The sequence below is a fragment of the Gymnodraco acuticeps genome, unplaced genomic scaffold, assembly GCF_902827175.1.
Source record: "Gymnodraco acuticeps unplaced genomic scaffold, fGymAcu1.1, whole genome shotgun sequence".
NCBI lineage: Eukaryota > Metazoa > Chordata > Actinopteri > Perciformes > Bathydraconidae > Gymnodraco > Gymnodraco acuticeps.
Genome location: NW_022990287.1, coordinates 172,653 through 237,189, shown reverse-complemented (window position 1 = coordinate 237,189; position 64,537 = coordinate 172,653). Strand labels below are relative to the sequence as shown.

The 64,537-nt window shown below is 42.8% G+C and overlaps 4 protein-coding genes across 6 annotated transcripts in view; 1 reads left to right on the top strand and 3 right to left on the bottom strand.

The window, feature by feature from the left end:
* Positions 1-3,918: 3,918 nt before the first annotated feature.
* On the top strand, positions 3,919-28,720 carry LOC117549760 (conserved oligomeric Golgi complex subunit 5-like; the record flags this gene model as incomplete). Of its 2 annotated transcripts, none has more annotated exon segments than XM_034221829.1 (16): positions 3,919-4,049; positions 7,764-7,923; positions 8,906-9,018; positions 9,104-9,181; positions 12,568-12,649; positions 14,112-14,316; positions 14,784-14,945; positions 15,700-15,799; positions 15,979-16,089; positions 19,379-19,441; positions 19,934-20,028; positions 25,305-25,542; positions 26,321-26,397; positions 27,190-27,316; positions 27,507-27,586; positions 28,175-28,720. In XM_034221829.1, coding segments are annotated over 16 exon segments (1,931 nt in total), but the record flags the coding sequence as incomplete, so codon positions are not given.
* On the bottom strand, positions 28,706-37,426 carry ndufa5 (NADH:ubiquinone oxidoreductase subunit A5). The gene is made up of 5 exons (XM_034221834.1): positions 37,336-37,426; positions 30,177-30,221; positions 29,650-29,766; positions 29,217-29,282; positions 28,706-28,906 (listed from the first exon to the last, which is right to left on the bottom strand). Exons 1-5 carry the CDS (start codon positions 37,354-37,356, stop codon positions 28,805-28,807), a joined length of 351 nt encoding a protein of 116 aa, XP_034077725.1. The 5' UTR covers positions 37,357-37,426; the 3' UTR covers positions 28,706-28,804.
* A 1,719-nt stretch (positions 37,427-39,145) lies between these two features.
* Positions 39,146-53,123, bottom strand: LOC117549761 (zinc finger protein aebp2-like). Of its 2 annotated transcripts, none has more exons than XM_034221830.1 (8): positions 52,486-53,123; positions 41,910-42,159; positions 41,326-41,433; positions 41,034-41,220; positions 40,801-40,925; positions 40,365-40,432; positions 39,683-39,796; positions 39,146-39,602 (listed from the first exon to the last, which is right to left on the bottom strand). In XM_034221830.1, exons 1-8 carry the CDS (start codon positions 53,004-53,006, stop codon positions 39,590-39,592), a joined length of 1,386 nt encoding a protein of 461 aa, XP_034077721.1. In that variant the 5' UTR covers positions 53,007-53,123; the 3' UTR covers positions 39,146-39,589. The 2 variants fall into 2 exon arrangements, with proteins under 2 accessions (XP_034077721.1, XP_034077722.1); XM_034221831.1 differs by having other exon boundaries at positions 41,931-42,159; positions 52,486-53,122.
* Positions 53,124-62,757: 9,634 nt separating this feature from the next.
* LOC117549758 (pleckstrin homology domain-containing family A member 5-like) overlaps positions 62,758-64,537 on the bottom strand; it is a gene marked incomplete at its 5' end in the record, with an annotated part of 91,117 nt that continues 89,337 nt past the window's right edge. Inside the window, 1 exon segment of the mRNA XM_034221826.1 lies at positions 62,758-64,303. Coding sequence (XP_034077717.1) covers positions 64,269-64,303 — 35 coding nt within the window.

The following is a 64,537-nucleotide window of genomic DNA, read 5'->3' as shown; positions in this document are numbered from 1 at the left end:
GCTGCTGGATGGTACCTACCTAATAGTCCCAATCTGGCTACCATTAGTGCAGTGGATGTGTTGCCTTTATTGCCTGGCGAGTATATCTGGAAGGTAGCTAGTGAGTAGCCAAGGCTAATAGGCATTGGCATGGCAACAGCCATGTCAGCGCACACTGATGGATCAAATGCGAATCATGGCTGTCTCCTGTATTCTGGGTTACACCTGTCCACTGATAACACAATAACTACTGATGTTGCACATCTCCCATGATTTGGTCATTGTATCTCAGTGCTTCATCTCTCCCTCTACATGTGTTTATTCAGAGAGTGTAAGCAGAGATGATGGTGTCCAGTCTTATGTTTTTACTGTCATGCACAACACATCAGGAGGCATTTCCCCCCAGACACCAGTCTTTGGTGAGAGAAAGATACATGGCAGACAGCAGGATTATGGAGAGGGAAAAAAGATATTTGCAGACATTTTCCTTCTCAGTTTATTACAGTAACCATATTGAAGTCTACACACATCAGATGCTCTTTTATTACTTTATTACTTCATATTCTGCCTTTTGATGAAGATGACGTCTTGTCACCAGGGCGCATCACAGCCTATTTCTGACTTGAAAAGTTGAACTGCTTTTTACTCACAGCTGTAAGGCCCTGGTTCTGAACAATAGGCACTTGAGCATAGACAACAGTGGAGTAGAACACGTAGAAAGAACATGTGTAGGGCCCCTTGTGAAGCACAAATAATATCTTTCCTCATAACAAAATTATTGAGTGTTCTTGTGGTACGCTCTGGCAGCACTACACGTGGATCCTTTTTCACCTATCAGTGTGCAACCTAAATGATGATGTTTTAAAGGAATACCATCCATCCATCTTCTCCCGCTTATCCGTGGTCGGGTCGCGGGGGGTAGCAGTTCCAGCAGAGAGCCCCAAACTTTCCTTTCCCTGGCGACATCAACCAGCTCTGACTGGGGGATCCCAAGCGCTCCCAGGCCAGCGAAGAGATATAATCCCTCCACCTGGTCCTAGGTCTACCCCTTGGTCTCTTCCCAGCTGGACGTGCCTGGAACACCCTCCCTAGGGAGGCGCCCAGGTGGCATCCTAACTAGGTGCCCGAACCACCTCAACTGGCTCCTTTCGACGCGAAGGAGGAGCGGCTCAACTCCGAGTCCCTCCCGGATGACCGAACTTCTCACCTTATCCCTAAGGGAGACACCAGCCACCCCTGCGGAGAAAACCCATCTCGGCCGCTTGTATCCGCGATCTCGTTCTTTCTCATGACCCATCCTTCATGACCATAGGTGAGGGTAGGAACGAAAATGGCCCGGTAGACAGAGAGCTTTGCCTTCTGGCTCAGCTCCCTTTTCGTCACAACGGTGCGGTAAAGCGACTGCAGTACCGCTCCCGCTGCTGCTTCTCCGGCCCATCTCACGCTCCATTGTTCCCTCACTCGAGAACAAGACCCCGAGATACTTGAACTCCTTCACTTGGGTAAGGACTCATTCCCTACTTGGAGTGGACAGTCCATCGGTTTCCTGCTGAGAACCATGGCCTCAGATTTGGAGGTGCTGATCCTCATCCCAGCCGCTTCACACTCGGTTTGCGAACCGATCCAGTGAGTGCTGAAGGTCGCAGACCGATGAAGCCATTAGAACCACATCATCTGCAAAAAGCAGTGGTGCAATCCTTAGTCCACCGAACTGCAGACCCCCTCCCCCACGACTACGCCTCGAAATCCGATCCATGTATATTACAAACAGGATTGGTGACAAAGCGCAGCCCTGGCGGAGGCCAACCCTCACCGGAAATGGGTCCGACTTACTGCAGAGGACCCGGACACAGCTCTCGCTTTGGGAGTACAGAGATTGGATGGCCCTGAGTAGAGACCCCCTCACCCCCATACTCCCGCAGCACCTCCCACAGTAACTCCCTGGGAACTCGGTCATACGCCTTCTCCAAGTCTACAAAACACATGTAGACCGGATAAGCGTACTCCCAGGCCCCCTCCAGGATCCTTGCGAGAGTAAAAAGCTGATCCGTCGTTTCCACGACCAGGAACAATATAATACTAGTATATATATTGTAAAGGAATCATGTTTCTAACACTCAGAGCTAACGCTATACTGGAGAGAGTATGTGTAAAGAAGCTGGATATAAAAGGTACTCACCTTCTGGTATTCCCAAGAGAGAGAAAGCATTTGAGCTCCATACTGTTTTAAAATAATGCTTGATGTGGTTTGGAACATAATATGGGTTTTAAAAACGGCTATATTTCAAACGGCTTTTTCCAGCCATCAGCAGTTTCATGTTGGTGCATTCCTCTGCTATTGCTTGTGGGAGCGAAACATATTATCTAACTTCAGCGTTCACAAACAAAGAAGTCACAACAGAGTTTACAGAAACAAATCCTATCCCCACAATTGAATGGAATGTTTAGAGTCGCCATTTCTTTTATTTGCAACAATATGAATAATAGCATTAAGAAACAGTTGACCCCACACGGCACGGAGTTGAGGAGAGCGAGATATGGATGACTTTTGGTGTTTCCTCTTCATAAATGCTCTGATAAGAACATCATAATAGCGCTGACCACTGTGTGGACTCCACAATCCCCTTCAGTATGAGCCAGTTTTATAGTGATGTTCTTGGTGTGGACGGTCTCTCTACGCTCTGCCATGTGACTGATTTAGCACAGAAATAAGGGCACATCTTTTTACATCCTCTGGGAAGCAAGCTGCGTATCTTCAAGCATGGCACATCAGACTGAGCACATTAAGCGTCCTCTTCCCGCCCTCCTCTCTCACAGAGAAACTCAGAGCTCCACTGGTTGCTTCGTATCTCTGGCAAGCTTTGTAGTTTGGTCAAAGGTGGCTCCTGTCCAATGCCCTGGTTTCCCTTATATCTCTCTCTGTCTTTGTCTCTAGAAAAAGAGCAAAACATCTCGAGCTATAGATACATAATTCCATGATTGAATATCAGTCCTGGGAGGGAGCCGGCCCCTGCACTCCCCTCCTCTCATTATGGGCTGTAGATTACTCTGTACATTTTGTTTTGATTTATGAAGAGCGTTTGGCTGATGTCATTCCATTTTAGGCGTTGCACTTGTTTGATCATATCAGAAGCAGCTGAGTGTGTACCCTGCTGTTAAAATCAAGTATATGATTAGAATCCTGACATGCCCTTACTCCTTGGAGCAGGATTGTTTTTTGGGAGATGATCATTTTGATGCAACAAACCAAAGAAATAGCGAATCAGGTTACAGATTAAAAAACTAAATTGGAATGCATGTACCTAAATGTTTAGTGTCACGCACACATAGATAATTATATACATTTAGGATTAACAAATGTCATGCATACATCCAGCATGCGGGGAAGAAAAAAACCCCAATGGCTTATTGGAGTGACCACTCCAATGACCTGGTCACGCACACACGGTCACTTGCTACATGGGCGAGGTCTGTGCTAAAGCACGACTACTGTGCACAGCTGCTCATCATGACCAGGTCATCTCCTGTAGCGTCGGGTAGCTTCTGTACAGTGTGGCCAGGAGGAGGAGTGACCAATCTGTTTAGTGAGTTCAGCGGAGACTATTAGAACGCTATCGAACGTAGACGGTCAGCTATCGCCCCTCTTCCTGTCCCCTTAGGAGAGACTGTGCACCCCGCTGAGGATATTATTCAACAACGCTGCGTTTCAAATGTGTATATGAGAGATTTTTACATATGTTTGTAAATGATTTTGGTTTCAGTTGTGTGTGTGAGAGTGTTTCACATGTATGTAAACGGTATTTCTGAATAATGTCCATAACGGCCCCTCATATTGTTAGGTCTTCAAATTGCATAATCACAGACTGGAAAATATAGAAATAACTTGAAAATGGAATACGTAATAACTTGAGATTTGTGTTTTTATGTGTGTCTTTCCAGACTACCTGTCGCAGGGTGTGGATCTGAGTGGGATTGAAGTGATTGAGAGCGACTTGCTGTTGATCAGCAGAGCTAGGCTGGAGGTGGAGAATCAGGCCAAGAGGCTGCTGGAGCAAGGCATGGAGATCCAGGTACAAACTCAACCCTCTCCACTCTGAACACGTTACCCTGGGGTTTATGATGCAACTACAACTGTGAACCCTGTGTTGAGAAGCAACACATATCATATTTCATTCAAATATCATAATGAATAAATAAGTAGAAATAATTCTTCAAGAGATGTGTTTATATTGTCCAGTATATAGTTGTTAGTGATATTATTTACTGTTGTGAAAGTGTACATGTTTATTTACAGACTGGTGAATTTCTTATGCCATCACAGATGCCCTTTGTGTTTTTGGTGTCCTCCTAGTTCTTCCACTTTTTTTGTATTCTGATTTTTGTTAAATGAAATGTGATTAGATTTTCTGTTGCTGGTTGTGATAAGAAGACGAACAAACATGGAAGAGCACTCTCTGTATGTGTTGTCCTGTGAAGTGCATGTTAGAGAGAGCATGTGTCGCTCTGTTAACCTTCATCTGGCCCTGAAAGCCTGGCTCTCCGGGGGCCAGTGTCCCATTAAAGATAGTGTGTGTCTGCTTAGTGTCCTTGATGACATATTGCCAGTGTGAAGAGGAGTGTGGTACGGTGCTCCAGCTTGGGCACTAGTGCTGCAGCCATGCTTTGCTTTGTTCATTAGGCATGTCTCTCTATGATCAGGGCAAATGTCACTGCCTTGAACTTAATGCCATGCCATAATTCTGGTGTCTCCCATACCAAAGTGATGACTTTAAAACAACACGATGTTTAGATACCTCTTTATGCTCCTATTTATTATAGTAGTGACATTCAGTTAAATACACATTGCTTTGCCAACACTTGGTTCATGGACAGTTTTTATTGTGTAAGGCTGTATTATTGTCTTGGTACCTGGGGTTTTCAGGCCCTCATCTTCAAACTGTAAAATACTGTGTTCACTCAATCATTCATTTGAATCACATCTACTTCTACACATGTGCAAACTCTTTCATAATAAGTGCCTTCCCGGAAAGGGAGGGATTATGCCTTTTTTGCTACCTAAGGCCTTTTAATATAAATCATCTGTGCAGGAAGTGTTGAGTTGATTCATAGTAGCTTAACACTGAACATGTACCAGCTTTCTGGATTTGTGTTTTTTGACTGTGCGTGTGTGTACAGGCAGGTCACCAGGTCATGTGTGAAGCTGGGTACTGGGACTCCACAGTCCTCTCTAAAGTCTTAGCTTCTGGCTTTTACTCCCATGCCTAGACATTAGGCCGTTCTTTCTAAATTAGACACATTCACTCAGCTTGTTCTTTGTCTTTTGAACAGAAACACACAAAAACGCACACTCCTCTCTCCCCTGTGTTTTCCCCCTCAGTCAGTATTTTTAGACTAACTCCTGCTCGAGTAGCCTTGTTATGAACTTCTGTCACTCGTTATGTGTGTGACCATATGGGGCCACACACACACATACACACACACACACGCACACGCACACACACATATGAGCTCAGGGATTTGATGATTGTGTGTTATTGACTTGGTTAGCAGTTGGACATGCTGGCCGGGCTGTGTGGGAGCTTGTTTCACATCAGTGCTCTGATTGTGCCAGCAGAGACCCCGGAGTCCATCTGTTGAGTGGGAGCTCCACTGACCCACGTAGAAAAACTCTCTTCTAACATTATTTGTCTGAAAAATGTAATTAACTGAATGCAATTAAATTCCAAACTTCTTTCAACAGAAGCTATATAAGAAGTGGCCATTGCAAACCTTGATTGAAGCTTGATTTAGATGATTACATTACATATTTTACATGACATGGTTTTTGTCTGACGCTTCTTAGTTGGTGAACAGTCAGGGATTTACATACACTTCAATACTATAGACATGCCTATGGGAGCAATGTGGGACACTTTCACATGCTGTCTGCTGAGGGTGGGATTAAACTGATGAGATCTATAAAAGTCTACACGTTTTCAACATGTACAGTATCAACTTGCAGATGCCCTTTCTTTGTTGTCCAAGGCCTAAAAAGCTCTTTGAAAAGCATTGATAATATATTTTTGCCTGGTCATTCAATAATGCACATGCATACTGTATGTACAGGACCCTCTAAACACCTCACATAGGGCTCTCTGAGAGCCACGTGTAATTCAAATTTGTGAATTTATAATGTAAGTATATGTTTGGTGTGTACATTTGTATCAAGTACTAAATAACAATATTTTGTACATTTAACGATATCTAAATCACCTAAACTGTATGTGTTCCTTTACAGAGTCATACATTTAAAAGATGGCAGATAAAATAAAATACTCTCTGCCACAGGCAGGCAGTGAAAAAAGGTAACTTCAGACAGTACAACATCAATCTTATGCAGGCTAATTCCTACCAGTGAAAGAAAAGAAAAAAGAAAAGATCAAAAAGAACAAAACAAAATGTGCGATAATCGGAATATAAGGATATTTTAGAAACAATCTTAATTACTGCGTTGCTTCAAATGACTGAGAAGATGAAAACCAATCCGATGCCGATGTATTGTGTATGTTAGCCTAAAGACTGAAGCCGGATGGAAACAGCTAGCTGGACTCAGTTTCAAAACAAACCCATAGTAACGTAAAGCTCAGTGATCTACACACTGCGTATCATTTTTTGTATCTGTACACAGAGACATGTTTTATGGAGATGATAAACGTGTGTCAGTCAGGTGCTACAGCGCCCCCTCCTGTCTTCATCTGTTCCAGTGAGCTGTGAAGAGAAACCCTGCTCAATAACACGGTTCTTTCAACATTAAGTTCATCTAATGGCTATTACTAGCTCACTCTAACATTTGCCACTGTATGGGGCTTAACAGAAAGGCTTTTTAACTTCTCTTTGCAAAAACGAAAAGTACGAGTTTGTCCATAATTAGAAAATAATTTGCGCCCCTCTCTGATTTTGTCATCTACATGTTCACAGTTCTCCCTCATTAAATCAATGTATGGTGATTTTAAGCTGCTGCTGTCTCACCTCCATACTCACTGGTGTGTGTGTGTGTGTGTGTGTGTGTGTGTGTGTGTGTGTGTGTGTGTGTGTGTGTGTGTGTGTGTGTGTGTGTGTGTGTGTGTGTGTGTGTGTGTGTGTGTGTGTGTGTGTGTGTGTGTGTGTGTGTGTGTGTGTGTGTGTGTGTGTGTGTGTGTGTGTGTGTGTGTGTGTGGTGTGTGTGTGTGTGTGTGTGTGTGTGTGTGTGTGTGTGTGTGTGTGTGTGTGTGTGTGTGTGTGTGTGTGTGTGTGTGTGTGTGTGTGTGTGTGTGTGTGTGTGGCCTAGCATTACTATACTTGTGGGGACCTAAATCTGTTTACACAGTCACGTGTGGGGACTCGCCTCCATTATGGGGACAAAATGGAGGTCCCCATGAGGGGAATCATTAATGTTAGGGTGAAGACTTGGTTAGGTTTAGGGTAAGGTTAAGGGTTAGGCATGTGTTGGTTAAGGTTAGGATAAGTCTCCAGGAAATGCATGTAAGTCAATGTCATGTCCTCAGAAGTGATGTATACATGGTGTGTGTGTGTGTGTGTGTGTGTGGGTGTGTGCACATGGGTGTGTGCGCGTGGGTGGGATTGAGTATTGACTGTGTCCTGATGAGGATAACATTAGATATTTCTCCAAATAAGTCCAATCATCTTCTGTTATTCAACCAGAAAGCACCAATGAGTATGTGTTAGTATTTTTTAAATTATATCCAGGCTGTGTGGTGTGCCACAAACCACCTTGACTTATTTCTTCCTCTCCTTCCACCTGTCAGAATCCAACCCAGGTCGGCACGGCCCTCCAGGTCTTCTATAACCTCGGCAGTCTGAGGGAGACCATCAGTTCAGTGGTGGGGGGTTACAGGACAACCATAAAGGACAACATCAACAGTGCTCTGGACATCAAAGGTCTGACACAGCCCACCAACCCCAGAGGTGAGACTTAAGGAGGATTTGGCTCTGGGTACTTTGTCCTTATTTCTAAAAGAGGAGAAAGTGTGGCCCAGTTTATGAGTAGGCTCGATCCAGAATAGACATGGCCCCAGAGAATAGTCAATCCTGGCTGGAGGCGTGTGTCATTTTCATGGCTCTGATGAAGTGGCCAAATAATGTTTCTAATTATTGTGCATAATGCTTCCAGATAACAAGCTCTGAGGGGGCCTAGGATCGTTCCCCTGGTATTCTCTGCATTATATCACTAAATGAATTTGAAATGAGCAAAAGGATAAATGTGTCATGGTACTTTTTTGAAAGTCTGGTGATATTCCATTTTGTTGTTGTTCACCAAATCATTAAAAGTCCCAACCCAACAATGAATGTATTTACTAACCCATGTTTTATGTGTATCCAAAGCCTTATATTTCTATTATATCCCATATAGCTTTTTTTGTCATAAAAACACACCAATGAAACACACTGCTGAACTGGGTGACATGTGTGTTCATTACCATTAACACACACACTGTAGTTAATATAACTCGAAACAGATGCTGTCCTCCAAATACTCACTAGAGCAACACATGCAGATGAATCTATCCCTGAATAGTCCCAAACATATGGACTGTCTCTTCCTGTTGGTGTAACCTTTGAACAATACTAATGGCTTTTTCAAAGAACTTGATAAAGAAGATAAAACTAGATATGTGTGTGGTGATTTTAAATATTTACGCACCAATGTGCTCTGAGTTTAGAACCCCTGATGGATTAGGGTTAGCAGGAGTTTAGAGATGGATTAACAAATTGTTAAGTCAGGTATTTCCATAGCTTTTGAAGTTAATAAGATAAATAAGACTTTAACAAAATATGGCTATAAACTCAGAATAAAAAACAATATCAAGCTGGCCAGCAGAAAATATGTTTTCATTGGCCTTTGTCCCAAAAATCCTTAATGCTTCTCTGTGTCCCCTCTGTCCCTCAGCGGCCCCGGGCCGGGCAGTGCTGCCCACACCAGGCAACACGGCAGCATTCCGCGCCGCTCTGTGGACTCACCTTGAGAAACTGATGGACCAGATATGTGCTGCCTGCAGACAGGTACAGCCTCCCCAGCAGCTGACTGCACAGACATTAAAGTCGGCAGGACTCCTAATACAGGCCTAATGTCCTCCATATTTTCCAGGTGCAACATCTGCAGAAGGTCCTGCTGAAGAAGAGAGACCCTGTGACTCATGTGTGCTTCATCGATGAGATCATCAAGGTGGGTGGGCGCTACTGCTCTGCTCTTGGTATAATCCTAATAATTATGTTTCTCACAATCAAAATACAATTTCCACACACATTCAGGCATGCTGTTGCCCCATCATGTGCACATTACACAGCTAACTAGATGATGACAATGATGATATTAGTATTATTGCATTTGTGAAAAATGTTAAACGTAAATGGATGCATCTACAAGGCGACAAAGCTTTCAGGGTCAACTGATTTTTCGCAAATAAAAAAAAAAGTTGGAACCAGGAGGATAGCAATGGTCCGATGGTATAATGGTCCATTATATTAGAACATCCCCGTAACAGTGGGTACCTGAAAAAACGTAATGTAATACCTTTAAGGCCCGGACACACCAAGCCGATTTTGGCCGTCGGTGGGCGTCAGGCCGAAAAACTGATTGGCTGTTCAGCTAGTGAATCAGTGCATGAGAAGCGAAACGGAAGTGAGGGACCCAAACAAACTATTAAGAAGGCAAATCTGAGATTTCATTTAACTCCAGCTCTCGACACAGGTTCGGGAAAGCCCCACGAGCTTCTCGCTGTAGAGTGAAAATTAGTGATGTTACGTATTGCGCCGAGGCTTCGAAGCGTTTGTCGAGTAATCCCCAAAGCTTTTTGTGAAGCTTGTATCGAGGCTCGTATCGTTTTGGGCCAGTGATACATGCATAAATAAATGTAGGAATGAAAACAAGAATGAATAAATACAGGAATAAATATGTGTGCTTTGGCTCAGCTGGAAAGCAGTTGACTCATGACTGCAGGGTCCCTGGTTCAACGACTGAACAATAAGTCTTCTTTGTTGTTTATAAAAGCTACAGCTAAATGAGCTAATGTAGTTAATAAATAGTCTTTGATATGGTTTAGCCTTTCTCAGGCTACAACATGGTTAAGTTTATGAATATTATTAAGGAATACAAATCCCTCTTTGCAATGTTTACCAGCCTCCTTAGGCTTTTCAATCACAATCATTAAACTGGAATAAAAACAATATTGTTAAAATGAAAATATGATTTAATGTTCGTTGTTTAGAGTTATTCTAAGGCTTTACTCATTGGGAACTCGGTATGAGATGATGGAGCACACTGTTGAGATGTCCAATCTGCCTGTTTTACACACTTTGACCAGCAGGGGGGTTTGTGTTCAGATGAAGCCCATGATGAAGCCTCATGAGATGAACCCTTTAGCGATCCAATTGGCTGGAAAGCTTCAAAGCTTCATAAGGCTTCATCTCGCCATCACTAGTGAAAATGGAACGCACACGCTATTTGTTGTTTGTTTATATCACGCAGTCTGTCTTCCGGTTGTTGCCTCTTTCGAATGACGAATACACACTACCGCCGCCTGCTGGTAAGGAGAGTTATTGCCACTCACGCATGCGCAATTCGTACCTTCTTGACCGTCGGCTGAAGTCTTTGCGGTGTGTTCCAGTGCGACACATGGCCAAAACGCAGACATGCGAGGCGACACAACAGTCGGGGTCCGTCTGTGTCAGTTCTTTGGTGTCAGCTTGGTGTGTCCGGGCCTTTACATATATAATACACATTACATAGTTGACATCATGAAACATGACCTTACAAAACGACAGGGGCTAGTCTGTATTAGTGTAACCATGGTGAGTCCAAAACACACTGCACTATACAACACACACACTCCTGTCGCAGATCCAATCTCCCAACCTCTGCTGTCTCTTGCGTGTCAAACATGGATGAGCACAGATCTAAGTTGAGAAATATGACCTACAGTGGTGTTATTAAAATGATGAATGTAAAGGGGAAGAAAGACGTGCCCGGCCAGCTATAGTTCTGGAGATTTGCAGAATGCAGAATCTTCGAATGAGGAATTAGTCTTAGTGTCCAAATATGAATCAAAGTTAATATAGAACTGGAAGCATTTTAGTAAGCGTAGTGTAGAGACGTGCAGCAGAGCCACACGCTATATCTGTGCTAGGGCAGCAAACGGTGTCTTTCATCTTTACTCTCCTTAAAGAGGAACTATTTTACACATTTTTACTATCTGTCTAGGTATTCTGAGATTCCACTGAAAATATGAAGCCTTTAGTGTCTCGAGGGAGCTGAAGTATGGAGTCAGATCTGACTCCATACTGAAGTTTGATACAAGTTGGTTGGGTCTAAAAAGAAATCTGTGAGGGAAGTTAGAAAGTGAGCTTCCCAGGACTCTTGGGCATTTAGTTGGATTGGTGGTTATGATGGAAGTCATTAACATATCATCATGACTTTCATCAGTCCCACTCTCTTACCTCCACAGACGCCTAGAAGTACAAATCAGTGCAGCAGACTGTTGCTATGGAAGCAAAGCTCTCACCAATTCCACAGAGATAGAGGTGTGAGATGGAGACCTAATGACATGTCTAAATGCAAAACTCCTCAGCTGTGCAGCTTCACTATCTCCCTTCACTGTGCCACAGAAACATATCAAAACCTACACAAATCTCCTGTTACCATGTATTGTCTGCATCATGGTTTCCTGTAGCATTAAGATTCACCTTCAGTGGAGCTAGTGGGCCCAGACCAAAGCAGAAAAAGAAGCCCTGATAGCGTTGATGTTTTGTTATTTTCTGTTCATCTCACATACCGTTGGGAAAAGAGGCAGTAAGAGGAGGGAGTGGTGGTGCTGTGTGTGAGGAGGAACAGTCCCACAGCTGGGCAGCAGACCTGCAACAGGCTTCTCTAACGGAGGACTAGAACAAAATACACACATGTCCAATTCCATGAAGTCATGGAGACACTGTCCTCAGTCAGGCTGGTTGTGGTGTGTGAGTGTGTCGCTGGCTGACAGCGCTATCCGCTCTTATCTTTGATAACTGTTACACAGTCTTATACTCATGCAGAAGGTGCATGATGATGAAGAATGTGTGCAGTGAATACCTCAGTGATGGCCGTTTCCATAACATTGTGATGATCACATTATTGATTTTGCTGAATATTGTGATTGCTAATATTATCCAGGTTTATTAGTCTTGATTTGTTTCATTTTTTGTTGCAGGTTTGCACATCAACACACACATTCAGCACACAACACAACTGTTTATTAGCTATATAGAGACATTATTATTTGCCAGGTTTCTTTACTAGTTTGTTTATGCACATCTCAGAAGTGCACTGTATTGAGTCTTCAGCCAGTCTCTGGTCAGAGGCTCACTCTGTACAAAAAGGATCCATTCATTACATCTCCAGAATAACAATGATACAAGCAAAATATCATCTGAAATGGACTTAAGGGAAATCTCAATATGCACCAGACAAACCTGGAAAAAGAGTCTAAACGTGTTTCCCATCAAACGCCAACACATGTCACTCACAAAGACTACAAGGACATGTGGTGACCAGCGTGTCTCTCTTCTGTCTGAGGACAGGATGGACAGCCTGATATCCTCTACACCTTCTGGACTGATGTCACCAGCACCCTCAGTGAGGAGTTCCACAGAGCGACTGAAGGTAGGACTGCTGCTTCTCCTTCCCCGCTGTCCCCCCTCAAGCTCCTACTTCAGAGGAAAGATGAATTGACCTAAGAGTTTAAATCTTGAATGTTTTCTCTCCGACAGATGGTAGATAGCGGCTCCAAACAAACAGCTAGTGGGAGGTCTCATTTAGTGAGCGATTATCATCTGGCTGTAACGAGCTCAGCTGACAACAGAACAGAAATCAATGGGGCTGGGGGTAATGAAAGGCCTGTTGTCCACGAAGCCATCAGCACACAGCAGTCTCATTGAACCAGTGTCGGCCTGTTGTACCACCTTAGTTTGTGTTAAAGGGAAAAACACATCTTTTCTTTGGATGTGAATCCAGTCTTGATCATCGATGTCGAAGCTATAATTCCTGCGTGCTATATTGATTACATTTCAGTACAATGGAACGTTTAGGTTTAGGACGTTCTTTTTGTTCTTGCATCTACCAGTCATACACTAGAGATCCAAGCTAGAACAGATGTAGTTCTTAAGGTGTCCAATTCCATCAATGTAACGAATGAATGCAGGAACTGCAACACACTCCATAGCAGCAAACACCCCTTCCACAGTCATTATAACACACACACTGTTCAATGTATTTGTGTGTGTGTGTGTGTGTGTGTGTGGTGTGTGTGTGTGTGTGTGTGTGTGTGTGTGTGTGTGTGTGTGTGTGTGTGTGTGTGTGTGTGTGTGTGTGTGTGTGTGTGTGTGTGTGTGTGTGTGTGTGTGTGTGTGTGTGTGTGTGTGTGTGTGTGTGTGTGTGTGTGTGTGTGTGTGTGTGTGTGTGTGTGTGTGTGATTGAGTATTGACTGTGTCCTGATGAGGATAACATTCTCCGAATTTTGAACAAATTGTTCATCTTAAAAATTAGACAATGTAGATGCACACACACACACACACACACACACACACACTTCCTTTCTCATATGAAGGCGTTTCAGTGGACTGTTTGTTTGTGTGTGTCTGTGTGTGTATGTATATATATATATATATATCTATATAAGATAAATATGAAAGAAGGACATGCTTGTTAATATCGAGTAAATACAGTAGCATGATTTCTGATCGTGGTCCCTCCTACACCCTTCTAAAACCACACATTGTAATTATACTCTTTTTTCTGTGTATTTAACAAACACACAAGATGCTCCGCTTTAGCTTTTAAGGTTTATATGAATGTATATTAGGTATATTAATGCTAGCTATCTGACTGCTTCCACTCTTTATGCTAAGACATTTTATTTTTATCAAGTCATAACTTGACTTAACTTTTAATGAAATGTTGATGTTTTAATTTAGCATATTCATGTAATTGACCTATGTTTTGTTTTTTAATGGAATTAAATACAGATGTTTCTTCCTGACTTTGCTCACTCTTTGCTTTCCTCAGAATTATGATATGGTATTAGCAGCTTCCTGAGTGGCTGTGTGTATTTGTATCTACTCTTTAGCCTCGTCCTTCCTGAAGCAGGCGTTTGAAGGAGAGTATCCGAAGCTGCTGCGCCTGTACAACGAGCTGTGGCGGCGCCTGCAGCAGTACAGCGCCAGCCTGCAGGGGGCGCTAACCAGCGGTGCAGGAATAGAAGCTTCTTTGGACATCAGCGCCACAGAGTCAGACACCCAGGACCTCTTCACACATGGAAAACAGGACTACAAGTGAGCACACACAGACCACGTTCACCTGTTCACAGAGAACACAAACGCATTTGAAGTGTTCCATTAATCAGCACAGGTGTTTGGGGCCACTTAGAGGATATTTGACATCAACATGAGACACAAAACACACAGTGCATATCATCAGACCACGTAGATTTGAAATGATGGTTTTCTCAAACATCTTAATCCCTTAATCACACATCACTCTTGTGTGTGTGTGTGTGTGTGTGTGTGTGTGTGTGTGTGTGTGTGTGTGTGTGTGTGTGTGTGTGTGTGTGTGTGTGTGTGTGTGTGTGTGTGTGTGTGTGTGTGTGTGTGTGTGTGTGTGTGTGTGTGTGTGTGTGTGTGTGTGTGTGTGTGTGTGTGTGTGTGTGTGTGTGTGTGTGTGTGTGTGTGTGTGTGTGTGTGTGTGTGTGTGTGTGTGTGTGTGTGTGTGTGTGTGTGTGTGTGTGTGTGTGTGTACGCAGCCCAGAGAAGGCTCTGAAGGACTCTCTGCAGCCGTACGAGTCCGCCTACCTCTCCAAGTCCCTCTCTCGCCTGTTTGATCCCATCAACCTCGTGTTCCCCATGGGGGGCCGCAACCCCCCCTCCAACGACGAGCTGGACAGCATCATCAAGACCATCAGCAGGCAAGCAGCATATCTGCCCGATGTGTTCCATTAGATGTGATGCTGCACAACCAGGACAGCAAGAAGCACAGTTACTGCACACACACACATCAGAATTATACACATACATATTCATTCATAATATATGATGAATTAATAAAATAGATAATCAATGTAAAAACTATAAAAGAACAATTGAACGAAAGTTAAAATGCAAGCCGTATAAAGAAGCTTGAGCCTGAACCATCCCAGTGTAGCAGCACAGTGTATATACCGTCATACAGCTGTCACCATATCACAGTTACACCACACAAATATCATAACCAACTTTTTTTTTCAAAAACAATATTATGGCAATATGTATAGAACATTTGAGGACAGAAAATAGTCAAATGAATCTTGAACTGTCTGATTTAAGAGGTGCCAGATTATACAACACACAATATATATTAATTGTCATTTTTATGCTCAGTAAATGCTGAACGTTGAAATACGCAACTATTTGATATCAAATTTGTTCACCAATTTTAACTAACCAATCAAATCAAATATGAACCTCTGCATTGATGGCAGTAAAAAAGGCTTGAATGTCTTCAGGGTCTGACCAACCAATACATCATCAGTCTCTCCCCAGGGCTCACACATGTGGTATTATTTAGGAAAAAAATACACATGCGTTAATCGCGTTAAAATAATTAGTGGCGTTAACTTGACAGCCCTACATTATTTGAATGTTTTGGAAATGTGTCTTATTTATGTGTTTGTTTGTTTGCAGTGAGCTGAATGTGGCATCAGTAGATCCAAACCTGGCTCTGGCTGTGTCCAAGAACGTTGCCAAGACAGTCCAACTGTTCTGTGTGAAGAGTGAGCAGCTGGTAGGACAGTCAGCGTCTGACACTGCGTCTCTGGGTCTTCATGGGTTCATAACACCATGACGTGTTTTCATGGATAGAGACATCCGCAGTGCGAAATACAAAGTGTGATTTATTGCAATTGGTTCTATATTGTCTCATGTCTGCCCACAATGCACTGCTCCCTGTGTGTCTCTCTGCAGCTGTGCACTCAGGGGGAATGCAGCCAGGTGATTGGTCCGTTAACGGAGGGCCAGAGGAGGAATGTGGCTGTGGTCAACTCCCTGTACCGTCTGCAGCAGGCTGTCAACAAGGTCAGAATCCTGCCGTCTACTCAAGAATATACAGAGGCTAGCAAAAGTATCCAACCCCCCCAACATGTGTTGGATTTGTCTGAATCACAAATGGTCAGGTCAGGTCATTAAGGACGAGAGTTTTTGGTGAGTTATTAAGCAATTGAGTCATTAAGAAAATGTAGTTCACTTTTATTTCGAAGTGTGTCAGTTGACCTGGATCCTAACTGGTACATTGTTGCTTCTTTAAGATGGTAACGGTGCCACACACAACAGCACACACTGCTCTCTGACTGCATGTGATTGGTTTCATACCTAAAGACATGTTGCATAACCACAGAAACACAGATACCCGACATAGGGCGAAGGACAGTGGGTGGGATCAGCCTCCAGCATTCAACATGTTTGGTGACCAGACACTGCAGCCCGCCGGATTACTACAAACACATTACTCCAGCATTAAATGTTTATCCTCGAGCCTTTAAAATGTTACTGTGCGAAAAATAGAACAAATGTATTGAGGATTTAGGAGGGATACATATATTGCAGGACATTTCTGTACTATTGAGCATTAACCACACCTTTCTCTGTTGAATAACTGCACCCCTATCACTGATTCCATAAAGCGCTTCCTTAGTTCCTTCTGTTCTTCTGCAAAGGTCCTCAAACAGATTGAGCATGGTTTGTGTGTGAGCAGCATATCTCCTATTCGAAACATGTGAATGCTGCAGTGTAAGGTTTGGAGCAGCCGTCCTCTCTGGGTTCTCACGTGTCATCAGAAGCCCTTTGGAGTCAGCATATGATGCTCCAGTGTGCCCGCTCCTTTCCTCACTTAACATCTTCTGTGCTCTTAAAATATACAACAACGTGTAGAATTACAAAGAAGACACACAACTCAATCAATCAATCAATGTTTATTTATATAGCCCAATATCACAAATGTTACATTTGTCTCAGTGGACTTCACAGTTTGTACAGAATATCAGTATGACAATACGACACCCTCTGTCCTTAGACCCTCACATCGTACAAGGAAACACTTCCGGAGAAAACCCACAGTTTAAAGGGAAAAATGGGAGAAACCTCAGGGAGAGCAACAGAGGAGGGATCCCTCTCCCAGGACGGACAGACGTGCAATAGATGCCGTGTGTAAATTGAAAAGATAATACATTTGCAACATAGGTAGTCCAAATGTTTGGAAATGCATGTGTGTATAATAGGAAGATGAATCCACGAGGATATCCATCCAGGACCTATGATCCAGGACCACAGCCACGACTCAAGATCCAGGGCTCGCGATCCAGGACACAGGACCGCAGGATCATCCATGACTCCGGATCCCGGCGTATATAGACACCAAAAAGAAAGACATTTGGGGAAGCTGGGTTAATCGGAACATGAGAGTACACAGGTATAGACAGAGAGAAGGAAGAAGTAAGATGTCCCCCGACAAACTAAGCCTATATCAGCAAAACTAGGGGCTGAATCTAATCAGCCCTAACTATAAGCTTTATCAAAAAGGAAGGTCTTAAGCGCACTCTTAAAAACGGATAGGGTGTCTGCCGCCCGAACACAAACTGGAAGCTGATTCCACAAATGTGGAGCTTGATAAGAAAAGGCTCTGGCTCCCATTGTACTTTTAGAGACTCTAGGAACAACCAACAACCCTGCATTCTTGGAACGCAATGCCCTAGTAGGACAGTAGGGTATAATGAGTTCTTTAAGGTAAGATGGCGCCTGCCCATTAAGGGCTTTGTAGGCGAGAAGAAGAATTTTAAATTCTATCCTGTGTTCTATATCCAGTGTAAAGCAGCCAGAACAGGAGTAATGTGGTCCCTTTTCCTAACTCTGGTTAGTACACGAGCTGCAGCATTTTGAATCAGCTGAAGAGACTTGACTGACTTCTTGGTACACCCTGATAATAAAGAGTTACAATAATCCAGCCTTGAAGTAACAAATGCATGGACTAGTTTCTCTGCATCGTTTTGAGGCAAGATATGCCTGATTTTTGCAATGTTACGTAGATGGAAGTAGGCGGTCCTTGAAATTAATTTTATGTGGGCGTTAAAGGATAAATCCTGATCAAATATAACACCAAGATTCCTTACAGTCTCACTGGAGGCCAAATTAATGCCATCCATAGTTAGTATATCTTTAGATAATTTGTTTCGTAGATTCTTCGGGCCAAGTACAATAACTTCAGTTTTGGTCGTGTTTAACATCAAAAAGTTTAAGGTCTTCCACGTTTTTAAGTCCTTAAGGCAGTCTTGAATTTTATTTAGATGATTAATTTCATCAGGCTTGATTAATAAATATAGTTGAGTATCATCCGCATAACAATGAAAGTTTACAGAATGATTCCCTATAATATTGCCTAACGGAAGCATATATAATGTGAACAAAGAGCTGTGGCTCTCTGTCAGCCTGGCTACAGCGCTGAAAAGAAATCTTGCATTATTCTTATTCTCATCTATTAATGAAGAGTAGTAAGCTGCTCTCGCTTTACGCAGTGCTTTCTTATATTCATTGAGAGTAATATGCCAAATTAAACGAGATTCTTCAAGTTTAGTAGAACGCCATATCCTTTCAAGTTGTCTCGACTTTTGCTTTATTTTGCGGGTGTTGGCATTATGCCATGGAGCTAATCTATGTTGTTTTATTTTCTTCTTTTTCAAAGGAGCAACAGAGTCTAATTTTATTCGCAGCGCATCTGTAGCACTATCAACAACATGATCAATTTGGGGTGGTGTACATTTTGTATAAGTTTCCTCCCTTACATGCAGACATGCTATCGAGTTAAGTATTGGTGGAATCTCTTCCTTAAATTTGGCTATAGCACTAACAGGAACTTTTGGCAACTGCACATCTCTATCGCCAATGTCGCCAACAGTTGAAATTGTTTCAACAGATTGCTGCTTAAAGATATTGCAATTTGAATGTATGACAACTTGTTTTAAATTAAAGAGGTGCTCAAGCGACGTATATTGGGGGACCTGTAGATCAAAGCAGCAGGCGTCGGTCCGATCCCGCTATTGTTGCGGGTCAGGATGTAAAAAAGTGCTGCAGGAATGATAGTGGTCTGTGATGCTTGAAAAGAATATCCAGCAGACGGGGACAATGCAGCTCTCCAGCGTCAACATACCAGCACAAGTACTTTGTGGAACAGTCTGCCTATGATGGACATTCTAAATCTAAAACTCTGTAATGTTTTTTTGTGGGTCACCTTTCAATGATATTTTAGACGTTACTTTACAAAAGAGGTTAATCATTTAGTTCTGCTTTATTTGACTCCCTGTATTGTGTATTTCAGATTGTATCAGGATCGGGTGTGTGTGTCCCCCCCGCTGCAGAGGCCCTCTCTTCTTGTTTGGAGGTATCACTGAAAACCGCTTCTTTCTTTATTCTTTATTCATTTTTACTTTTCATTTTTAATTCATTAACTGATTCATTTGCTAGTCTGCAGTTGAGTTGAATGAATTGAGTTGAATCATGAATGCCTCTGCAGTAACGTAGCCACACTCTTCTGGAGTACAATATTCATGTCTTTGTGTCCATTTATAAAAATACTGCAGCTCACATCCTTTTGTCATAACGGTGGGTTAGAAAACTACAACCTGCATAATACATGGCCTTGGTCTTTTTGTGAACATGTGTGTTGATTTAGAATAAATGTGCACAGCAGTAAGCCAGCACACATGACTGTTCTCCAGCAGCTGATCTCAGGGTCATTCAAAGATGTGTGGATGTTTAGTAACTGCTCCAGGTTTAGATTCAGAGTTTGTTTTGCTTTCTCACATTGCCACTGTACTGACTGCTACATGAGAGGCTGAGGGTCTGCTCTGTCTCTGGGGGGCAGGCGGTGCAGGTCCTGATGAGCAGTGCAGTGCAGCCTCTGCTGCAGTCAGTGAGTGACTCCATCGAGGCCATCATCATCACGCTGCACCAAGAAGACTTCTCAGGGTGAGTACCTCTGCAGGGACCCCTGAAGAATTCCCTCCAGAAACCCCCCAGCTATCGGAGAAAATACCACAGAGCATGATCTCTGCTCTACTGGACTCCTTTGTTTACTTCAGTAACAAAGTGACATCACTATGGAACACTTGCGCTCCTATTGGCTAGCACTCCAACACTTTGTACGTGATAGGCTAAGGAGCGGGACATCTCTAAGCTCAGAGCAGACTGGGCTCTGGTTTCAGACAGAGGGTGAAAAGAGGTGCTGCAGCACAGGCAGTATGAGAACAATAAAGAGCTTTTTGAACATTAAAGCAAGGAGACATGTCAAGGTAGAAACACTACATACTGATATACACCTGAACATCAGCAGGAGAGGACTCTTTAAAGTAGAGACACTACATACTGATATACACCTGAACATCAGCAGGAGAGGACTCTTTAAAGTAGAGACACTACATACTGATATGCACCTGAACATCAGCAGGAGAGGACTCTTTAAAGTAGAGACACTACATACTGATATGCACCTGAACATCAGCAGGAGAGGACTCTTTAAAGTAGAGACACTACATACTGATATACACCTGAACATCCCGAGAGGACTTCTTGAAAGTAGAGACACTACATGCTGATTGCACCTGACATCAGCAGGAGAGGACTCTTTAAAGTAGAGACACTACATACTGATATGCACCTGAACATCAGCAGGAGAGGACTCTTTAAAGTAGAGACACTACATACTGATATACACCTGAACATCAGCAGGAGAGGACTCTTTAAAGTAGAGACACTACATACTGATATACACCTGAACATCAGCAGGAGAGGACTCTTTAAAGTAGAGACACTACATACTGATATGCACCTGAACATCAGCAGGAAGAGGACTCTTAAAGTAGAGACACTACATACTGATATGCACCTGAACCATCAGCAGGAGAGGACTCTTTAAAGTAGAGACACTACATACTGATATACACCTGACATCAGCCGGAGAGGACTCTTTAAAGTAGAGACACTACATCTGATATGCACCTGAACATCAGCAGGAGAGGACTCTTTAAAGTGAGAGACACTACATACTGATATACACCTGAACATCAGCAGGAGAGGACTCTTTAAAGTAGAGACACTTACATACTGATAACACCATGAACATCAGCAGGAGAGGACTCTTTAAAGTAGAGACACTACATACTGATATACACCTGAACATCAGCAGGAGAGGACTCTTTAAAGTAGAGACACTACATACTGATATGCACCTGAACATCAGCAGGAGAGGGACTCTTTAAAGTAGAGACACTACATACTGATATACAACCTGAACATCAGCAGGAGAGGACTCTTTAAAGTAGAGACACTACATACTGATATACACACTGGACATCAGCAGGAGAGGACTCTTTAAAGTAAGAGACACTACATACTGATATACACCTGAACATCAGCAGGAGAGGACTCTTTAAAGTAGAGACACTACATACTGATATACACCTGAACATCAGCAGGAGAGGACTCTTTAAAGTAGAGACACTACATACTGATATACACCTGAACATCAGCAGGAGAGGACTCTTTAAAGTAGAGACACTACATACTGATATACACCTGAACATCAGCAGGAGAGGACTCTTTAAAGTAGAGACACTACATCGATATACACCTGAACATCAGCAGGAGAGGACTCTTTAAAGTAGAGACACTACATACTGATATACACCTGAACATCAGCAGGAGAGGACTCTTTAAAGTAGAGACACTACATACTGATATACACCTGAACATCAGCAGGAGAGGACTCTTTAAAGTAGAGACACTAACATACTGATATACACCTGACATCATCAGGAGAGGACTCTGTAAAGTAGAGCCTACATACTGATATACACCTGAACATCAGCAGGAGAGGACTCTTTAAAGTAGAGACACTACATACTGATATACACCTGAACATCAGCAGGAGAGGACTCTTTAAAGTAGAGACACGACATACTGATATACACCTGAACATCAGCAGGAGAGGACTCTTTAAAGTAGAGGACACTACATACTGATATACACCTGAACATCAGCAGGAGAGGACTCTTTAAAGTAGAGACACTACATACTGATATACACCTGAACATCAGCAGGAGAGGACTCTTTAAAGTAGAGACAACATACTGATATACACCTGAACATCAGCAGGAGAGGACTCTTTAAAGTAGAGACACTACATACTGATATACACCTGAACATCAGCAGGAGAGGACTCTTTAAAGTAGAGACACTACATACTGATATACACCTGAACATCAGCAGGAGAGGACTCTTTAAAGTAGAGACACTACATACTGATATACACCTGAACATCAGCAGGAGAGGACTCTTTAAAGTAGAGACACTACATACTGATATACACCTGAACATCAGCAGGAGAGGACTCTTTAAAGTAGAGACACTACATACTGATATACACCTGAACATCAGCAGGAGAGGACTCTTTAAAGTAGAGACACTACATACTGATATACACCTGAACATCAGCAGGAGAGGACTCTTTAAAGTAGGGACACTACATACTGATATACACCTGAACATCAGCAGGAGAGGACTCTTTAAAGTAGAGACACTACATACTGATATACACCTGAACATCAGCAGGAGAGGACTCTTTAAAGTAGAGACACTACATACTGATATACACCTGAACATTAGCAGGAGAGGACTCTTTAAAGTAGAGACACTACATACTGATATACACCTAAACATTAGCAGGAGAGGACTCTTTCAAGTAGAGACACTACATACTGATATACACCTGAACATCAGCAGGAGAGGACTCTTTAAAGTAGATACACTACATACTGATATACACCTGAACATCAGCAGGAGAGGACTCTTTAAAGTAGAGACACTACATACTGATATACACCTGAACATCAGCAGGAGAGGACTCTTTAAAGTAGAGACACTACATACTGATATACACCTGAACATCAGCAGGAGAGGACTCTTAAAGTAGAGACACTACATACTGATATACACCTGAACATCAGCAGGAGAGGACTCTTTAAAGTAGAGACACTACATACTGATATACACCTGAACATCAGCAGGAGAGGACTCTTTAAAGTAGAGACACTACATACTGATATACACCCTGAACATCAGCAGGAGAGGACTCTTTAAAGTAGAGACACTACATACTGATATACACCTGAACATCAGCAGGAGAGGACTCTTTAAAGTAGATACACTACATACTGATATACACCTGAACATCAGCAGGAGAGGACTCTTTAAAGTAGAGACACTACATACTGATATACACCTGAACATCAGCAGGAGAGGACTCTTTAAAGTAGAGACACTACATACTGATATACACCTGAACATCAGCAGGAGAGGACTCTTTAAAGTAGAGACACTACATACTGATATACAGTGGGGCAAAAAAGTATTTAGTCAGCCACCAATTGTGCAAGTTCTCCCACTTAAAAAGATGAGAGAGGCCTGTCATTTTCATCCTAGGTACACTTCAACTATGAGAGACAAAATGGGGGGAAATAATCCAGGAAATTACATTGTAGGATTTTTAATTAATTAATTGGTAAATTCCTCGGTAAAATAAGTATTTTGTCACCTACAAACAAACAAGATTTCTGGCTCTCACAGACCTGTAACTTCTTCTTTAAGAGCCTCCTCTGTCCTCCACTCGTTAACTGTATTAATGGCACTTGTTTGAACTCGTTATCAGTATAAAAGACACCTGTCCACAACCTCAAACAGTCACACTCCAAACTCCACTATGGCCAAGACCAAAGAGCTGTCAAAGGACACTAGAAACAAAATTGTAGACCTGCACCAGGCTGGGAAGACTGAATCTGCAATAGGTAAGCAGCTTGGTGTGAAGAAATCAACTGTGGGAGCAATTATTAGAAAATGGAAGACATACAAGACCACTGATAATCTCCCTCGATCTGGGGCTCCACGCAAGATCTCACCCCGTGGGGTCAAAATGATCACAAGAACGGTGAGCAAATATCCCAGAACCACACGGGGAGACCTAGTCAATGACCTGCAGAGAGCTGGGACCAAAGTAACAAAGGCTACCATCAGTAACACACTACGCGCCAGGGACTCAAATCCTGCAGTGCCAGACGTGTCCCCCTGCTTAAGCCAGTACATGTCCAGGCCCGTCTGAAGTTTGCTAGAGAGCATTTAGATGATCCAGAAGAGGATTGAGAGAATGTCATATGGTCAGATGAAACCAAAATAGAACTTTTTGGTAAAAACTTAACTAGACGTGTTTGGAGGAGAAAGAATGCTGAGTTGCATCCAAAGAACACCATACCTACTGTGAAACATGGGGGTGGAAACATCATGCTTTGGGGCTGTTTTTCTGCAAAGGGACCAGGACCACTGATCCGTGTAAAGGAAAGAATGAATGGGGCCATGTATCGTGAGATTTTGAGTGACAACCTCCTTCCATCAGCAAGGGCATTGAAGATGAAACGTGGCTGGGTCTTTCAGCATGACAGTGATCCCAAACACACCGCCCGGGCAACGAAGGAGTGGCTTCGTAAGAAGCATTTCAAGGTCCTGGAGTGGCCTAGCCAGTCTCCAGATCTCAACCCCATAGAAAATCTTTGGAGGGAGTTGAAAGTCCGTGTTACTCAGCGACAGCCCCAAAACATCACTGCTCTAGAGGAGATCTGCATGGAGGAATGGGCCAACATACCAGCAACAGTGTGTGAAAACCTTGTGAAGACTTACAGAAAACGTTTGACCTCTGTCATTACCAACAAAGGGTATATAACAAAGTATTGAGATGAACTTTTGTTATTGACCAAATACTTATTTTCCACCATAATTTGCAAATAAATTGTTTAAAAATCAGACAATGTGATTTTCTGGATTTTCTTTTCTCATTCTGTCTCTCATAGTTGAGGTATACCTAGGATGACAATTACAGGCCTCTCTCATCTTTTTAAGTGGGAGAACTTGCACAATTGGTGGCTGACTAAATACTTTTTTGCCCCACTGTACACCTGATCATCAGCAGGAGAGGACTCTTTAAAGTAGATACACTACATACTGATATACACCTGATCATCAGCAGGAGAGTACTCTTTAAAGGATGGTTGTTAGAGGGCTTACTAATCGAACTTATATCCCTGTGAAGACCTATGTCACTGGTCCATGATCTTGTGAGTGTACGTGTGGCACCTCTAATGTGTGTGTCCTTGTTCTGTTCTCTCTGGAGACATAACTGTGTTTAAATGTGTGTGTTGCAGGCCTCTGAGCAACCCTGATAAGCCCGATGTCCCGTGCTCCCTCTACATGAAGGAGCTGCAGGGCTTCATTTCCAGAGTCATGGCCGACTACTTCAGACACTTCCAGTGTGTGGATTTCATCTACGAGAGCACCGAGTCCATCGCTCAGAGGGCCATCGAGCTGTTCATCCGCCACAGCAGCCTGCTGCGGCCCCTGGGGGAGGGGGGCAAGATGAGGCTGGCTGCTGACTGCGCTCAGGTGAGGGACCTCTTCCTGCTTTCAAAGGGTCCTCCCCTGGTCCTTCAGCAGGCTGTCAGGCCACGTTTACACGGAGATGAAAACGAACCTTAGTCGATATAAAAAATAGGGTCCGTCCACATGAGACCGCTCGACCCGCTGGAGGCGCTGTAGTACATATGCCGGGCCTGTAAGTGGCGCTGTACTTCCGCCACAAAATACACCGAAAGCAGCGAAGAAGACCCCCGAGCATGGTTGCCATGGTTGCCTGGTTGCCCTTCTGTTTATTCTCCGCGGTGGATTTAGCAACATGTAGTTCATGTAGTTCTCCATGTCCACTTGTTGCTGATGGTTGTGGTAGAGGAGCTGTAGATCTTGCACTAACATCTGTAGCATGGTCAGTAGCGTCTGGAGCACGAAAGCAACACTGTGATCCGCCATTGTTGTTGTTGTTGGCGAAACACATCAGCAATGACGCGGGGTACGCGGAGGTGAGCAGCAGAGGTGGGGAGAGGCAGGGCTATGGCGTCATCGTTATCAGGAAATGGTCGTATAGGACGTACACACGGAGCCGTTAAGGCCCCCCAGAGCGTTTCGTCCGCAGATCTACCCACCCTGGGAGCCGTTATCGTTTGAGGGCTCCGTTTCCACGGTTCCTTTACGGCCTCGTGTGAACGAACCGTCCATACGATAGAGAACTGTAGCGGATACAGCCCGTTTCGTCTCCGTGTCAACGTGGCCTCAGTTTGTGTCCAATGATCACTGTGTGTGTCTAATGATCACTGTGTGTGTGTGTCAGATGGAGTTGGCGGTGGCTCCTCTGTGCAGGAGAGTGTCTGATTTGGGGAAACCTTACCGGATGCTGCGCTCCTTCAGGTTTGTGTGCTTCTTTATATGCTCCTGTCTAGTAGAGAATATATATGTATATAGTGCTCTAAAATCACCTTTACAACTGTGTTGCAAGGCAATAATGTGTCACGCCCTGGCTCAAGGACAGACAAAAGAAGGAGACCACACATGATTCATATCCAATTAAAGTGCATTTATTTAAAGAAACTAAGTTAATTATGAAGTCAGTTAATCAGTAATGTGTGTAGTGGGTGGGTGTGTGAACATGCATCAGTATATAAAGCAAACCAAGGTCCAGTAGAGCCAAGCAACCCAAGAGGAGAGAGAGAGACTGACTGCTCAGGCACCCATACTTGTAGCTGAGCAGTCAACCTAAATCAGGTGCCATCAATCTCTCCTGATTGGGGGAGTGGCTAACCGGGGAATTGGGTCTAAGGCCTAGGGGCCGTCACAAATGTTAGTGGAAGGAATTTGGTAATGTTCAAGAGAGGCTCTGCAACACATTACTCTGCAGCTCAGATCTGCTCTGCATGGAGGAAGGGTTTCAAAATGATCCGTGACTGCAACTCAATATAACCAAATGAATTGTATCAAAAGTATTGAAGCAATAAAGATAACTGCAATGACTTACTCAGGTTGCTCTCTCGTTGGAGTTGATTTGTATAATAATCTGAAACTGAATCAAATAGAGCTGTTTGGAAGGAGGGAAACCAATCAAATGCTGTATGCTTATTTTTTCTATAGCGATGTAAACAACAACAAAAACTGGGGTACTTAACAATAGGCACATCTAAAAATATGGGAATGTGTGTGTTTCAGGCCGCTGCTGTTCCAGAGCAGCGAGCTGATCTCCAGCAGCCTGGCTGTGGGGGAGCTGTTCCCCTGCAGCACCCTGCTGCACTTCTTCTTCACCAGAGCCCCCCCCGAGCTCAAGTCTCCTCACCAGGTCTACACACACACACACACACACACACACTTTTGTTTTACTTGTGAGAACTCTTATTCCTTACAGACTACAGCAAAGCTAACCCGAACCTTAAACCAGGCCTAACCCTCCGACCAATATCTGACCAATTGTCCTCACAATGCTTTTGGTGTACATCTATACTTAAAGCAGTGTCCCCCCCCCCCCACAGAGAGCAGAGTGGTCTGTGGCGCGGTATTCCCAGTGGCTGGACGATCACCCCTCTGAGCGGGACCGGCTCTCCCTCATCAGGTCTGTTCTCATTCTCTTACCCTTTAAAGTGAGCATGCTGCATGGTCTAACAATCATAACCCTATAAAACATTTCAATTGTGGAATAACATCCATCATTTGAATAACTTGCAGGATCAAGTGCAAACTGGGACTGACGTAACAACACTGTTTATATCAGAAACCATTGTGTGGAATCTAATAATAGTATAACACTACTGCAATAAGTGTTGCGACAGAGCAGTGACTGAGACAGCTCTACATCACACTGGCCTGTATATAACCAACATAAACATAACGTTAAAACAAGTGATGAATCATTGCTGTGGTTTTCCTTTGGGAGAAGAGTCATTTTGCAAAATGAAACTTAATTTCATTTCAGTTATGCAATACACACCTCTGCATATTCACATTAAAGACAGCAGCAGTGCAGAGTGTTGGTGAGTGGCAGGCATCTGATGCATGTTGTGTTGAAGCGGTGCATTACGTACTTCAGACATTTGAAATGGTATCTTATAATTCCTCATATATTCACTCAAGTTTAAAAGGGGTGTTTCCCGATGGTCAACAAGATAAGTGAACGTCACCAGCTAACTGTGCTCTCCTGCAGGGGCGCTCTGGAGGCCTACGTGCAGGCGGTAAGGGCCCGGCAGGGGAAGGAGTTTGCTCCCATCTATCCCATCATGCTCCAGCTGCTCCAGAGAGGCAGCAGTGTCTGAGTCGGTGTTCCTGAGCTACTTCTGCAGCAGTTTGTGGATTGGGTTTAGTGCTGTACATAATGCTTCCTTTGCTCTTAAGAACTGTAGCAGCTGGAAAGGGGATCTTTCTTACTTGGAATATGATCACTGAATGAAGGGACTTTGTCGTGGCATATTTACTACAGGCACTCCATATTGAACCAAACATTTAGGGGACACACTTTACCTGGACAACCTGAGTGACCCAAGTCTTAACTACAACCATGACACTTAGTATAACATCTGCTAACAAACTAGTTGAAATACAAATGTTGACTGTTATTTCCCAGGTTGTGTATGGAAAGCTGAACCATGTGATCCTCACTGTCATGTCTTTAATATACAGAGACCCATGTGATCAGAGGTTGTGTGTTGTTCTTGAATGACTTGAGAATAAATGGGGAGATGTTTGAAGGGTTTTTATTTGTACAGTACTTCATTAGAAGCAGGGATGATCTCACACACACACACAAACACACAGTATGACAGCACACACAGGGGGCTCACACAGGCCACTTCCACTGGTTGGTGGGGGGTTCCTCTATCAGCGGCTCCCAGGGTTTCCACTCAGACATCTTCCTTGCCAGAGACAGCTCACACTCAGCCTGCACACAGGACGCACAGCCACTTCAGATATAATGCTTTCAGGAAATACATTTACACAAATTCCATTTTTTGCTAAGGGAGATGAAAAGACTCTGGCAGGTTTGAGCTTATCAGGCAAGAGGCTATCTTTAGTATCCAACTGTGAACCACCAGGCAACAGAAATACATTTCATCCCATGAAGAGATCAGAGAACAGTGAACAGGGGATTTGCATCGGGCCAGACCAAGTCCCTCATGGGAGAGACGTTTGGTGTCTCCCTGCTGCAGCACTAAGTGAATCATGTGTGAAGGCACTTATCAGGGACCTACCTGGAAAATAACCTCTTCAATCTGCCCACAGTTGATCTTATTCTCCAGCTTATCAACATCAGGCTCCTGAGAACAGACACAGTCATGAGACACACGCCATACACACTCCAACCCAATCCTCAAAGACATTTCAAAATCACTACAATCATTTTGCCAATAAGAAAATAACACCAGCATGCTCATTGGCTCTCAGTAAATGATAGATGGAGAATGTATCTTCTCTCTGCTCTGTTCATATTTTTCATAACAAGGATTTGTTTCCATGACACAAAACAGAATTCATAATACGAACATAGAAAATACTTTGGGAACCGGACAAATGATATTCTAAACATCGATATCGACTGAGAAATGTGCACCAGCGCCTCCCTGGTATATATTAATATTCTCTTGTTAGACTTGAGTTCAGCAGCCAAAGGATCTCCTCACTCACTGATTGGACGTGGTTGAACCTCTCGCCCACCAGCTGCTCGGTGTACTTCCTGTAGGCGGCGTCCTGCGGCATGGTCTGCAAGGACTCCAGGATCTTGGAGTAGAGACTCCTCAGATGCTGAGACAGAGCAGGGGGGTCAGTGGAGGTAATACACAGTAGGGCTGCTCAATTAATCGTATTTTAAATCGCGATTACGATTATGGCTTGCAACGATTACGAAAACAACGTAATAGAAATAAAACGATTCTTTTTTTATTATTTATTTTTTGGGTTTTTCAGTTGAATTCTACTTAAAGTTCAGGGGAATCAACTGTTAAAAACATACTGTTCACATTTTTTTCTCCAATAAATGGATATTTTCAAAGTCAATGAATAATCACATTTAATAATCGCAATTACAATTATTGACCCAAATAATGGAGATTATCATTTTTGCCATAATCGAGCAGCCCTAATGCACAGGGACTAAAAGTGATGGCTGCAGAACATCATGTGATCACAGATAGATGTGAGGACACGGTGCTCACCTCATGAGGATTGTGGGACACAGCCAGGCCCACCAGGCCGGTCGTCTGGAAGAGAGGAGGAGACCAACGGTTACATTTTTTTAATGTGAATAATGTTTTTTTAATTAATTTTTTTATAAATGGTCTTTCAATCTCATTATCGCGCCCTAACAGACAGTCGGCTTAACTACTACACAAGCTGTGAATCAATCATTGATATATCATTTACAATACTCACCAGAATATCAGCAGTATAGTGATTTCACTAATCAATGTTTCAACAGAACAATGTTTTCAAAGTGAAATGAAAAGGGGAAAAGAGTTAGGCCCAATGTTGATGACTGGCTGCATTCAGATGTACAGTACCAGGCCTTACAGATGTGCAGTACTAGGCCTTACAGATGTACAGTACTAGGCCTTACAGATACTAGACCTTACAGATATACAGTACTAGGCCTTACAGATGTATAGTACTAGGCCTTACAGATGTATAGTACTAGGCCTTACAGATGTACAGTACTAGGCCTTACAGATGTACAGTACTAGGCCTTACAGATGTACAGTACTAGGCCTTACAGATGTACAGCACTAGGCCTTACAGATGTACAGCACTAGGCCTTACAGATGTACAGTACTAGGCCTTACAGATGTACAGTACTAGGCCTTACAGATGTACAGTACCAGGCCTTACAGATGTACAGTACTAGGCCTTACAGATGTACAGTACCAGGCCTTACAGATGTACAGTACTAGGCCTTACAGATGTACAGTACCAGGCCTTACAGATGTACAGTACCAGGCCTTACAGATAGTACTAGGCCTTACAGATGTATAGTACTAGGCCTTACAGATGTAGTACTAGGCCTTACATACAGTACTAGGCCTTACAGATGTACAGTACTAGGCCTTTACAAGATGTTACAGTACCAGGCCTTACAGATGTACAGTACTAGGCCTTACAGATGTACAGTACCAGGCCTTACAGATGTACAGTACTAGGCCTTAGATGTACAGCACTAGGCCTTACAGATCTGTACAGTACCAGGCCTTACAGATGTACAGTACTAGACCTTACAGCTGTATAGTACCTAGGCTTTACAGATGTACAGTACTAGACCCTTCAAGATGTATAGTACTAGGCCTCTTACAGATGTACAGTACCAGGCCTTACAGATTTACAGTACTAGACCTATACGATGTATAGTACTAGGCCCTTACAGATGTACAGTACTAGGCCTACAGATGTACAGTACTAGGCCCTTAGATGTATCAGCACTAGGCCTTACAGATGTTACAGTACCAGGCCCTTACAGATGTACAGTACTAGACCCTTACAGATGTTTAGTACTAGGCTTTACAGATGTTATAGTACCAGGCCCTTACAGATGTACAGTACTAGACCTTACAGATGTATAGTACTAGGCTTTACAGATGTATAGTACCAGGCCTTACAGATGTACAGTACTAGGCCTTACAGATGTACAGCACTAGGCCTTACAGATGTATAGTACTAGGCCTTACAGATGTACAGCACTAGGCCTTACAGATGTATAGTACTAGGCCTTACAGATGTACAGTACTAGGCCTTACAGATGTACAGTACTAGGCCTTACAGATGTACAGTACTAGGCTTTACAGATGTACAGTACCAGGCCTTACAGATGTACAGTACTAGGCCTTACAGATGTACAGCACTAGGCCTTACAGATGTACAGTACTAGGCCTTACAGATGTATAGTACTAGGCCTTACAGATGTACAGCACTAGGCCTTACAGATGTACAGTACTAGGCCTTACAGATGTACAGTACTAGGCCTTACAGATGTACAGTACTAGGCCTTACAGATGTATAGTACTAGGCCTTACAGATGTACAGTACTAGGCCTTACAGATGTATAGTACTAGGCCTTACAGATGTACAGCACTAGGCCTTACAGATGTACAGCACTAGGCCTTACAGATGTACAGCACTAGGCCTTACAGATGTACAGCACTAGGCCTTACAGATACTAGGCCTTACAGATGTATAGTACTAGGCCTTACAGATGTACAGCACTAGGCCTTAAAGATGTACAGCACTAGGCCTTAAAGATGTACAGCACTAGGCCTTACAGATGTACAGTACCAGGCCTTACAGATGTACAGTACTAGGCCTTAAAGATGTACAGCACTAGGCCTTAAAGATGTACAGTACCAGGCCTTACAGATGTACAGTACTAGGCCTTACAGATGTATAGTACTAGGCCTTACAGATGTACAGCACTAGGCCTTAAAGATGTACAGCACTAGGCCTTACAGATGTACAGTACTAGGCCTTACAGATGTACAGTACTAGGCCTTACAGATACTAGACCTTACAGATATACAGTACTAGGCCTTACAGATGTATAGTACTAGGCCTTACAGATGTATAGTACTAGGCCTTACAGATGTACAGTACTAGGCCTTACAGATGTACAGTACTAGGCCTTACAGATGTACAGTACTAGGCCTTACAGATGTACAGCACTAGGCCTTACAGATGTACAGCACTAGGCCTTACAGATGTACAGTACCAGGCCTTACAGATAGTACTAGGCCTTACAGATGTATAGTACTAGGCCTTACAGATGTACAGTACTAGGCCTTACAGATGTACAGTACTAGGCCTTACAGATGTACAGTACCAGGCCTTACAGATGTACAGTACTAGGCCTTACAGATGTACAGTACTAGGCCTTACAGATGTACAGTACTAGGCCTTACAGATGTACAGTACCAGGCCTTACAGATGTACAGTACTAGGCCTTACAGATGTACAGTACCAGGCCTTACAGATGTACAGTACTAGGCCTTAGATGTACAGCACTAGGCCTTACAGATGTACAGTACCAGGCCTTACAGATGTACAGTACTAGACCTTACAGATGTATAGTACTAGGCTTTACAGATGTACAGTACTAGACCTTACAGATGTATAGTACTAGGCCTTACAGATGTACAGTACCAGGCCTTACAGATGTACAGTACTAGACCTTACAGATGTATAGTACTAGGCCTTACAGATGTACAGTACTAGGCCTTACAGATGTACAGTACTAGGCCTTAGATGTACAGCACTAGGCCTTACAGATGTACAGTACCAGGCCTTACAGATGTACAGTACTAGACCTTACAGATGTATAGTACTAGGCTTTACAGATGTATAGTACTAGGCCTTACAGATGTACAGTACTAGGCCTTACAGATGTACAGTACTAGGCCTTACAGATGTACAGTACTAGGCTTTACAGATGTATAGTACTAGGCCTTACAGATGTACAGTACTAGGCCTTACAGATGTACAGTACTAGGCTTTACAGATGTATAGTACTAGGCCTTACAGATGTACAGTACTAGGCCTTACAGATGTATAGTACTAGGCTTTACAGATGTATAGTACTAGGCCTTACAGATGTACAGTACTAGGCCTTACAGATGTACAGTACTAGGCCTTACAGATGTACAGTACCAGGCCTTACAGATAGTACTAGGCCTTACAGATGTATAGTACTAGGCCTTACAGATGTACAGTACTAGGCCTTACAGATGTACAGTACCAGGCCTTACAGATAGTACTAGGCCTTACAGATGTATAGTACTAGGCCTTACAGATGTATAGTACTAGGCCTTACAGATGTACAGCACTAGGCCTTACAGATGTACAGTACCAGGCCTTACAGATGTACAGTACTAGGCCTTACAGATGTATAGTACTAGGCCTTACAGATGTACAGTACTAGGCCTTACAGATGTACAGTACTAGGCCTTACAGATGTATAGTACTAGGCCTTACAGATGTACAGTACTAGGCCTTACAGATGTACAGCACTAGGCCTTACAGATGTACAGTACCAGGCCTTACAGATGTACAGTACTAGGCCTTACAGATGTACAGTACTAGGCCTTACAGATGTACAGTACTAGGCCTTACAGATGTACAGTACTAGGCCTTACAGATGTACAGTACTAGGCCTTACAGATGTACAGTACTAGGCCTTACAGATGTATAGTACTAGGCCTTACAGATGTACAGTACTAGGCCTTACAGATGTACAGTACTAGGCCTTACAGATGTATAGTACTAGGCCTTACAGATGTACAGTACTAGGCCTTACAGATGTATAGTACTAGGCCTTACAGATGTACAGTACTAGGCCTTACAGATGTATAGTACTAGGCCTTACAGATGTACAGTACTAGGCCTTACAGATGTATAGTACTAGGCCTTACAGATGTATAGTACTAGGCCTTACAGATGTACAGCACTAGGCCTTACAGATGTATAGTACTAGGCCTTACAGATGTACAGCACTAGGCCTTACAGATGTACAGTACCAGGCCTTACAGATGTACAGTACTAGGCCTTACAGATGTATAGTACTAGGCCTTACAGATGTATAGTACTAGGCCTTACAGTTAAATCCAGACGGGACAGGCCCTCAGCAACAACATATTATACTTATATCATCTCATAATATTAGGTCTACCTGCAGTTCCTGCTATGACATTAAGTGCATCGACATGTTTCACATGCTGTGAGGAACCAGCAGGACCTCATCATATTGACAAACTACAATGCAACTTTATTTCATTCTGTTGCTACTACTAATGATGCACCTTTACAACTTAAACCAGGCATCCTCAAACTACGGACTCCGGTCCGGATCCGGACCGAACCACCACTGTCTCCGGACTCTGAGCAAATTATACTTTTCATATGTATGATCTCTCTGTATTATATGTGAGACATCGCCACAACGCATTTACAACGAGTCAAAATTCTCCGCTATGTCCACTGCAAACAGCGCTCTACATGTCTGACTGTTCCACTGTGTTCCACCTGTGTGTGTCAACGCTTTGGTCCAATCACATTCAGCATCCAGTCAGCGTTTTTTCCCCCCAAACAATCTGCGAATCAGAGGCACAGTAGGGCGGGTCTTCGCGGAATGCGGGTGGGAAAAATGTGTGTGTCTCTTTCAACCTGTCTAAGTCAGAGCGAGAATTAAAACAAAAACAAAAAAAATTCAGAGCGAGAGTTAACAGCTCATCTAGTTCCATCTGTACTGTAGCTAGTAGCCTAGTTTCACCTACCGGGGTGGCAACTGACACCCTAAACAATAGCCTTGCCACCCCAGCTGCCACCCCAGTTGGCAGCTTTGTTTTGAAAGAAAAGTTGTGGCTCATCGGACATTTATGAGAGAAAGTCTCTAATGTCCGAGTGCAAGTGAATGCAGCACAAGATGCACGTCATGTAACCCCTCCCCCGGTCCTGGCGCGAGCGTGGACATATGATTGGCGGCGATTTCATTTTGAACTGGACGGCGCAAAACGAGAAGCATTCGGACCCAAGTACTGAAGGAATGAGGTATTTGCGGTCTGACAGAGAAGAGACTGTCAGTGTGGCTGTACTCAGCATTGAATCAAAACGCACTAAAGCTGTTGATCTTAATACGTTTGTGAGGCGTTTTGCTGAACAAAATGGTAATCGCCGCATTCAGCTGTAATAGACATCAACTTGATGCTCCGCTCACAGATGAGCATACACAACTATTAAGATGATGACCTTACGTGTGTAAATATATTATTTTCTTTGAGGGGGTCTGCCCCCAAAAAACTGTTTTAAGTCCTGAGAAAGTCAAATCAGACGGTGTGTAAAACTACACTGCCCAGCCAACAGAAAGTAACCACTTTGATTGAACTAGGCCAGCAGGTAAGGACTTTCCACTGGATAATAACTGAAGTATAAAATAATGCATGACTGAAGTGATGGAGACCATGTTGAAGGCAAACAAAAAGAGGAAATAACAGGTCAAATCAAGCAAATCCCCCTCTCAGATTCCACAGCAACCAGAAGAACATAAATACTGGCTGGTGATTTGATTCATCAGCTTTGTGATGGAATAAAAAATGCACAGTGCATTTCCTTAGCTGTGGGTGAGTCCACTGACACCACTGACAATGCTCAGTTGCTGGTGTTTGTGAGTTGTTATGATGAGGCAAAGGGGGAGTTTGTTGAAGATGTGTTGGGCCTGACGAACCTCAGTGGACACACAAGGGGGCAAGACATTTATAAAGCAATAATGGGAATGCTGAATGAAAGAGGGTGCAGCTGCCTTTATTCATAACTGTGCAGCTCTGCGACTCTGAGGGGTCAAGCACAGACACAATAACAATGAAAACGGCTGCATACAGATTATTTTTGTTTTTGCAACCTCGTATTAAGAATCTTGTTGCAATTGTTTAAAAGTTTGAATGACCGTAATAAACGGACCTTTGTCTTATTGAAACATTTATTTTGGACCTTTAAGATTTGTATTTGAGTACCCCTGACTTAAACCATTGAAATGGATAGTCCATTTATAATAATTGTATGCTTATCTTAAAGATGCACGAGTGACTGGACCCTGAACTCTTCCATAAGCGGGTCAAAAAGGACCCGTATTAGAATAATGTGTGTTTTTATGCCATTTTTGGCTAAAAAAAATCACTTGTATATTTTGGTTCACACTAGAATTATTTTTTATATTTAATTTTTCACTATTTATAATTTTACATTTTTTTTACATTTTGAAAAAAAAAACGAAACTCCATAGAAAATACATGCGGGTCATTTTTGACCCACTTATGGAAGCTTGGGGTGGACATCTTTATATATACAGTCTATGGTGGAAATACAAAAACTACAATTTCTTAAAATGTGAATGGCATGATATCCAAAACATGGTTTTTGAGGAATAGCTGAAATATGAAATGAAAAAAAATGTAATTACAAAGATACTCTAAGAAAACCACCTCACCGGGTCAAAACAGACCCACTTATGCATCTAAGGGTTAAGCTATGCTGTAGTTACCGCCGTCTCTCCCCGGCAGGGTCTCTGTCCGGTCATTCTGAACCCTCTGTGTGTAATATTTACCCCTGTAAATAATATAAACCCGTGTTTATGTGTCATATTAACCTGTGTTTAACCGTGAGTTTTCCCATCCGGCAGCTAACTGCCAACACAATGCTAACTCAGCTAGCATCACACCTCCTGTTTAAACTGCACTATTGGCCGATGGTAGTAAACCGTAAACTGTAACAATATGGTGAGAACAAATATTAACTCAGTTTGAACTGCATTCTTTTTGCCGTTAAACAAAACATGACCTCTAATCCTACCTTTTTCAGCAGCCCAGCCATTTTCCTCAGCGGACACAACTACTTCCGGCTAGTAAATATGACGTCAGCGATGGCGCCTTTCAAGACACCCAAGCTCGCCCCTTAGTGTTATAAAAAAATATGATTCTATACAAACACAACGTTTAGCCACAGCATCATTAAAAGGGTATACAAATATTGTTAAAATGAGAATACGGCAACTTCCTGTTTGTATGGACAGTATGATGTTAACCATCAGCACAGCGTTTATTGACCTTGTGTGGAAACAATTGATTTTGTCCAAAAATATCTTATTCACAAATGTTGCTTTTTCAAATGTACCCAGTTTTCATTGTCTTTCTAAATGAAATGATACTAAATCAATTACAAAAGATTTATTAAATTATGCAAAAGTAAACAAGCACTTTAATTCCTGAATGACCACTTGTGGTTTCTTTTCCTTCCTGTTCAAAAAGCCCTCAGTTTTGTGAATTGATGTTTATGTACCTTTTTATTGTGTATTTGATATAATTTTTAAAGAATAAAAAATACAATTGAAAAAAGTCTTTAAAATGAACAGTGCCGGGGCGTGGCGCCCCCTGCTGCCTGTCAGCATGATGTCATTCATAGAACCATTCTTTAGTCTTTACACACACTTTACAAAGATTGATGAATATCTTAAAACACTTCAAAGTGATAGCCTTATCCGAGACACTGTTTCATGTGGACAGTGACCAGTTGACTGCATGACAACAGTAGATTTTGATGGAATGTTTAACTGTGGAAATTCAAATGGAAAAGAGTAGAAATATTGTTGTGGCATTTGTAGAACAAATACTGCTGAAAGGAAATACAAGTGAATAATAGACTCAATAATACATTGACCAATATTATAATTCTTTTTTGGCTTGTCTCAAAATAACAAAATGTTAATTGATAATAGAGATAATATTAGGCACACTTGGAAAATCCTTAAGGATATTACCGAGTCATTTTATTAATAGTAATAATCAAGTTTTCCAGGCTGACTTGTACGGAGAAAGCAACGTGTTGAACTCCTTATTCCTTGGAGAAGTGAGTTAATTAAATCCATTGTTGTATAATCTAAAATAAGACTTGGAATGACCGTGATGAGACATACATTATTATTGTAAAAGAAAACGATGGACTGTGTAAGCAAACCGTGACGCTACATGGGGCGCTGTGGTGCATAAAGCATCATTATTTAAACTCACACTCAAAGAGCAACAGCTGTGTTAAACTGTGGAAGTCTTTACCTGATGATTTGAAGGGCTGTCGACAGTATGAATAAGTCAGGTAACCGGTTTCTCTGATGGTAGATTGTTGTGCTGACTTTTGGTTTCATGTTACTAGAAGTATTTGTAAGCAACTGGGATTGACAGGCCATCTATTCCTGAGTACAATAAGACTCTCTGCTCCCCGTCCATCAAAACAGCTTCAAGTGTACATGTTTTATCATATTTGCCATGAGTGGAATAAAACTATAATAATCCAAAGTCAAATTGTATCGGCAGACTTCAGTGTAAGTCACAATTCTTTAAGTTTAAAGGCAGCATTTTATTTTCTGTCCTTAAACCCAAACACGTTTTCCAGGTGACCATAATCCTTTCTTATTCTATATATTTCTTGGAAGATCCTCATTATGTACTGGGTCGTTTATCCGCTAGACACAGAGAACAGAATCACGTTATAGAACAGGCTTTTTTATGACCACAAGGTATTCCTGATGGGACAACTATGTCGCTAGCTAGTGGAACAGAAACATGCAGATTGTTGCCATGGTGATGAACAGTAAAGACTTCAGAGCGAGTTCAGGTTGGAAAAGTTTAATGACATCAAACCAGAGCAATGCCAACTATATGCACATGACCAATATCATCAGTTTTAAACATCTATTTCAAAATGTTCGGCAGAAAACAAAACTTCTATCTACAGTAACAAATTCAAAGTATAAAAATATATTACAAATCTCAAGTATTTACAAGGACAGCTTCTCTACACGCGTGTCTACAGTTAGTTTTCAGTCTAGTCGTGTTACCTAAACACCTCCCTGTACATGCCTCTGTAAACTCAGCTCTAAGGCAGAAACACTGCCGGCCCCTGACAGCCATGGCAAATAAGTCACTAAACTCCCAGCATCCTCTGGGAGAAGGAGGAAGGGAGAAGAGGAACATGGAGATGAAGAGGAAACATCTCCTCCTCCTCCTTGAGGTGGGACAAGCAGGAAGTGACAGTGGAGTTCACCTGGAAGGGGTTAGAAGAACATCCTGTAGGGGAAAAGAGAGAGGGTCAAATATTGGTTTCTAGCAACGTCCAAAAGTACCTTTGCATGGTCACCAACACACACCTGTAGATGTTGGGGTCCAGCAGCACCGCGGTGTCCGTGGGGAGCTTGGACAGGTGGACCACCTTGGTCTTCTGCTGCAGTCTGTCTCCCTCGTTCACCCACACATCTGGCAGCCTGGGGGGGCACAGTTACAGTTCAGCTCTGTATGCAAAGCAGCTGCAGCTCTGTATGCATGGCTCATGGCATCAGAGTGTGTATAGTATTTATATATACACTCATTAGAGTAGCTGCCCCTGCTCCTAATGCAGTGGTTCAACCTGTTCTTTTTTTGTCATGCTTTTCTGGTTATTACCCGTCCCTTTGTGTGTTATGTAGCTTTTTATGCATAGCCGCTTTCACACCAAGTACCTTGCCGTACTTAGTGCCGGCACTTAGTACCCCCATGGAACTAAATACAGATTAGCCGCGTTCACACCGGAATAAGTTCCCTGAGGGAGGAATAGGCAAATGAAGCCACTGACGTCACTTCTTCTTCGGGTTTACTGGCAGGCCGCAAACCACTTCACGGCGTATACTGCACACTCAATCTTTTCTCAGCTGCAGCTCCCCGGATTTCTCAGCCTGAGACGGCGGACGCAGCGAGGCTGTGAGTGTGTGTGTGTGTGTGTGTGCTAGGGCTGGTTTCGGGCTGGTTTCGGAGACGGCTACTGGGCTCACATGGGGGGAGAAGAGCAGGACTCACATGTCTTCAGGCGTCCAGTGCAATAAGACCTTCACTTTCCCAGAGTCCTCTTTCCTCCTGGCTATTACCTAAACACACAGACACAGGCATGAAAATCTAAACAAAACAACAAATTAATTCCTGCAGAGTGTGTGTGTGTGTGAGACAGGTACAAGTGTGTGTATATGTATTATATATTCAATTGCAGCACTTTCTTTACTCTCCCATCATGCTGAAACTTGATTAGATTATGAATTGCCACCTCTGTACATGATATCGTGTGTGTGTGTGTGTGTGTGTGTGTGTGTGTGTGTGTGTGTGTGTGTAGCCCAGAGAAGGCTCTGAAGGACTCTGCAGCCATACGAGGCCGCCTACCTCTCCAAGTCCCTCTCTCGCCTGTTTGATCCCATCAACCTTGTGTGTGTGTGTGTGTGTGTGTGTGTGTGTGTCTGCCCACCGTGCTGTGGAACACCACACTGTGTCCGTTGCCCAGGCTCTCGATGTGTGTGGCCAGGTTGAGGCAGATGGCTCGATGGCGGATGGCGTCCATGGTCTGAGCGTCAAAAAAGTCATGAGGTCGGGCTGGAAATAAAAACACGTTTCAAATAGTACTCGCAGGCACTTGATGAGTACTTTGTATTTGAAGTTGGGTGTGTGTGTGTGTGTGTGTGTGTGTGTGTGTGTACATACGCAGGGAGCGTTTGTGTTTGTTCTTCAGTTTCCTCCTCTTGTTGAGGCCAGCCTTGGATGGGGACTCCTCCTTCAGTTTGCCCAGGTTGGACACTTTGGATGAGCTCTGGGAGCTGAAGTGAGTGGGGACGTGCCGGGCCAGCCCCCCCTGAGAGGCAAACGTGGCATTGCAGCCCCCTACCACACACTGCGGGAACACTTAAAGAGTCAGGGATGTGCTGTGGTCCAAAGGCTGAGCAGCATGTATTCTGCCTCTGGGTGGATGGAGTGGAGTGTGTGGTGTGTTTCTCACCTTGAAGGGCTTGTCTCCGCTGTGGGTCAGCATGTGTCTCTGCAGCCAGCTCTGACTGGTGGATGGTGTGTTGTACACCTTGCAGCCCTTCCACATACACACAAACACCTGTGGCACACGCACATAAAGCACACACTGATAACCAGTCAACACAACATTACAGTATTCCCCTGAACATAGCACCGAGCCCTGTTTGGTGTGGTTTCTTTACAGAGTTCTTTATTCTCTCCTGGGTGTAAATGTGTCCTATGGTTTTCCAGATGTGGTGGAAAAACAAAGCAGGCAGTTCAGAAGGCTCTGAGTCCGAGTAACCCGTGACATTCCTGAGACTTACTACCAACAGTTTGAAGAACTTTAAGGCCCTGACACACCGAGTCGTCGTTGGGCTGAATGCCATGTCAGGCCAGAGGGTGTTGTACGGGTTAAATCACTACATTTTGGTTCAATACATTCAGAGTTAACTAAGAGGATGCACTGCAAACACATTTAGCAGTTCCCTGATTGTAGGTTGGTTATTATGGGGGGAGATCGGCCCCTGAACTCCTGACAGTTTCAGAAATTAAACTGGTTTATTATTCACCTGCCTTAATAAGCTCAATACTGACCCCTCCTCTCTGCCCGTCCACATGTGTGGCTCTGATGTGTTCTGCCAGGTCGGGGCTGCTGGGGAACAGCAGCTGGCAGTGGTCCCAGCAGCAGGTGTAGCTCAGAGACTTGCCCCCCCCCACTGCTGTGGATCCGCTGCCCGCCCCCCCACAGTGACCGTTGAGTGTGGCAGGGGTGGAGCGCCCGCTGGACGCAGTGCTGTCCATGTCCATCAGGGTGCTGCTGATGCTGGACAACAGGGAGGAGACGTTAGGACACTTACAGTTCACAGCGATAAACGTTACATTTACAGCTGAACATACAGGAACTGGCATGGTACCTTGTTTTGCTTCATTCATGGCTGAAATGACATGTCAAACTTGCCAGTAACATTTCTGTACATTTTCTTAGCGCGAAAACATAACAGGACTTGCCTCATCACTTTTCATTCAAAACAGTTTGAGACTAAACTCTTTCATTTAAAAGAGACCCAACAACACACCCCCTGCTTGTGGGTATCTGTTGGGATCTGCTGCCACAGCAGCACAATGACCAAATGTTCAGGAGCTCTGCCTGCTCCAAAACAGAAATACACAACGGGACTGTGATGTCTAGACACTAGGGATTTTAAGATTCACCGATTCACATCGGTGCACCTGCATACATTTCATTACATTACATTTAGCTGACGCTTTTATCCAAAGCGACTTACAATAAGTACATTCGACCAGGAAGACACAACCTTGAAGAAAACAGAATCATATAAGTACATCAGGTTTCATAGAGCCAAACATTTCAAGTGCTACTCAACTGGCTTTAGGTAATCCAGTCCTTTATTGGTATAAAAGTGCTTTGTTAATCGTTCTAACGCTCGAAGTGGAGTCGAAAGAGATGAGTTTTCAGTTTGCGCCGGAAGGTGTGCAAGCTATCTGCTGTCCTGATGTCAATGGGGAGCTCATTCCACCATCCTGGAGCCAGGACAGCAAACCCACGTGTTTTTGCTGATGGGAACTTGGGTGCCCCTCGCAGCGAGGGCGCAACGAGTCGTTTGGCTGATGCAGAGCGTAGTGCACGCGCTGGGGTGTACGGTTTAACCATGTCCTGGATGTAGGAAGGGCCAGATCCATTCGCAGCACGGTAAGCAAGTACCAGTGTCTTGAAGTGGATTCTAGCAGTTACCGGAAGCCAGTGGAGGGAGCGGAGGAGCGGAGTGGTGTGGAAGAATTTAGGAAGGTTGAAGACCAGACGAGCCGCTGCATTCTGGGTGAGCTGCAGAGGTCGGATGGCACATGCAGGTAGACCAGCCAGGAGGGAGTTAAAGTAGTCTAGGCGTGCATAAACGTTCACAATGCGAGTGCACCGGTTGAAAGAGTGCACGTCGGCTACAGTTTGGGTTGAACTCGCGATGCATCGATTGTAGCGTCTTTGCATCGGACCAAAGACCAGTTGCATTGCAGTTGCGTGGGCATTGCTCTATGGTAGTTGTTATTTGCACATTGTTAATCCTGGGCAGTGTTGGGACTAACGCGCTACAAAGTAACGCGTTACAGTAACGCGCTAAAGCCGTTACTGTAACGCCGTTATTTTTGGCAGTAACTAGTACTCTAACGCATTACTTTTTAAATTCAGTAACTCAGTTACCGTTACTACATGGTGCGTTACTCAGTTAGTTTTTTTATATAGTCAACAGCCAGGCGAACAGAGATGAGAACTGTACTTAAGTACTTGAGTAAATGTACTTTGATACTTCCTGTGTCACATGCGGAGACGGGCTGTGGGCGTGTTTGTGTTGTTTACTAACAAGACTATCATGGCGGCGGCGGAGCTCAAGTCTAGTTTCTCCACCTGGAGATATTCTCACTATTTCACTTTTGTCGAGCACAAAGAAAAGAAAGTTTCTGTTAAATGTAAGTTGTGTCCTGGCGGGTCAAAGATCCTATCTACTGCCCAAACCAGTCATTCAAATCTGTTAAAACATCTGCAAAAACAACATGCTGGGACAAAGCTAGTAGCTAAGACCACAGAGACTCAGCCGACGCCACTCCACCTCCACCTAAGCAACAGCGGCTGGATTTTAACCAAGGGACTGCTAGCCAGGGAAAAGTCGATAAAGCCATTGCACGGTATGTTGTAGAACACATGCAGGCTATTGCTACAGTGGAGTCACCCGCTTTCAGGGAGCTAGTTAGCATGATAGCATGTCCGGGCGGCACACGGCATATGGGACGGAAAACTTTTTCCAACTACCTGGAGAAAGAATATACAGAAATGGAAAGCCAGCTAATATCGATGCAATCCAGATTGCATATAATGCATGTCAAGTTGATCAACAGATTGTATTATTCTCCAATGCAATAACAGTACTGAAATGAAGGCTATAAGGGCAGTAATGGGAGCCCTTTTTCCAAGTAACGAAAACGTTACTTTTCACAGTAACGCATTACTTTTTCTGTGCAAGTAACTAGTAAAGTAACTGAGTTACTTTTGAAGTGAAGTCACTAGTAATGGTAACTAGTTACTGGTTTTCAGTAACTAGCACAACACTGATCCTGGGCAATGCATCCTTAAATGGTTTAACTGTAAGGTGTTATAAAATGGTATTGTACTCTGGAGACAGAGAACACTTGTGAAAAGGCCTGTTTGTGAAAGGTCCAAGTGTTTGTTTTTTTAAGGTCAAAAAGAAACAGCATGATGGGATGCGCAGTACTAGCAGAGAGAACCAAATATGTCAGGGTTTCCCACACAGACTTTACTTGGGCGGGTATATTATTAGCCGCCCAAGTATATTTCACGACCCATTTAGGTTGTTTTTTTCGGGGGGTTTTCGTCCGTGACCACGACGCCATCTGTGATCGATTAACTTGTGGACAATGATCCCTCGCTCTACGCCTCCTGTACCCAGCCCCAGACTGGTCCTCCCGATGGCCTGGCCTGTTAAGTGGCCTGCCTCACACAGGGTGACTGGCTGTCCACATGATGTGGCCTGCCGACATGGCCACTGTCATACAGATCATAAATCAAAGCTCTTGATTGGTCTCTGTGTGTCATTCAAGCTCGGGATAACCTCAACTCTGGTGAGGTAAAGGACTCTCTGAGTGTTTAGATAGTTAACTTAGTCTAAGTTCTCAGTGGGTCTCAAACGGTTTGGTAACCATTTATGTAAACACATATTTCCATTTGAGGGTGTCAGTGTTTTTTCATATTGGATATGTTATTGGTTATGGCCATGATTTTATGATTATTGAAGTGTATACAGTTCTGTTTCATATAGGTCTAGTCTCTTTATTTCCCCCTCAAAGTGCACCAGATTGATGCAATTAACTCCAACATTTAAAAAAAAGTCTTTGAGGACCACCACCAATTAAAATCACATTGATAGGTTCCTAAATACATTTACCATTTGTTTTAAATAGTAACCCATGTCCATATGTTTATTTGTGGGCAGTAGATTTCAACTATAGGGCTATCAGGGCTCTGCCTGTTCGCTCTGCCATCGCGTGAAGGGTCTGCTAACAAGTGACCAACAGAAAGGTTAATGTTGTTGCACATCACCTCAACCCCCCCCCAAGTATATTTCAGATCTGTGGGAAACACTGTATGTTTAGCACTTTTGTTAATTTATGATTTGCTGCATATAAGGAATAAAACTAAATCCTCTGACGTACCATATTGAATTCTATCATTATTTTGCATTGTGTTGAATCGTATCGCCCCGAATCGCATAATGTTGAATCAAATCGTATCGAACTGTATCGCAACAGGCGTGAATCGCATCACATCGCCCGGTGCTTCAAAGGTATCGTATCGTTGGCAACGTCTCGAGATGCGCATCGCATCGGCCTCAGTGATGGAGATGCACATCCCTACTAGACACACAGCAGGTGGAGACAAGAACAACTGAGATGGAAAAGCATGGACTGCTTGTGTGTGAAGTTTCTAATGCAGTCTTCTGAGGGTGCAGAGAGAATGAAGCAGTAAAAACAGACCCCTCCCACAAAGCCACCTGCAATGGCTCCACAGTCACAGTGAGTAAACACAGCCTTCTGTTCAGTGTCAGACAGGGTTAGTACATTTTATACATATTTCATTACCCACCACCAGTGTAAAACATGATGGAAGAACGTAAACACAGGTAGTCTGGGGAATACAATGGATGAATGATGGGCTGAGGACGTAACACACACAGCGACCGCTCTGAAACATTACAGTTTAGGAACTGGGGTAGTATCTATAGTAACGCAGTGTAGGCGGAGCCGTGACTGTCATCTTCAATGAGAGCCCCAGAAAAACAACACAGCCGTTAGCTCTTAGCACTCAGAGCTCACAGCTCTTCATATCTGTTCAGAAACTAGACAGAAGTTAAACAAGTACAAACCACAGACTGCCTGTGTCATGGTGAATACAGTCGCTGGTTTATGTCTGTATAGGCCGTTGTTGTGAGTGTGGACGGTACATTTAGAAAACACACATTTTAAAAGGTTTTTCGCCTGCCGTCTGTCTGAAGACTTGTCAAAGCATTAATTCATGGTTTTTACTAACTGGTATCAGTATGTTGTTACTTCGGCATCATTTTGAAACGTGTATTACAATTAAATCACGGTCAAATACGTTCATCTTGTTGTAGTTGCAGCCCCCTTGCCAGTGATTCTCTCTAGTTTAGCATACTCAGCCCGACTCAGCCTGGTTGTTCCAGGCCCTAGAACCACGATTTTATGGGGCCAGAAAAACTGTGAATTAGGACCCGCTAGCCGGTACTAGGCCAAGTGGAAACGCAACCAAAAACGGGCCCCGCACGGCTCGGCACGCTTAAAGCAAGCTACCCGCTGCAGTGGAAACGTGCCATCAGTGCCGGCCAAAGGACTTCTTTGTTATTTATTGAGCTTTAAAACAAATTGATAACGACTCTATATTAAACAAACTAATTATAGTAGATTAACTGCATTATTCAAAAGTGTCTGTCTGTCTGTCTCTCTCTCCCTCTCTCCCCCCCGACAGCCTGTCAGTATCTCATGCAGCTGGCTGATCCAGTAATGAGTGACCCGACAGTGAAGAATAAACATATGTATAACTAGTTTAGCTTGTTCTAGAGGTAGATTAAATAGCTAAGTGTGTTAGGTCTAACTTTAAGAGTGTGTTTTGCTCCGCTCACCGGTCCGTCACAGCAGACACAGCTGCAGCTGATCATAGAGCTGCATCATGTAGAGCTGCAGGGGATCATGCAGAGCTGTGTGTCTCCGTCAGCAGCAGCTGATCTGATCTTGTTAAACTGAGTCAAAGAGGGGTGCCCAAATACATTGTGAGAGTTCTGGTCTACTGGTATGGCCACCAGACTATGCAAGTCAAATGGGGCAATAGGGTCTCAGCCCCATTTGGGGTTAGCAATGGTGTCAGACAAGGTGGAATTATGTCCCCAGTTCTTTTTAACCTCTATATTGATGATCTGTCCAAGCGACTGAAAGCCTGTAATACTGGATGCATGCTTGGTAGTACTCTAGTGAACCATATTATGTATGCAGATGATCTTGTTGTGCTGAGTCCATCTAGCGCTGGTCTTCAGCAGCTTCTTGCTGTTTGCTCTGTGTATGGTGTGGAACATGACATCAAATACAGCGCCAGTAAGAGTGCTGTCATGATCTTTAGAACCAAAGAAAGAAATCTGAAATGTCCTGATTTTAAATTGTCTGATATTAATCTTAGTGTCTGTAATAAGTTAAAATATCTTGGACACTTTATTACAGAACAAATGACAGATGATGAAGATATTTATAGGCAATGCCGCATGATGTGCACAAGCAAACATTCTCTTACGTAAGTTTGGTGCATGTACAGATGGAGTGAAGATGTCTCTGTTCAGAGCATATTGCACACCGCTCTATACGGCACATTTGTGGTCAAACTACAAGAAAGCAAGTTTACGGAAACTTCAAGTAGCTTATAAGGATGCCATGAGAATATTGCTGAAGAGACCTCCATGGTCTAGTGCAAGTGAAATGTTTGTGGCTGCAGGAGTCAATACTCTACAAGCTGTTTTAAGAAATCTTATGTATAAATGTATTTGCCGGCTTAATGACTCTGATAATGAAATCCTAGTACTACACGCCAGAGTCCTGCACGGGTCTGATTTTCAAGACCCGCTCCCGCCCCGCACCCGCGACGTGCAATACCGAACCCGCCCCGCTACCCGCACATATTGCCAATTAGTTCAGCAACCCGACCCGTCGGCACAAGATCCGCAACCCGACCCGAACCCGCATAGCCTATATATGAGAAGTGAAAACGTGCAATTATTAACACACGCAGTTTCATATTTGTCTCAAAAAGCGTGGGATGTTGGTTCTTTTCTCCATCTAGGAACAAAAATCCTCCCAGACGTTGGATTTCGCTCTTGAGGAAGTGTTATTGAAAATGCTGTATTCTCCGCTAGAGAGCTTCACCTCAGCCATTTCGAATGTGGCGCGCTCAGCAGCAGATTGATGCGCTGCAGAGGTTATGATTATGCGCGGTCCCGCGGGGGAGAGGTCTGAGGATTTAAACATTAAACTAATTTATTATTATTTTAATATATTTATTATGCAACACCCGCGACCCGACCCGCATCATCTTTGTTTTACCAAGAACCGAACCCGGAGAAAAGCGTTTGAAAAAATACCACCCGCGAATCACCTTTTTTGCGGGTCACCCGTCGGGTACCCGACCCGATGCAGGACTAGTTGTCTCTTTGTAGGACACTGATTTAAATTATTCTTAAACTATGAATTCTTTTTATGCTGTGTATGTAATTTATTATATGTAATGTCTTGTAGGGCTGCACGATTTTGGGGGAGAAAAAAAATCTAATTGCGATTTTTCTGACAAATATTGCGATTTGATTTGCGATATTTATTTTTAAGCGACCCAACGGAATTTTATTGTAAAATGCGGCCATATCTCCGGCTAGGAAGGTCGTATCAACGTGCTCCCGTCTCTAGCGCCCCCGCAGCCCGAGCTACGAGTGAAAGAACTAAACTCACATGAAACTTCCGTTGGGTTGCTTTAAAGTCAAGCTTCAGTTTAAGATTCACCCTGTAATAGAAACATGTGATGGAGCATTACTAACCTGACCCAGATGGTTTCTTTCACCAAACCATCTAAAGCTCCTTTGGAAGCCATTTGGAAAGGGCAGGCACTTTCAAAAGCACTTGGCAGGTGATTGGATCAATCTGTCTATCACCTTCTATCATGGGCCACTTCTGATTGATTAACAATGGCTGGTACATGTGGAGCACAGCACTTCTGATTGGTGTGGATGACTGACACACAAGAACGAAAGAAAAAAGAAATTGTAAAAAAAAAATCGCAGGCTTTGCGATTTGATAATCGCATCATTTCAAATCGCGATTTAGATTTAAAATCGATTAATCGTTCAACCCTAATGTCTTGTCTTTTATCTATGTAATGTCTTGTCTTTTATCTGGACCCTGAGTCTGTAATAAAGTTTTCATTCATTCATATAGCGCAGCATTATGCATTTGTTTACATGAGGGGTCAAAATGTCCCCTTCCGGAGGATAATTCTTTTTCTCCACATGAAATGTTAGACATTAGAATTGACTCTTCTTGTCTGTCACGTAAGTGGTGCAACTGATGCGGTATTGCGCTAAGGGGAAATTATTTTTGACCTAACATTTTGACCGGTAAAATATGCTGAAGACCGGCAATTCCGGCTAACGGAAACTCTGGGCTGAACACTGCTGCTGTAAATACTGCCATGCTGTGGGGAATGGTCAGCTGGTGTGTTCAAGTACTGCAGGGTTATTCTGGATGTGCAGGTTCATAGCCCTTCACATGTATGCAGCTGAGTGACAGGTAGGACTCTTTCCTACTTGGTGGAATGATTAAAAAGTGTTGAGATATTCATATTCTCCTTGGCGCTGAGGGGGGAAAAGTACGAGTTGTAGATTGAAATATACTGGATGAACCCACACTGCAGATTGATGTCTGGATCCGCACTGCGAGTCAATGTAACCCACGGGTTAATAAAAGAGTGGGGCTATTTAATAGGCTGACGTGTCCGACAGACGTCTTTGATCACTTTCTTACCATGTAATCATCTACAGCAGAGGTCTCAAACTCAAGGCCCGGGGGCCAAATCCGGCCCGCGACTTCATTTTATGTGGCCCCGCAAGAGCTTGCAAAGAATATAATACGTTTATTATACGGTTACATGGCGATTTACAGAAGCAGGTTGTCCATAAACTACATGTCCCACAATGCATCTCGTTTTGTGACATGCAAGAGACTTGCAATTATTTGCCCTGGACTTCTGCTTTCACACAAAGTTAATTACTAAGTTATTATCCTATCCGATAATAATCCAATTCAGAGGCAATAATGTAATATAATACATCATTTGATATATATATTATATATGTATATTTATATAGTTGCAACCGGCCCTTTGAGTGTGACCTTAATGCTAATGTTGCCCGCGATGAAATTGAGTTTGACCCCCCTGATCTACAGTGTAAAACGACTATTCAATCGTCCTAGTTTAAGCTCCATTAAACTTATGAACTCATACTAATTTCAGTGTGTCAGAGAAACAAGTCAAAATATATCAAAGTAGTAACAGATTTTTTGATCGATGTTCTTTCCTTGGTTGCAGGGCAAACTGTCTCTCTGGATTTATCACTTCTAATGGAGCTTAGTTTTCAGACACAAAGACTCAACCGCTGATGTTCAACCGGTCTTAAAAGGAAGATCCTGAGCTCATGCAATAGATCAACTGTTTCTGCAGGTCTCCCTTGAAAAAGAGATCTATGATCTCAAGGGACATTCTGGTTAGATAAAGGTTTGAAATGAAATGAAAAGCTGGAACGGACAAACGTGACTGGGACATTCCCTCCAGCATTTTATAACGTCTGCAACTTTCAGACTAATATTTTGTCATTGTTTGCTGAAGGACAAATTGAGGGTGATTGCAAAGTATTCGAGATGGCGCATACAGTATGTACGTTAGTTAAATGTCCTGTAGTTATGGTATTGGGACTATGAGCAGCAGCTATAGCAAGACTGTTATCAGTTGGATGAAATAAGTTGTTCCACTCTGTTCAGTAGCTACAGAGAGAATGTTCTGATCTGAATACACTACATGATAAACTCTTCCACTAGTAGGGATGCACCAATCCAAGTCTTCTGATAAATAGTACCAATCAGAGACAAGTACTCGTAAAACCAATGTTTAACATACCCTCACTACGTCTGCCAGATGTTCTAACACCAAACATGCATTAAAGTCTGCTGCAAGTTGGATTTCTTTCGTTTGAAAAGTGGTATGAAAATGCCTTATATTGCAGGTTTCGAACATTTAAAACCTGTTGACATGACATGTTCTGAGGAGAGACTGCATGTCTCTGCATCCTCTTTTCTCTTACATACAGTGCCAAACCAACCATCTAGGCTTTTTTTAATCAAAATCTTGTGGGTCTGCAAATGATCACCAATAGCAGCCCAGTTGAATTGGTTTGTTAAAATGACCCATTAACATCCACGCTCTTCCCTGACATGTGCTGCTGTGGCTCTGCTAGGGCTGCGGGACCATCCCTGCTAGGGCTGCGGGACCATCCCTGCTAGGGCTGCGGGACCATCCCTGCTAGGGCTGCGGGACCATCCCTGCTAGGGCTGCGGGACCATCCCTGCTAGGGCTGCGGGACCATCCCTGCTAGGGCTGCGGGACCATCCCTGCTAGGGCTGCACCATTTGGACAAAACCACGTATTATTTTGATTCAAATTGATATTGCAATATGACGTGATATAAGAGGGTATAATCCTTTTGAACATCATTCACATTATCATTGAAAATAGATAAAAATGATCGTGGTGTGATTTATTTTAGGGGACCTGTACATGACAAGATTTGTGTAAAATAGACTTCTCTGCAGCTCCACAATACTTCATTCAGATATTTCCACATATTTTGCCTTGTAGAGTCCATTTTGCGACTTTGATCAAACTTTCCTTAATAGTGCAGCACGCACGGACGGGGGCACACACACACACACACACACACACACACACACACACAGAGAGTGGTTGTGAGTTTCCCAGGTTGGATCCTGTGGGAATCACAAAAACAGCTTGAGGTCCAGATTCACTGTGACCACGAGGCTGAGGGGGTTCTGCTACCTCTGAACGCCAGTGTCTAACACATCCTCTTCTATGTATATTTGGGGGGCGGGGTATGGACGGCTGTTAGTACTGCGGTGAATGGGATAACTGTGAGCTGATGAACATGCTGTGCAAACAGTACCATTACTGTTGATATGGATCAAATCCAAACCCTCTGAGAACTTTCCCACAACAGTGCTCGTTGACTATTCAAAATAATAATATACAAATGCTAAGTTAAAACAACTTTCTCAAAGAACCCTTCATCTAACGGGTGTCTGACTCCTGTACCGAGGCCGGAGCTGGAACTCGTAAACTAATGGACCGCAGCTACCACCCGGTGGACTCCGCATCGTGTTGTGGTCCCACACCACCCATGCTGTTCTGAAAGGAGCGTAAGGCCTTCATAAAGCAGACTACTTCACATACCTGTCCTCTGAATCCATCCGGCTGAGAGGCTCTCCGATCGACGAGGTCCCCTCCATGCTGGCCGCTCTCTTGGTGCCGTGCTCGGCTTTCTCCGTGCTCTTTGTGCGGTGGGCCGGCGAGGAGGAGGACACGCTCTCCCCCTCTCTTTGTTCTTGTCTCAGCACCCGGGAACCTTCTTGTGCGGAATCAGTGCTACTGGCCAAACTCCCTTGTGCGGGACTTTTCCCCGGTTCAGAGAGTTTACCGTGGGGTTCCCCTCCGTCGTTGTCGGGGTTTTTGTTCGGTAATGCTGTTTCTTTGTCAGCGTCTGACACAGAAGACAGGCTGTCCCCGTCCTCCGCCGCCACACCACGACCGCTCGCGTCCATTCCTGCTCTGTTCTCGTTGTTGTCGCCCGGTTCCTGTTTGGGGTCCGGCACGGCCTGTCCCTCATTGCCGGTTTCTGCTGTTTCCCCGGTTCCGTTTTGATTCGACGTCGGCTGAGAATCTTGTTCGGCACCCTCGCTCGTTATTTGAGCCATTTCGTAGAGCACCAAAGCTATTATTGTGATGTTCCAATGGAAAAGTTGCCCTCAGGCTGCCCTTCTTCCTCCACTCACACTCTCCGCTTCAAGCGTAACACAGCAGGGGGTTTGATGACGTCGCGGCTCCGCATGGCCAAAGCTTGTGTATTAAGATGATCTCTCACTCAATACCTAAACATACGTCCAACAATAACTTTGTTCATAACGCTGCATAGAGTGCATCTCTAAACGGTATTATTGTACTTGTTACATATGGTTTAAATCTTGAACTGTAACGTTGCGATGTAGTTTACCTTTTCATATGTGTAAACAAAATACACATTTTCATATTAATAACCATGAATTTCGCTACAAAACAATTTATACACAGAAGTGTTTTTTGCCAGGCTAGTCCGGGGCAATGTAAAATGAATTAGGCTTTTCTAAAGTAGCTAATCTGAAACGGTTTATTTTCCTTTCATATTCAGTATCGAGCTAAGTGGAATGTCTAATCTGATCAATAGTAAAAACATGTAGGTACAATTATTTATTTGAAGAATAAAAAAAGGAAATAGACGCGTTGGGGAGCAGACTGAATGTGTGTCACCTTCGTATCAATAGACGATCTTCGGCATTGTGGCCTCTCAGCTCCACGTGTTCCGACAAACAGAAAATGACCCAACTCAAAAAGTGCTGAAAAGGCACGTTCTTATCTCAGCAAGGTGCATATTCCTGCAGGCACCACCACTCTCCTTAGCCTGCTTTAGCTTTCTTGACTTTACCACAGCCATTCTTGTCTTGAACTACCACTCATTTTCTCGTTAATCTGAACCATGCTGATTTTAGTGGCCAACTTGTTGCATTGAAATTGAGGCCTGCTTCTGTACTGCCTGTGCAAAATGGAGAAAAAGTGCTCACTTGAAATATCAAATTTCAGGTATATAATATATACCTTAACTTTAACCTGGATATTGATTGAGTCGTGACAGAAGTCTTAAGTAGAATTTATTTATACATCTTTTTTTGACAAAACAATCTCAAGATCGTCTCCTTTTTACTCCTTTTTTTTACTACCATATAATTTGTTTAATACAAGTACTGTGTCTTAACCATATATACAGTCTATGGTCTTAACCATAGGTCTTAACATTTAACATGATGCCAACTATGTTGGAGTGTGGATGAGCGGAAGACACTTTTTTTTATTTTTCACGGAGGCACACAAGCGTCCTGGCCCATTTCCCTCTCCTATGGTATTTAGTTGCTCGATGCAGGTGATGTTTATGAGCTCATCAAAAAGCGTGAAGAAAGGGCAACACTGTAGAGGGCCATGCGCTAGAGGAAAAGGTGCTTAAATACCAGTGATGGTCTGGTTCCTGGCAGTGGGGTTGAGATTATTGAGAGTATTTCATCCTAAATATATTTGGCCAAAGTGCATTTACACAGAACAATGAACAGAAAGTGCCCCTCCAGCTGATCAAAAGCCTTTTCCGCAATACCAGGTCTTTCACGGATTTGGCGCAGTGCACAATGTTTAGGAATCTTCTAATATAATCTATTAAGAAACTATTCTATTCGGTCTGGTCCTTTTTGAAGAGTGAATAAATGATTCTCTCTGGCCAAGCGGTTATTTTATTACATATTTTGTATTCTGATCATGACAAAAGTGAAATTGGCCAATATGAAGTGTAGGGTCCTGTGGCATGGCCCCATTGTCCTTTGAATACATTTTTTTGGAAAATGAATAATTATTTTAGATGATAATTTGAGTTCACTTGGTGGAGAAGTTTTGATAGAATTCAATTGTGAATCAGTGTAAGACCTGAACCTACTTTGCCAATATTGCATTTGAGATGTCTGTGTTGAAGAGCCCATCTTAGCTGGGCTTTTTCAATAAGGTTGATGACAGGATTGATTGATTGATTGAAAATGTTATTAACAGATTGCAGAATGGGTACAATACAGTACAGCTCAATACACACAATTGTTAAGGGGATGCAGACCAGAAAAAGACTTTCGTCTTGTTTACATCAGGGTCCCCCATTTAATTCATCATAACATATATGACATACATGACATACAGATAGATTACATTTTCATTTTAGATTCATTTTCAATTCATCATAACATATATGACATACATGACATACAGATAGATTACATTTTCAATTCATCATAACATATATGACATACATGACATACAGATAGACAGTAATGTTACATCTAGACATTTATGACATACCAGATCTACAAACATACAGTACTGTTTGTGAGTATAAAAAGTGTCTAAAAAGAGAGTATATACATTGAGGGGGGGTGGGAAACTGTATATTGTAGGGGGTTGGTTGGGTTTGGACATTTACAGGGGCCAGTTTCGAATTACAGTCTCCCGTAGGTGCTCTTTTAGAGAGGTTTTGAAGGTGGGTAGTGATTCACATTCCTTTACAGCTGTGGGTAGGGCGTTCCACATTGTTGTGGCATAATTGCGAAACGTGTTTCGTCCCTTGTTTGAGCCAAATCTGGGTTTAACATGATTTGTGGAGCTCCCTCTGGTGTTGTGGTCGTGGTATTCACTGACCTTTGGGAAGTATTTTGACATGTACATGGGTACCTTAGTGGTGTAGTGTATCTTGTAGACCAGGCCCATTGCAAGTTGCTGTACTCTGTCGTTTACTCTAAGCCATCCTAGGTTGTCAAAGTGGGCAGGGGTGAGGTGGGTTCTAGTAGTAAGGTCAAGCAGTAGTCTGACCAGTTTGTTTTGTGATGTTTGTAATTTTGTTTTTAGCGCCTTGGAGGTGCTATGGTACCATGACGTGCAAGCATGGTCGTAGTACCCTTGAATGAGTGCTCCAGCCAGAGTCTTCAGGGTATTCTTCTTTACCAGAGAGGAGATCCGGTATAGGAATCTAGTTCGTTGGTTGACTTTTTTGATTACATTGGATGCCATTTTGTCACAGGAGAGATTTGCCTCTAGTATGGAACCTAGGTATGTCATTTCATCTTTCCTTGTAACAATATTGTCACCCACTGTAACTGAGAAGCCGTCGGTCTTGCTGAGTTTGTTTTTTTAACCGAAGAGAATGGACTCTGTTTTACCCAGGTGTAATGATAATTTATTATTGGCGAGCCAGGTGCAGATTCTGCCGAGCTCGGAGCTGAGGGTTTTTTCAACCTGCAACTTGTTCCTGTCAGAGACCAGCAGGGCTGAGTCGTCCGCGAACAGGAACAAGTTGCAGTCACATGCTGACGACATGTCATTTGCATAAATTAGGAACAGTAACGGTCCTAGTATGCTTCCTTGTGGAACACCACAGCTCACTGGGAGGGGGGGGGACAGAGTACCGTTTACCTCCACCATCTGTTCTATCCCCTCCAGGTAGGACCGCATCCAGCTCACCGATAGACTATCAAAACCAATTGCTTTTAGCTTGTCAATCAGAATGGAGTGATTGACAGTATCGAAGGCCTTTTGTAGGTCCAGCATCACCATGCCGCAGTACTTGCCCGCATCCACCTCTTGTTTGATGTGGTCGTTCAAATAAAGAAGGCATGTGTCAGACTGTCAGTGGAGTGGGATGTTCTGAAGCCAGATTGAAATTCATAGATTAGTTTATTTTCCGCGAGGTACTTTTCGACCTGTTCGTATACTATTTTTTCCATGACTTTCGAGATGGAGGTAAGTATAGAAACAGGGCGGTAGTTGCCTGGGTCCAATTTGCTGCCCTTTTTGTGCAGGGGGGTTACTCTCACAATTTTGAAGTCTTTGGGTACTTGTACCTGTTTTATGGAGAGGTTAATTATGTGAGCTATGACTGGTGAGATGGCGGCTGCTGAGTCTCTGAGGAATTTGGAGGGGATATTGTCGTGGCCAGTGGCCTTGTTAGGTTGGAGGGCGCTCAGTTTTTTGTGTACCTCAGCTGTTGTTACCATTACTAGTTTGAAATCATCTTTGCGGACCCCTAGGTTATTGTAGTAGGCTAGGATGTGTTCTACCCCAAAATGCCCTGAGTGGGAGGGGAGTTTATTTACCAGTGTTGCGGCTATGTTTGTGAAGAAAATGTTTAAGTAATTGGCCACATCCAGCTTGTCTGTGATGAGCCTGTTATCTGTCTTTATGTTTGAAAATCTGGTTTTAAGTTTTTTACTGCAGCCTAGTTGATTATTGAGTAATTTCCAAAGGTCACGGGGTTTATTTTTGTTTTCCTCAGTTTTGTTATTGATGAAATTCTTTTTTGCAGTTTTGATCATGGAGCTTACGTCATTTCTTAGTCTGTTTCTTTGCAGTTTGAGTTCAGTCACGTGGGCCTGGAGTTCACTGCTCGAGCTTTTGGTAAGCTTTGACTGACTTTTACGAAACTCAGAGCATTTTTTGTCTCTGTTTTTCATAGCGGTCAATATTTTGGAGTGCATCCACGGCTCAGTGCGATGTTTTACCCTGGTGGTTCTTAGGGGGGCCATGTCGTTTAGTACTGTTGAGAATTTGGTTTTGAAACCAAGCCATGTTTCTTCAACTTGTGTACCACTGAGCTCATCTGACCAGTCCAGGCTCTCCAGCTCTAGGTTAAAGGCCTCGCTAGAGTAGGTTTTGAGGTCTCTAGATATGACTGTTTTGTGACAGCCGGCCCTTTGTTTTAGCTTTTTGCGGGTACAGAATATCATATAATGATCGCTTAACCCGCATGCTATAACCCCTTTACTGGAGATCCTGGACCTGTCAGAGGTCAGAATGAGATCAATGGTAGTCTGTGTTGATTCACATACCCGGGTGGGTTGGGTGATTAGCTGGCTGAAGCCGTGCAGAACACAAAACCTACTGAAGGACTTGAAGACGGACGTGTCTTTACGTTGCATATCCGTGTTCCAGTCTCCAATAAGAATTGTTTCTACACCCCCAACTCCAGCCAAACACCCATCCAGTGTATCATAAAAGCCACTCTATTCTGGCGGTCTGTAGATTGTGCCGACTAATACTGATTTCCCTTACGAAAATGAACTATAGTATTACTATAGTATAGCCTACTATAAGAGTTGTATAGTATCCTATATTAAGTTTGTAGAGTTCTATAGTATTTTTCACCAGCTATCGTATTACTATAGTATTTTCTGTTGTGCCATTTTACTAGCTATAGTAGCCCTATAATATTTCAATAGTAATACTATGTATCTAGATCTTTGTAGTATTCCTATATTATTTTCAATATTATAACTATAATATAATATATAGTGTTTCTGTAGTTGTTTTTTTAACACACTATAGACCACTCCTATAGTAATATGATATTGTCATAATGAATGCATATTATTACCATAGTGTTTGTAAAAGTATTACACTCCTAGAATTAATGTGTCATTTTTGTTTTAACACACTGCTGTGTCAAAGGCAATTCAACACATTCAGTGTCATTTCTGAACTATTTTACACACGTGTGTGTACGTAGAAAAAATAAAAATGCACATAGTCAACACATTAGTTTTGACTAACACTGGGCTAACATTGGGCACTGTCATTGGGCACTGTCCTGCCCAATCACGGGTGAGTTATTTCAAATGTATCATTTTTCAACTGTCCAACTGTCCATCAAATGTCCCAACTGCCATTTCACCTCTGGCTGCTGTGGAGGATGGATGTCAGGGAGGAGAGTCTAAGTCTAGGTAAGTTACAGAAACAAAACGTTTTTAACAAAGTGAGCAGATATATTGTCATAATGTGAGCAAGCTAGGGGTCTAAATACATATTTTTAAACTTAAATAAATATGTTTTGCCAATGTTGAACAGCTAACTATTGTTTGAGTTTAGCTGCCTGGATGACAATTATTTTCCTTTAAGCCGTTCTTCTTTTTTATTATATTTATTTTATCTTAACTTAATGTAGCTTACACTCTTTTCTGTGACCATCATTCTTCAATCGGCATTATATTGATAGCATTAGCAGCTATATGTTTAATGCTATCTAGCTACTTTGGCTAGGTTTCATTGTTCGGCCAGATGTGGCGGGAAAGTGCGAGTGAGAAGACCGACAGAGGCTGCGTTGATATACAGTCTCTTACGGCCCGTCTACACTACAGGCATCAAAAAAGCTTGAAGCTGGGCGTGTCTGAAGCTTGGCGATTTTTTGCGAGCAACGCGACCAACAACCAATCACATGAATCTCCCGCCCCCGACATACAAAGCAATAGCAATGTTACAACGAAGTAAACTGGATATAAAATCCCCAAACAGGCGAAAACTTAGCAGTTTCACCCACTGTCTCTGCCACCTCCCTCCATGCCTGGTTCCTCCGGTTTGTATCCCGGTAAATAGTTCTGGTCGGAAAGAACCGGGTGATTTGCTACCGTAATTTCTCGTTTGGAATATGAGGAAATGAAACTGGCTCTCCCAGTTTGCACGCGGTTTGATTGGCTAGCGCTTGTACTGGCGGGAATTGCAAACACGGGATTTGATTGGCTGACGCCAGCTTCGAGCAAGCATCGAGCCTCAAAAGTTGAACATTGTTCAACTTGAACATTGTTCAACTTTTGACGCCGATAGACGCTCGCGATGCTTGCAACGCCTTGCCATGCTACCCACAATGCAGTTCGGCGAAGTTTGAAAATATCCTACGTCACCCCATTCAAATGAATGGGCGAAGCGTTGAAAGCATTTTTTGACGCCTGTAGTGTAGACGGGCCGTTACAGTGCAAATAGGTAACTTACTCGCACTAAAGTTATTAGTAGTACGTGTACACTACAGTTTACCTGTTTCTGACTAAAACATCAGCCACTACTCTATACTTGCAAGTATTATATTGTGTAGAAGGGATATTTCATATCTGCCTCTTGTCGCTAAGGCAACCAAGTGTATGTGAGATGCAGCGTCACGCACGGCACGTTAGGGCCGGCGGGCTTTCCTTCCGACCAATCAAATCGTTGGGAGGGAAGGCCGGCGGGCTTTCCTTGACATGTCCCTGACACAGCGGACTGCGGGTGTAGTATAGAGTGAGTGTAGCGTGCAATACTGTGTTTCACCACACATTAATTTAGAGGGGCGCTGTTTCAGTCTTTGTAAAATACTCACTGACAACAGCAGAGAGATGTTTTTTAATACAAATAAAAAATATGAAGAAATACCCAGCCTCCAGGAGAAAACGCCACTGGAGGCTGAGCAGAATATCCCCTGTGCTTCTCTAGAAGTTGTCTTTATGGGTGAAGTTAATTAACTTAAAATTACCGTACTGCTTATAATTTATATAAGGTGTGTATTAATGGGTTTAACTAGAAGATGATAGATGATGGCATTTAATTTAATCTGGCATAATATGATTAGTCAACATCAGGATGAATAAGTCTTTTTCTTATAATTACAGGAAGCGGGAATGAGCTGCAGGAATCTGTTAAAGTCCTAGCAAAAAGGAAATTCAAAGAAAAATCTACAGTGTCCAAAGCACAAACCATCTCCTGGAAGTAACAGGTGAATTTGGATTTGTCCTGGATAGGATTTTAAAATACAACATAGACTTCAAAGAGTTTATAGATGTTGATAGAAGTGAGAACATCAGTAACTTTGACAGATTCCAAGTGCACTTTTCTGAAGCACCGGATCTTCAGCCTGTCCTAAGAGAAGTCTGTCAAACTCAGGTATACATGTACCATGCTTGTTAAATTGTGTTTCAAAAAATCACACAGGCCAGAACTTTACTTTGTGCTGTGCTTGGTCTTATTGTTTTGTTCAGCCAAGAACCAGTTCTTCTGAATGGCCTAACTGATCTACTTAAGAAGAACATTCCAGAAGTATTTGATGAACTGCAAACTAATGCCATTCTTACCGAGAAGACCAGCCTCAAACTTGTCAAAGTTTGCATCTCTGACTTGGTGGAGAGGCATGGGTTGTAAGTATATGAATGTGAAATGTGTTTATATATAGGGGTTGGGACACTTTTCCCTTAATTTCATTGCCCAACCATTTCTGTTTCGGGCCTGAAATTGTTCTTGTACATTTTTTACATTTAAGTTATTCGTATTCATATTCTGTGAACAATGTATTTTATTTTGTTAATAAAGTCCCTATCTTTCAAATTGAAACTGCTCTGCTTGCTAACTTGTATTTGTTGATACCATACTTACTATAGGGATGAATACATCATTATTAAAGCTAATTAACTATAGATTCACTATAAGATCACCAGAGCCAACTCTCTAGTATTACTATAGTAATTTTCTGTAGTGTGTTCCAAAAAACCATAGAAATAATATATAAAGCACTATAGTGATACTACATAAAACTCAATAGTATAGCTATAGTAATTTCCTATAGTGGCCGAAAAACCATAGAAATACTACAGGAAACACTATAGTATAACTGTAACTTCACTATAAGATCACCATAGCCAACTCTATAGTATTACTAAAGTAATTCTCTATAGTGTGTCCCAAAACACCATAGAAATACTATAGCAGTTTTTTGTGGTATTTCTATAGTAATTCTCAATAGTAATACTATAGTGTTTTTTCGTAAGGGATAGCCCGTTCAAAAATCATTTCAACCCATACAGTTTCAAAGGTTTCGTGATTCAGGTCAGTACGGATAATGAATTTGGTGTCTTTATGTATGTACATGCAGACACCACCTCCATACATGTTCCTGTCATTTCTGACTATTGAGTAGTTCTCAATTTCTATTTCTGGGTCTGTCACAGAATTGTCAAGTTTTGTTTCTGAGAAGCATAATATGTTTGCCTTACCGTTAATGAATAATTGCCTGATTTCAGCCAGTTTGTGTCTCAGGCTGTTTGTGTTTAGGTGAAATATATGAAGTCCATTTGTGTTGGTTATTTGATTGATGTCGTCAGGCTGGAGGTATTTCTGTTCATCTATGTCCGGTCCTGCGGTGGGGGGAGGGGGTGCTTTGTTGTTGTCACCCGGTCCGCGAGTGGGCAGAGAGAGAGAGGGGGGGGGGGGGGGGGGGGAGAGAGAGCATTTGGGTTTATCAAGAAGTGTTTGCATGTCCAATGCATTAAAGGTTGCCTTGCTCAGTTGAACTCAAATGGGAGTTGATTGTAGGCTCACCATTTTATATTTTTAAGGTGTGTATTCTGTTGGTGAGAGGACTTAAGTTGTAGTTGATGTGCCACCTGTATTGACTTGGTCACTTACAACATTCTCTGCATTATTGAGCTTATTGTATTTATTTATTTTTCTGACATGTATATAGTTGACTTCATCTGCATTGGTCTAGCAACATATCTGCACTATTCTATTCTACTCGGTTTCATTTTGCACTATTTTTGAATTGTTATCTTTGTAATTGTCTTATTGTCTTATGTATGTACTATGTTGCATTGCTGGACGAGCTCGGGACTTCAGATTTGCATTGCCATAACTACACTGTAGCTAAGTGCATATGACAATAAAGCTTTTGAATCTTGAATCAGTGGACCAGCTTTATCCCAATGCTCATAGATGTGTGATTACAGAAACAGGTGATAATATGATCATATTTCATATTTGGCTAACTTACTTTTAAGAAAAGAGAAACACCACCAGTCGGATGATATCAAAGACAAATCAACAAGACCAAGCTCAGAATGTGGGAAGCAGAGGATGGCCGGTGGAGGTCAGACTGCAAACAGTGTTGAAACACATGCTAAGGATGGAGTTTCAATATTCTTGGTTACTTATAATCGGACACACCCCTAGACAGGTCTTACAGCAACATGGATGAAATGAGAGATTTTAGAATCTGAAAGCAAAGGGTCATTTGATAAGCAGACAGCAAAAAAATAACAACAACAATAATATTTAAAGAACATCAACATTTATTTCACATGATATAAAACACATGGGTATGAACTCTTTGCATATTTACCCTAATAATATGAATAATAACCTCTAGTTATACTTTTCGCTCTTATTCTTTTCAGTGTGTACATAAATTATGCTATCTTGTTTATTATATTTTTGTACAGTTTATACATCTCTTTTAAATTCATGTTATGTCCTGGAGCTCCAAAGTCCTACTTATTGCTTCGTACATGTGCTATTCTCCAACTCTTCAACACCTTGAACAGATTGAAACTCAAAAGATCTAATCAGTGTCATGTCCTCAGCATCTGTGTATCTTCTAAGTTCTGTCAACCAAAAAGAGATGAACTCAAATAGACATGAGAAGCAGACGAGAAATGTAAATCATTCACATAACGTGTGAACAGCCTGCTCAACATACATAATCACAACTTCTGCAAAATACTTAGTTCTGTTCAAAAGAGTCAGCAGCATGAAGTGGCACCTTGTTGAAGTAAAAATCTGCTTTATTTTCATATATATACTTTTTATATATTTATATATGTATATCCAATGAAGGACAATCTCTTATGTTGCTGGTGCAAAATAAAAATGGAGTGATAAGGGAGCCTTGGGTTTGAAGAGAACACAGAATGAATGTGGGAGTACCTGGTAAAGTAAAGCTCTGGTGCTGAGCCCATCTGAGGGGACACTTCCCCAGTACACCCCCTCCAGCTACTCACAGCCAATCAGCCGTCAGTAGAATGTTCTAAGACTTATTATATAAAGATAACTTTAATACTTAGTTAGGTATCTAAATGTATGTGTATTGATATGTGTGTGTCTACATTTGGCAGGTGATATCTATGGAGCTTTATCACCCCCAAAACACGTGCTACATACAGACAAGATTGTGAAATGGTTTAATGTTTAAAGCAATAAAAACATGGCCCATTAAAAACACTTGATCCTCTCTGTGTTGATATCAGCTGAGCTAAGCATGGGAGAATAATTGAGCCCCTTTGTGTTGCTTTTATTCACACTGACTGCAAACGTGGCATGAATAAAACATTTGAACAACATGCTGAGTTTATATGGTTGTTGTTGATTTGTCAGTGGTCAATGTTCTTCTCTAAAACAGGATTAGCAGCTTCTGAAACTCCACTTTATAAGAGTGTTTTCTTCTTCGCACAACCATGACTTCAGGACTACACCATTTCACAATCTGAATGTAGAAATATTTTGAAATGTGACCCCATTGATTCACTGTTTTGCTCAGGAACATATCAGGATGGACAAAGCTAACAGGTTCTAAAGAAGCAGCACATCTTTCTCTGTCTGGAAGTAAAGGGGCCGTCTGTGAGGTCCACCAGGCAGGGGGGGGGGGTCCTCCTCTCAGGCTCCGCCCCTGTGGGCATGTGACAGTAGTATCAAAACAGTCCTGTTGTAAACATGAAGCCTTGGAGCATGCTCTGTGCAGGCAGGCTACATCTGGGCTTTGGGGCGTCAGGGTGGGGGGCGGCTCACGTGTCGCTGCTCACCAAGGTGAACGTCTGTGCTGTAGGGAGGAGGAGGAGGAGGAGAGAGGGGGGGGTACACAGTCAGTCAGAGAGTCCAAAGGTACTAGCAGTACGATGCTTTCCTTCGGATGTCTCCACCAATCAGAAGGAGTGTTTGCGTGTCACGTGCGTTGGGTTGTGTTCACTGGTTTCCTTTGTGTTACATTGATGACTGGGACTTAAAGCATTTAGTTGTTCTTCAAAGCTTGTTATCTTTCTGATGAAATGTGCAT

What these genes read in the sequence shown, in the direction of transcription:
- ndufa5 (XM_034221834.1), bottom strand. Translation starts at nt 37,356, where the DNA reads ATGGCTGGGCTGCTGAAAAAG. An exon ending in TGTCCCACAATCCTCATGAG is followed by an intron (nt 29,767 to 30,176) that starts GTGAGCACCGTG and finishes GCTCTGTCTCAG; the next exon opens with CATCTGAGGAGTCTCTACTC. An exon ending in GGTTCAACCACGTCCAATCA is followed by an intron (nt 29,283 to 29,649) that starts GTGAGTGAGGAG and finishes GTCTGTTCTCAG; the next exon opens with GAGCCTGATGTTGATAAGCT.
- LOC117549761 (XM_034221830.1), bottom strand. Translation starts at nt 53,006, where the DNA reads ATGGCTCAAATAACGAGCGAGGGTGCCGAACAAGATTCTCAGCCGACG. An exon ending in CAAACACAAACGCTCCCTGC is followed by an intron (nt 40,926 to 41,033) that starts GTATGTACACAC and finishes TTTTATTTCCAG; the next exon opens with CCCGACCTCATGACTTTTTT. An exon ending in GTGTGGTGTTCCACAGCACG is followed by an intron (nt 40,433 to 40,800) that starts GTGGGCAGACAC and finishes CTGTGTGTTTAG; the next exon opens with GTAATAGCCAGGAGGAAAGA.